The sequence below is a fragment of the Pristiophorus japonicus genome, unplaced genomic scaffold (genome assembly GCF_044704955.1).
Source record: "Pristiophorus japonicus isolate sPriJap1 unplaced genomic scaffold, sPriJap1.hap1 HAP1_SCAFFOLD_52, whole genome shotgun sequence".
Lineage (NCBI taxonomy): Eukaryota > Metazoa > Chordata > Chondrichthyes > Pristiophoridae > Pristiophorus > Pristiophorus japonicus.
Window position 1 is genome coordinate 1,315,661 of NW_027254426.1, and position 72,089 is coordinate 1,387,749.

At 44.9% G+C, this 72,089-nt stretch overlaps 1 pseudogene; it reads left to right on the top strand.

The window, feature by feature from the left end:
* Positions 1 to 30,370: 30,370 nt before the first annotated feature.
* On the top strand, positions 30,371 to 49,650 carry LOC139253840 (probable G-protein coupled receptor 139; annotated as a pseudogene).
* The last annotated feature ends 22,439 nt before the right edge of the window (positions 49,651 to 72,089 follow it).

Consider the following 72,089-nt stretch of genomic DNA (forward strand, 5'->3'; position numbering starts at 1 on the left):
AAGGCCACTTCACCCAAGTGTTTTATTTAGTCACCCAAACAAGGTGGACCAGGTTCCCGCATGCAGCGTGTCCCCCTTCTTTAGCTCAGCTCAGCTCATGCTCATGACATGTCATGTCTTTTGATAATCAAAGATTTTATATATATGTATAAATATGTATCAAGTCTTTTCAATGATGGGCTGCTGTGATTGAGTGAGTGAGTGAACTAATGAGTGGATGGGGGAGTGATTGTGTGAGTGAGTGGGTGGGTGGGTGGATGAGTGAGTGAGTGAGTGAGTGGAGGGGTGAGTGAGTGAGTGAGTGAGTTGGTGAGTTGGTGAGTGGAGGAGTGAGTGAGTGAATGGGTGAGTGGGTGAGTGGGTGAGTGGTGTGGTGAGTGAGTGGGTGAGTGAGTGGATGAGTGGGTGAGTGAATGGGTGAGTGAGTGGGTGAGTGAGTGCATGAGTGGAGGGGTGAGTGAGTGGGTGAGTGGAGGGGTGAGTGAGTGGGTGCGTGATTGGGTGAGTGAGTGAGTGCGTGAGTGGCGGGGTGAGTGTAGGGGTGAGTGAGTGAGTGAGGGGGTGAGTGGGTGAGTGGGTGAGTGGATGAGTGGAGGGGTGAGTGGAGGGGTAACTGAGTGGATGAGTGGGTGAGTGGGTGAGTGGAGGGGTGAGTAAGTGGGTGAGTGAGTGAGTGGGTGAGTGGAGGGATGATTGAGTGAGTGAGTGGGTGAGTGGGTGAGTGGAGGGGTGAGAGAGTGGGTGAGTGAGTGGATGAGTGGGTGGTTGAGTGAGTGGGTGAGTGAGTGGGTGAGTGAGTGGGTGAGTGGGTGACTGAGTGGGTGAGTGGAGGGGTGAGTACGTGGGTGAGTGAGTGGATGAGTGGGTGGTTGATTGAGTGGGTGAGTGAGTGGGTGAGTGAATGGGAGAGTGGGTGAGTGAGTGGGTGAGTGGAGGGGTGAGTGAGTGAGTGAGTGGGTGAGAGGGTGAGTGGAGGGGTGAGTGAGTGGGTGAGTGAGTGGGTGAGTGGATGAGTGAGTGGGTGATTGGAGGGGTGAGTGAGTGAGTGGGTGAGCGGGTGAGTGGAGGAGTGAGTGTGTCAGTAGGTGAATGAGTGGGTGGTTGAGTGAGTGGGTGAGTGAATGGGTGAGTGGGTGAGTGGGTGAGTGGAGGGGTGAGTGGAGGGGTGAGTGAGTGGGTGAGTGAGTGAGTGGGTGAGTGGAGGTGTGTGTGAGTGGGTGAGTGAGTGGGTGAGTGGGTGGTTGAGTGAGTGGGTGAGTGAGTGGGTGAGTGAGTGGGTGAGTGGGAAAGTGAGTGGGTGAGCGGAGGGGTGAGTACGTGGCTGAGTGAGTGGATGAGTGGGTGGTTGAGTGAGTGGGTGAGTGAGTGGGTGAGTGAGTGGGAGAGTGGGTGAGTGAGTGGGTGAGTGGAGGAGTAAGTGAGTGTGTGAGTGGGTGAGTGGAGGGGTGAGTGAGTGGGTGAGTGGGTGAGTGTATGGGTGAGTGCGTGGTTAAGTGAGTGGGTGAGTGAGTGGGTGAATGAGTGGGTGAGTGGGTGAGTGAGTGGGTGATTGGAGGGGTGAGTGAGTGAGTGGGTGAGTGGGTGAGTGGAGGAGTGAGTGAGTCAGTGGGTGAATGAGTGGGTGGTTGAGTGAGTGGGTGAGTGAGTGGGTGAGTGGGTGAGTGGATGAGTGAGTGGGTGAGTGAGTGGGTGAGTGGGTGGGTGAGTTGGTCAGTGGGTGAATGAGTGGGTGGTTGAGTGAGTGGGTGAGTGAGTGGGTGAATGGGTGAGTGGGTGAGTGGGTGAGTGAGTGGATGAGTGAGTGGGTGAATGAGTGGGTAAGTGGGTGGGTGAGTTGGTGAGTGTGTGGGTGAGTGGGTGAGTGGGTGAGTGGGTGAGTGGGTGAGTGAGTGGATGAGTGAGTGGGTGAGTGAGTGGGTGAGTGGGTGGTTGAGTGAATAATTCTTTAGATGTCAGGGTCACATCCAAATCCCTTTTGTATATATCCATCGAATTGTCATCATCAACTTTCTGTGGTCGAGAATTCCACAGGTGCAAAATTCTCTTGGTGAAGTTGTTTCTCCTCATCTCGGTCTAAAATGGCTTACCTCTTATCCGTAGACTGTGACACCTGGTTCTGGACTTTCCCAACATTGGGAAATAGTCTTCCTGCATCTAACCTGTCTAAAGCCATCAAATTGCTCTGAATGAAGAATTTTCTCCTCATCTCGGTTATAAATGGCTTACAATTGATCATTAGACTATGACCGCTGGTCTGGAGTTCCCCAACGTCAGGGACATTCTTCCTGCATCTAACCTGTCCAATCCCGTTAGAATTTGATATGTTTCTATGAGATCCCCTATCATTCTTCTAAGTTCAAGTGAATATAAACCTAGCCGATCCAGCCCTTCTTCATATGTCAATCCTGCCATCCCGGGAATAATCTGGTAAACTTTCATTGCACTCCCTCAATAGCAAGAATGTCCTTCCTCAGATTAGAAGACCAAAACTGTACACAATTTTCAAGGTATGGCCTCACCAAAGTCCTGTACAACTGCAGTAAGACCACCCTGCTCCTGTACTGCAATCCTTTCGTTCTGAAGGCCAACATGCCAATTGCCATCTTCCGAGGCTGATTAACCTGCATACCAACTTTTAATGACTGATGTACCATGACACCCAGGTCTCTTTGCACCTCCTCTTTTACTCATGTGTCACCATTCAGATAACAGTCTTCCTTTCTGTTTTTGCCACCAAAGTGGATAACATCACATTTATCGATATTATACTGCATTTGCTATGCATTTGCCCAATCACATAACCTGTCTAATTCACACTGCCTGCAGTCTCTTATCATTCTGCTCACAGCTCACACTCTCATGCAACTTAGTGTCATTAGCAAACTTGGAGGTAGTAAATTCAGTTCCTTCGTCTACGTCATTAATGTATATTGTAAATAAATAGTATCCCAGCACTAAACCCTGCAGCACCCCACTGGTCACTGATTGCCATTCTGAAAAGGAACCGTTTATTCATACTCGTCGGTTCCTGTCTACCAAACAGTTATCTATCCACGTGAATTCATTACACCCAGTGCCGCCATTTTGCACACTAATCTCTTGTGCGCGACCTTGTGAAAAGCCTTTTGAAAGTCCAAAAACACCACATAGACTCGTTCTCCCCTGTCCACATTATTAGTTACTCCCTCAGAAATTCACGATTCGTCAAGCGTTATTCCTCTTCAATAAATCCGTACTGACTTGGACCGATCTTATCACTGTTTCCAAATGCGCATCTTTTACAGCTTTAATAATTGCTTCCAACATTTTCCCCACTGCCGATGTCAGGCTAAACGGTCTATAATTCAGTTTTTTCTCTCTCCGTCCCTTTTTAAAAAGTATGGTATCATCAGCTACCCTCCAATCCATAGGAACTGATGCAGAGTCAATAGAAAGTCACTACCCATCCAAATACATCACTGACCTCACTCATACTCTCACTAACATTGCACATATATCACTGACCTCACTCATACTGTCATTACCCATCCAGATATATCACTTAACTCACTCAGACTGTCACTACCCATCCAGATACATCACTTACCTCACTCAGACATTCACTACACATCCAGATACATCACTTACCTCACTCATATTGTCACTACACATCCAGGTATCATCACTGGCCTCATTCAGACTCTCACGACCCAGCCAGATTCATCAATGATATCGCTCATACTGTCGCTGCCCATCCTGATACATCACTGACCTCACCAATACTTTCACAACCCATCCAGATTCATGACTGTCCTCATTCATACTATCACTACCCATCCACATACATCACTGACCTCACTCATACTGTCACTACCCAGCCAGAAAGATCACTGAGCTCAATTATACTCTCACTAAATCTTCTATTAACTAGTTTAAATTTAAAAAACAAATAAGTTAGAAATACTTTTATCTTCTTAAACTTTTAAACACCTGCCGGAGGAGACATCTGAACTTCCCAATGTCTGCACCCCAATAAATCCTAAGGCTACCAAACAACAATGGCGCGACTCGGCGCTGAGCTTGCGTCCAACAACTCGCCATATGTAATTAAGCTTATGCAGAAGTGCCTGGACTCAAGTCGCCTTGGACCCCTTTGGCACTGGACCAAGGTCTTTCTCAGCTAAGCCCATATGGTTGGTGTTGTGCAGCTGCCACTCCACGTTAAAAGAACTCACGCACAGGCAACTATGACTTGGCTAATATGACATTCGGGACCTGGACCGTCTGGAGCCTCCTGGATAATTCCAACCGCAACAGGCCAGAACGCCGCACCGCTATAGTTGCCCAGAAAAGTAGACGTTTTGACATTGACATAGAAACATAGAAACGTCGAAAATAGGTGCAGGAGTAGGACATTTGGCCCTTCGAGACTGCACCGCCAATCAATGAGTTAATGGCTGAACAAGCAACGTCAGTACTCCATTCCTGCTTTATCACCATGCCTCTTGATCCCCCAATAAGAAGGACTACATCTAACAACCTTTTGAATATATTTAGTGAATTGGCCTCAACAACTTTCTGTGGTCGAGAATTCCACAGGTTCAGCACTCTCTTGGTGAAGTTGTTTCTCCTCATCTCGGTCCTAAATGGCTTACCTTTTATCCTTAGACTGTGACACCTGGTTCTGGACTCTCCCAACATTGGGAACAGACTTCCTGCATCAAACCTGTCTAAATCCATCAGAATTTTTAACGTTTCTATGAGATATCCTCTCATTCTTCTGAACTCCAGTGTATACAAGCTCAGTACAACCAGTCTTTCTTGATATGTCAGCTCCTGCACCCCGTGAAGTGGATTGGTGAACCTTCGCTGCACTCACTCAATTGCAAGAATGTCCTTCCTCAAGTTAGCAGACCAAAACTGTACTCAATACTCCAGGTGTGGCATCACCAAGACCCTGTACAACTGTAGTAACACCTCCCTGTCCCTGTACTTAAATCTCCTAGCGATGAAGGCCAACATGCCATTTGCTTTCTTAACCACCTGCTGTACCTGTATGCCAACCTTCAATGACTCATGTACCTTGACATCCAGGTCTCGTTGCACCTCCCCTTTTCCTAATCTGTCACCAATCAGAAAATTGTCTGTCTTTCTGTTTTAAACACCAAAGTGGATAACCTCACATTTATTCACATTATATGTCATCTGCCATGCATTTGCCCACTCACCTAACCTATCCAAGTCACTCCGCAGCCTCATAGCATCCTCCTCGCAGCTCACACTGCCACCCAATTTAGTGTAATCTGCAAATTTAGGGCTACTGCAATAATCCCCTCGTCTAAATCATTATTGTACAATCTAAACAGCTGGGGCCCCAGCAAAGAACCTTGTGGTACTCCACTAGTCACTGCCTGCCATTCTGAAAAGTACCCACTTGCTCCTACTCTTTGCTTCCTAACTGCCACACAATTCTCAATCCACTTCAGCACACTACCCCAAATTCCATGTGCTTTAACTTTGCACATTAATCTCTTGTGTGGGACCATGTCGAAAGCCTTCTTAAAGTATAAGTACACCAAATCAACTGCTTCTCCCTTGTCCACTCTACTGGAAACATCCTCAAAAAATTCCAGAAGATTTATCAAGCATGATTTCCCTTTCACAAATCCATGCTGACTTGGACCTATCATGTCACCTCTTTCCAAATGCGCTGCTATGACATCCTTAATAATTGATTCCATCATTTTACCCACGACCGATGTCAGGCTGACCGGTCTATAATTCCCTGTTATCTCTCTCCCTCCTTTTTTAAAGAGTGGGATTACATTGGCAACCCTCCACTCCATAGGAAATGATCGAGAGACTATGGAATGTTTAAAAATGACTGTCAATGCATCCGCTATTTCCAATGCAAACGCCAACCTAAACGAGAGCCGGCGGGCATTGGAATGTCATCTGAAGGAACATGGTGTAGATTACACCTTTTTCTGGAACGAAAACCAGAGAAAAAAACGCTGCCTTCAAGGAGTTGGTGTCGCCATCAAAAATGAACTGGTCGACCGCCTCAAAGACACCTCCTGCGGGGTTAACGAACGCTTCATATTTTTTCACATTCCCCAATCCCGGGACTAATGCGCCATAGACATCAGTGCATAAGCCCCAACACTCGATGCAACAGATGAGGCTAAAGAGGGTTTTTATTCCAACCTCGAGACATCCGTTCCCCATGTCCCCACAGGCAACAAATTGATCCTCATAGGTGAGTTGATTGCCACGGTCAGCAAAGACACAGCCCTCTGAGGAGGCGTGATTGGCAGAGAGGGGATGGTTAATGCTAACTCCTATGGTACCTACACCTGACAAAATGTCTTGAAAACGAACTCCTCATCACCAACAATCTGTTCCGGCAGTGGGACAAATACAATACATTGTGGTAACACACTCGCTCCAAAATCTGGGACCTGCTTGACTACTTCATCCTCTGAGCAAGGGATCGCAAGAATGTAAGCATCACTCGCGCCATGACAGGAGCTGACGACTGCTGGACGGCCTACCGCTAATCCGATCCATCATCGGTATTACCATAGCTCCAAAGCAGAGGGGACAGCAGAATCAGTGCCGCAAAAATATTAATGCCGGGGCACTTAAATACCCAGCTAAGAGAGCTCGATACAGCCAGCGCCTCACAGCTAATCTAGCATTATTTGATGAGCCTGAGATGCTGAAATTCACAGAGCATGTTCTGCCCTCCAGGTTTAAATTACAGTGCCTTTGAATATGCACTTGGATAACTAACTGGAAAGCAGAGGACTGTTTTGATGAAAGTAATCAGGAGATCAAATAACTAACAGCTCTTAAGCACAGAGCATTTTTGAGCCTCAAGCAACAACCCAAACTCTGCAGTTCCAGGCGTGTCAAGGCTGAGGTTCAACAAAAAACCTGGCACCTAAAGAACAGGTGATGGGTAGAGAAGTCACATGAGATACAACAACTGGCCGACAGCCATGAAATGCTCGGATTCTTCACTGCAGTGAAGGCCAGATATGGGCCAAAATCCCAAGGCCCCACCCAACTCCCGGCCAAGAACGGTGAAACACTCATCCAGGACACCAAGGCTGTCAGGGCCCGCTGGAAGAAGCATTTTAAAGATGTCCTCAATCGATAACTCTCCCTTTGACTGGAGTGTTCACGACACCATCCCGCAGCATGCGAATCGCCACCATCTCTGTGAAATCCCAACATTGCACGAGGTTGGAAAAACCATAAAAAAGCAAGAATAACAACGCTCCGGGAGCAGATTGAATTGCTGATCAGACGCTAAAGTATGGCGGAGAGGCACTGCTGGCGCGGATTCATGACCTCTTCTCTCTCATCTGGAGGGAGCAGAGCATGTCGGGAGATCTCAGAGAAGCATGATCGTGACCATCTTTAAAAAGGGGGAAAAGTCCGACGACGCCTGTTACAGGGGCGCCTCCCTGCTATCAGCCACTGGGTAGGTTGTCGCTCGGGTTCTCCTCCACCGTTTTTTCCTGTGGCCGATGAGCTCCTGCCGGAATCGCAATTCGGAGTCCGTCCTCTACGGAACACAATGGAAATGATCTTTGCAGCGCGAAGGCTGCATGAAAAATAAAGTGAGCAGCGCCAAACCTTATACATGTCCGTCCTCGATCTTACAATGGCCTTTGATACTGAGGGCACATGGAGCGTCCTCCTCTGTTGTGGCTGCCCCAAATGTTTCTCAACATCATTCTCCTCCTCCCCGACGAGATGCAGGCTGTGATCCTCACCAACCTTACCGCTACAGAGTCAATCCACGTCCGGACTGGGGACAAATATTGCTGCGTCATCGCTCCAACAAAATTCTCAATCGCTGCCATGCTTCACCTCACAGTCAACAAGCTCCCCGCTGGAGCATCTGTGCACATTCTGAGGCTGAACTACAGGATATAGTCGATTTATTCACCGAGGCATATGAAAGCATGCGCATTATGCTTCACGTCCATAATAGAGAGGTCCTCCAGCAGCCTGTCCTCATCGCAGAGCACTGCCCCCCAGTCTTCAAATTTCATGGCGCGGCTCTCGGCAACGTGTACCACTTCCCATACCTCGGGAGCCTTTAATCTACAAAGGCAGATATTGATGCGTAGATTCAACATTGCCTCCATTGCATCAGAGCTGCCTTCAGTCATCTGAGGAAAAGAGTATTCGAAGACCAGGCCCTCAAATGTACCAGCAAGCTCATGGTCTATTGGGCTGCAGTAATAAGCGCTCTCCTTTATGGCTCACAGGCATGGGAAATGTACAGAAGACACCTCAAGTCGTTGCAGATATATCACCAACAATATCTCTGCAGGATCCTGGAAAACATCTGTGAGGACAGGCGCACCAATATCAGTGTCCTCGCCCAGGCTAACATCCCCAGCATTGAAACACTGACCACTCTAGATCAGCTCCACTGCGCAGGGTGCACAGTTCGCATGCCAGACATGAGGATCCCTAAGAGGCTCTATACGGAGCTCCTTCCAGCAAATGAACCGAAGGTGGGCAGCGGACACGTTACAAGGATATCCTTAAAACCTCGCCCATTAAGTGCGACATCACCACTGGCAACTGGGAGTCCCTGGCCGAAGACCGCCCTAGGTGGAGCAAGTGCATCCGGGGGAGAATTGAGCTCTTCGAATCGCAACGTCGTGAGCGTGAATAGGTCAGTTGCAGGCAGTGGATGGAGCGTAAGGGTGAGGGAACCAAAGCTCTTCCCCGACGAATATCTGCCCACATGTGACTGGGTCTGTGGCTCTCGCATTGGATGGTTCAGCCACCAAAGGACACACTTTATGAGTGGAAGCAAGTCTTGCTCGAATCCGATGGACTGCCTATAATGATGATGACATCACTGACCTCACTCATACTGTCACTACCCATCCAGTACATTACTGACCTCACTCATACTGTCATCACCAATCCAGATACATCACTGACCTCAATCATACTGGCACTTCACATCCACATACATCACTGTCCTCACTGCTACTATCACTACATATCCGGATTCATCACTGATCTCACTCGTACTATCGATAGCCATCAAAATAAAACACTGGCTTCGCACATAGAGACATTACAGTCAAGTTACATCACTGGTTCACTCATACTATTAATTGAAAACCATATACAACACTGACCTCATTCATGCTATCACTGCCCATCCAGACACATCACTGATCTCACTATTACCGTCACTGCCCATCAAGATACATCACTGACCTCGCACATACTGTCTCTACACTTCCAGATACATCACCGACATCACTCCCAAAGCCACTACACATCCAGATTAATCACTGACGTCACTCATACTGTCACTAGCCATCCAGATGAAACACAAGCTTCCAACATACCGTCACAGCATTCAAGTTACTTCATTGACCTCATTCATCCTATCAATAGAAAAACATATACATCACTTAACTCATTCATACTGTCACTGCCCATCCAGGCACATCACTGAACTCACTCATACTGTCACTACACATCCAGATACAGCAGCGGCATCACTCCTACTGTCACTGTCAATCCAGGCACATTACTGACCTCACTCATACTGTCACTACACATCCAGATACATCACTGACCACAAACATACTCTCACTATCTATCCAGATACATCACTGTTCTGAATGATACTGTCACTACCCATCCAGATACATCACTAATCTCACTCGTACTGTCACTACCCATCCAGATAATCACTGACCTAACTCATACTGTTACTACCCATCCAGATAATCACTGACCTAACTCATACTGTTACTACCCATCCAGATACATCACTAATCTCACTCATACTATCACTACCCATCCAGATACATCACTAACCTCACTCATGCTGTCAGTACCCAGCCAGATAATCACTTACCTCACTCATGCTGTCACTAGCCATCCAGATACAACACTGGCTTCCCACATACAGTCACTACACTCAAGTTACATCATTGATCTCATTCATACTCTCAATAGAAAAACATATACATCACTGATCTCACTCATTCTGTCATTACCCATCCAGTTACAGCAGTGACCTCACTCTTACTGCCACTACCCATCCAGATACTTCATTGACCTGACTCATACTGTCACGACACATTCAGGTACATCACTGACCTCAAACATATTCTCACTAACCATCCAGATGCATCACTCAGCTCACTCATACTGTCACTAGCCGTACAGATACAACAGTGACCTGACTCATACTGTCTTTATCAATCCAGTTACATCACTGTACTCACTCATACTTTCAATATACATCGATAAACATCACTGTCCTCACTCATACTGTCACTACCCAAACTGATATATCACTGTCCTCACTCATACTGTCAGTAACGACCAACAGAGTTGCTACCATTATCGACCTATAGACTACGCCCTCCAGAGCACTTTTCCCCTCATTATTCCTTATCTCCACCAAAATTGTTGAACATCCAGATCATTTGAGTTAATTTAGTTTCTCACTGTTGCAGAGCCTCCATTATGCATCAATAGAGCTATCTCGACTCCTCTTCCTTTCTGTCTGTCCTTCCTGTCATACTCATTTGTATTTATTTATGCCATCAATTCATCTATTTTGTTACGGATGCTACGTACATTTAGACAAGATGCTTTTAATTGTTTTACCCAATTTTCCTGCTTGTTTCCTCTCTCCTTCAAAATCACTATATTTTTACTTTCTAATTCAATCTCCCCATCCTACTGAATCTATTTTCAAGTACCAATCCCCCTGCCAAGCTACTTTATAATCTCTCCAAAAGCACTCGCAACCCTCGCCTGAAACCTCCCACGCTCAGCCCCGCGAGGATATTGGTCCCGGCTGTGTTGTGGTGCAAACCGTCCGTCATGTACAGGTCCCATCTCCCAACAAAGCGGTTCCAATGCCTCAGGAATCTAAAGCCCTCCCGCCTGCACCACCTCTCCAGCCACGTATTCATTTGTTCTGTTCTGCTATTTCCCCTTCACAAATCTATGCTGACTCGGGCTGTCTGGATTGTGCTTTTCCAACTGTCCTGCTGCAACTTCTTTATTAATGGACTGCAACATTTTCCCAAGCACAGATGACAGGCTAAGTGGCGATAGATTCCTGCCTTTTGTCTGCCTTCTCTTTTAAAAAGGGGTGTTACTCTTGCCGTTTTCCAATCTGCTGGGACCTCCCCAGCATGGATGGGATTTTGGTAAATTACAACCAATGCATCAACTATCCCTGCTTCCAAGCCTGGTAAGGCCCTAGGATGCAAGCCATCAGGTCCAGTGGATTTAGCCACCTTTATCCCCATTATTTTGCTGAGTACCATCTCCTTCGAGATTGTGACCTCCTATATCCCCTTGGATATCTACTGTTTGGATATTCTTAGTGTACTCGACCTTAACGACTGATACAAAATATTTGTTCAGAATATCTGCCATCTCCATGTTCCCCATCATGAATCACCAGATCTCGTCCAATAAGAAACCAACTTTTGATTTGTTGCATATAACTAATCTCTTCTTTCCAATTCATGTAAACACCAATGATCATTTATATCTATATTCTCCTGAACAATTTATTAACCATGTGAATTATTTGCCTTTAATTCTAGCTTTCATAGAAACATAGAAGAAACATAGAAAATAGGGGCAGGAGTAGGCCATTCGGCCTTTGTAGCCTGCACCACCATTCAATGAGTTCATGGCTGAACATGCAACTTCAGTACCCCATTCCTGCTTTCTCACCATATCACTTGATTCCCCTAGTAGTACATTAAATAATATTCGCTATGTGGAACCTTATTGATTGCCTTCTGGAAGTCCACATAAACTACATCCGTAGACATTCCGTTGCCTGCTAATTTGGTTACTTCCTCAAAAAAAATCACAAACGTTCGTTAAACATCACTTACCTTTTATAATTCCATGTTGTCTCTAACTAAAGATTTACGTTTATCTAATTGCTCAATAACAATTGGTGGAAACCATCAGGTCTTGTTGTTTGCTATTTTTTCGTGATTTTAATTTTTCTAATACTAGTTTCTTGCTTACATTCGCTTTAGTGATTTCCAGTCCTTGATTCATTACTGTTTTTCCTGGAATTTCACGAACAGCGTCGTCTTCCTCTACTGTGAGCGTGGACATAGTGTCATTACTCAATAACTTTTCTATTTCCTTGTTTTCATTTGCTTGTATCTGATTTAAACGGCTCACATTACCACATAATCCTTTTTTCATTACATAATAATAAAAACGTCGTGTTTTATTCTTGATATCCATCGCAGCTTTAATTCCTATTAACTCTTTCCAGCTCTTGGTGTCTTTTATTGTCTAACTGAGCTGTTCTTTATATCTCTGACAATCCACTCGGACGAGTCTATTATTTTCACGTTTGTATGTTCTTTCCATTAGCTTGATGTTGTCTCTCGTCTCTTCTGTTCACCATTGTCCACGAGTCCTGCTCCTGATCCGTGATGCTGGTAGACAAATGGGCAATCCTCTGTTTCATGCGCCTCGTCAGTGATGCTGGGTTATATTGGGATATTCCCCTAGGTCATTCTCCAGATCAATGATGTTGGTAAATATTGGGGCAATTCCCTGTGTCCTGCTCCTGATCAGTCGTGCTGGGATATATTGGGGTAATCCTCTGGGTCCAGCTCCTGATCAGTGATGCTAGTTTACATTGCGGCAATCCCCTGGGTCCAGCGACTGATCAGTTACACGGGGATATGTTGCGACTAATCTCATGTGTCCCGGTCCTGATCAGAGCTGCTGAGATATATTGGGGTAATCACCTGGAGGCTGATGCTGATCAGTATGCAAAGTATTCCGCTGCAAAGTGTTTGAATGTTCGAGGAAATGAACGTTTGGTCAGTCAGGTTAAGTGCAGTGGCAGATGGACCTGTTACAGCGGGTACCTCGCCTCAAACTTTAATAATGATATTTTCAGAGTGGGCTTACGAAACAAAACAATTGACCTCTTTAAATCCAGATTTAAAGTCACGCAGCCAGCACGAATGGGGCGATTTCAAGTCTGACAACGGCTTTATTCCCCGTCCAATTTCACGCAACATTGAATTCAGTGGGGAGCAAAATGGCTGTCGTGTAAAATCTTTCCATCCAGAATTCGACTTGTTACCGCCTGGAGAATGTAACTCAAGTTCTTCCTGAAATTAGATGCAAGACCAGAGAACATAAGTGAATTAAAAGCATCAATTGGACATTTGAATATAAACATCAGCCATGTGATGGGTCGGAACAGGAGAGAGCGATAATCACTCTCAGAGGATATATTTTAACGAAAGAGAGCAGCACAAGGAGCAGAGGAGGACACCGGGACATTAGGAGGGAGTGGTCTGTTTGAGTGGACACACTCCAGCAAACAGTACAGACTGAGTAAGGCTGAATGTTCTCTATCTGGGCAAGAAACATCTGGGGTGTGAAACGACAACAGCAAAATGCACCAAACGAGAATATAATAAAATCACCGGTGGCATATGAGGTACCTCTATTGTGAAAACTCAAAAAGGACTCAAATCCTTTGGGGCAGGAAAAGGGAGACATTTCTTTTTAATTGGTATTGGCAATAAGACCGGAATTTTGTCTTTTGCTCCCGGACATGTAATGGCAGTAGCGGATTGACTGAGCTCTTCTACTTCAGTCATTGATCACTGCGGCAACCTTTCAACTTTCGGTGTAGAACGAAACCGGATGCTGTCGAATGGGTGGATGTTTCTAAAACCCGACTCGGTTTTGCAACCCATTAAACTCAATGAAAAGCAAATTACTGCGCTGTGCACACTCTGTCTGTCTGTATGTCTAAATGTGTGTCTATGTATTCATCTATTACTATCTCTCCATTATTCCATGTCTCTATCTACATAAAAATATCTATCTCTCTATCCATCAATCTCTCTCTCTCTCTCTCTCTCTCTCTCTCTGCCTCTCATTCTTTATCTCACTGTCTGTCTCTCTGTCTATCTGTCCATAAAACTGCACATGCCTGATGGTCTGCCTCTCTGTCTGTCTGTCTATCCATCTCTTTATCCATCTCTTTATCTCTATATATATCTTTCTAATAATTCCTGTAATGGGAGAATTTCCACTTACATCTCAAAGCTATTCACGCCAGTCACTATGATTGGGCTGATGGTGTAACTAACAATGTGATCTTCCACATTGAAGTTGAGTAGGTATCTGAATGGAAACGGATCGATGCTATTCTGCTGTTTTACACCATTGAGTGAGAAATGAACAGGTTGCATTTGATCGAGAGAATATAATGTGATTAAATCACAATGAAATTTACTCTGAACTTTACTCCATTTACAATCAATTAGAAGTAACAACAACTGGAATGATTTTGGCCAATTGCAGATCTGTATCATTCAGTTTACCCAGTAGATATAAAAACAAAATCCTTAAAGCAATGAATATCTATCTGATTTGATGTGATATGGTTTTCACTGTCTAACATTTAACACCCCCTGTCTAGAGCACACAACAATCGGACGGGGAACGGACTGCTCAGCAATAATAGAACCCTTCCCATTCACCTTCCTTTAAATCCAATGCAATAACTATGGCTGGTTATGGAAATCATTCTCAGCTAACTTTTGATTCCACTGGCCTCATCAGTTTCACCCCAAATGATAACGATCCAAAGCTGCTTCCAGGCCTCAGAGCAGACAGCAGACTAGACATTATTCGTTAAATAAATCACCCAGTGACAATATCGAGGGAACAATGCACTTTCATTCACATAACAAGATGCATAAACTGAATACAATGAATTGTTGGATGTGGAAACTTGTGCAATGAGCACATGTTTACAATTAAATATTGTTTACATAATGAAATACAGATATGGTCATTTGCAAGGAACATCGACAGAAACTGGGATTTGAACGTGAGAATCTGGATTACAATTAAAATGCTTACATAATTAGTATCTGGAAACGGAGACTTACCAGGAACACCAGTAAAAGCGAGGGATGGAAAAAAAAATCTGTGTATATTTAATTATTTCCCATACCATATATTCAACTGACTGACTCGGATCCATTCGTTCTACTTCTGCAGAAAGCTGCTTCGGTTTGTTCAGCAGACCAAACTCCGAGGGACAATTTGGGTTCACACATTGAGTGCATGCCCTTATGTAAGGTGCGAGATATCTCCACTGATATAATTTCGGTGTAAGGAGAATTATATTAGTTGCAGTGGCTAAACATACAGATTCAGTTCATCACTTTTTAAAAAATATGCTGCAATATTACATTTACATTTCGTCAGATATTGCACAGGTGGAAATTGAATCTGCCCAAAGGCCAGGGAAGAACAGACTATGTGAAATCTTCAGTCCGACAGCACTGGGTGATCGATAAAGGGTTTGGTTCAGGTTTATGATTAATTCTCTGGTTCCGTTTTTCAGAAAATTTCTCTCCAATTCAGCCAGGGAAACCAAATTATGTCGGTGAATCCCGGTAATATATATACATCGTTTCCACAGCCCTTAAAATGCTGACACGCTCCTAGAAAATACAACGAAAGTGTAGCCATGCTGATGAATCGTTCCAGAAATGCACAACTATTGACCCTAAACAATGTCAGGTATCACCATGTACCTGCGCTATATATTGAATCATCCCTGAGGGTTTCCCATCAATGTTGATACACATGCAGGAGCCTGCCCGACAAGTGTCCAAGTGCCCCATCACTGTAAGTGGTGATGTAATCATTGTTAACTGAATAAAGATTTACAATTTCAATAGACTTACTGGATTTATGGCACAATTCCTGCGAACCCATCCGCAGACTCAAACTGTTGCACAGAAACACTGCAAGCAACTCACTCCCTGGAGTATGTTGCAGTTATGTTCTACTTCCAGGGACAGAATAAAACAAAAACACATTAAAGGGGATTCTCATCAGACCTAAACCCTGAAGTTTTGCCAGGCAGGACAGTTATGTGGAGAGAGAAGAGGAACTGGTAATGTTCTTCTTCGGCAGAAAAGTGTAAGCGGCGATTTAACAAATATAGTCACTATCCTGAAGGGTTTTGGCTGATTAGATTGGGAGAAACTGCTTCTACTGGAAGGAGGGTCGGTAGTAAGATAACATTTCCCCCAAAAAATCCAGGAAGAGCATGAGAAGGATTGCGTTTATACATCGACTTGTCCTGATCTGGAACACAATACCTGACAAGGTCAGGAAGCAGATTCAAGTCGTAACTTTCTAAAGGATATTGGATATGTACTTGAAAACATGATCTGTTTGCCTGTATAGTCTATTTGTCTATTTATAAACCAAACGAAAAGATATCCATTTTAACCAACTTGTCAACTTTCTCTGCGACCTTTAAGGATTTGTGGATATGGACACCAAGGTCTCTCTGCTCATCTACAATTTTCTAATTCGTGACATTTATACTATAATATCTTTCAATATTAGTGCTCCCTAGGGGTATCACTTCATACTTCTCCACGGTGAACTCCATCTGCCATGCTTCTGCCCATTTCTACATCCTGTCTCAATCATCCTAAAGCCTATAACTGTCCACATCACTAACTACTACTGTGCCAAGTTTTGTTTTAACTGTAATGTTTAGAATTCCGCTTCCTAAACCCGATTCGAGGTCGTTTATTAAAATTGAAAAGTAATGGACCCAAAATTGGCACCTGGGGAACTCCACGTAAAGCACCTCACAGACTGAAAAACATCCACGCAGCACCATACTTTGGTCGACTTACTGAGCTAATTTTGCATGCATACCGCCAGTATCCATTTAATTCCCTGGGCTTCCAGCTCCTTAATGACCTCTAGTGTGTCACTTTATCGAATACATTCGCAAAATCCATCGCTGCAAAATTAACGATATCAGGTGAAATAATGGCAAGAAAACCTTCTCTGATTACCAATTACCGCCCTCCCTCAGCTGATGATCAATTCTTCTTCATGTTAAACACCACTTGGAAGAAGCACTGAGCATAGCATGGGCACAGAATTTAATCAGGATACGGGACTTCAATGACCATCACTAAGAGTGGCTGAGTAGCACCTCTATTGACCGTGCTGGAAGAGGCTTGAAGATCATAGCTTCCAGACTGATCTTTCGCAACACATTGAGGCAGGCAATGTCAACCTCCAACAATCGGGAGTATAACCACCTTCTCTTGACATTCAACAGCATGACCATCGCCGATTCCCCGACTATCAAATCCTGGGCGTCAGTATTGAGGAGAAACTTAACTTGGCCTGCTAAATAAATAAAATGGCCACAAGAAGCAAGTAGGAGGCTGGATATTCTTGGCGAGTGTCACACCTGCTCACTCAAAGTTTCAACCATCAACAAGACACATGACAGTAGTGTGATGGAAAACTCTGCACTTGCCTGGATGAGTGCAGCTTCAATAACACTCAATAAGCTCGACACCATTCAGGACAAAGCAGACCGCTTGATTGGCAAAGCATCCACCATCTTCAAGATTCACTTCCTGCAGCACCAGTGCACCTTGGCTGCAATGAGTACCATCTACAAGATGCACTCAAGAATCTCGCTAAGGCTTCCTCGGCAGCACCTCCCAAACCAGCAACCTCTACCAGCTAGAAGGACAAGGGCAGCAGGCGCATGGGAACATCATCACTTGCAAATCCTCCTCCAAGCGACACAGCAATCTGTCATGGTAATATTTTGCCGTTCCTCCATTGCCGTGGTGTCAATATTCTGGAAATCCCGACCTAACAGTACATTTACAACAATGATAGCAGCAGTTCAAGAAGGTGAATCACCATCTCCTTCACATGGGTAATTAGGCGAAGGGCAATAAATGCTGGGCTTTCCAGCTATGACCACATCCCGTAATGAACAAAAATACCGAGGGTCCCCACTTATATACGCTGATTTGTATTACACGTCGGAGGACTCGAAATGCTCGACACACAGGTCGCTAGATACTTGTGCGGAGCATAATTGTGACCAGTGGTGAAGGCTTTGCTTTGCCACCAACCTCAAATTCCGATGCAATATTTGTCAAATAATTTGTGTGAAAAGTATAGAGGGCGCAGAATTCATAAAATATATTAAGCTGAGCATTTTTAGCCAGTTTTTAGCAAGGCAACCAAGAGAGGGAGAAATTCTGTACTGAGTTTAAGTGAATTAAGTTGGGTAGGTGTATGAGATTATTTTGCTGGTATTGATCATAATTCAGTAAGATTTATAGTAGTTATATAAAAGGAGAAAGATAGACGAGAAGTTACATTTTTCAACTGGGGAAAAGCCAATTTTACTGAGGTGGGATGTGATTTATGGAACGTGGACTGAAAACTAATGAAGGTAAATCAGTGTCGGAGTAGTGTGAGGCATTCAATGTCGAAATAGTGAGCGCTCAGAGGAAATGTCTTCCTATAACGAAAACGTGTTGCACTCAATATCTCATATACGCCAATTAATAAGATAATGCAAAAAAGGAAGCTTAAGTCAGATACAGAAATCTAAATACTGCAGAAAGCCAAGCGTAGTGTATAAATTGTAATTACAAAGGAAATTAAGAAACAATTAATACACATTGGCAAGTGGAAACAAAGATAACACAAACATGTAAAATAAATACATAAACGGCAAAAGCCTTGCTAAAGAAAGTAGATGATCTATTAGAGACCAAAAAGGTAACATGTGTATGGATTTGGAAGACGTGGGAATGTTTCTCAATTAATAAATTGTGCCTGTCTTCACAACGGACACGATGCAGACATATCAGTTAAGAGGTTGGTGTATGCAAAATTAGATTAGATGAACGTAGTGAGAGAGGAAATGTTAAGGAATTTGGCATATTTGAAAGAATATACTTCACGAGGCTCAGAAGAAATGTATCCCAGGCTGTTAAGATAATCAATGGAGGAAATAGCGGAGGCTCTGATCATCAATTTCCAATCCGCTCTTGTTATAGATGTGGTGCCGGAGGACTGGCGGATTGCTGAAGTTGCTCCATTATTTAAAATGGAGAAAGGGATTCACTGAGCAATTAAAGCCGAGTGACCCAAACGTAGACCGTGGGAAAATTATTGGAAAAAAATCTGAGGGACAGTATTTATCATCATTTGTAAAGGCACAGATTAGTCAATGACAGTCAGCATAGATTTATTAAGGGAAAGTCATGCCTAACCAACTTGAGTGAATTTTTGAGGCGGTAGCAAGGGGAGTCGATGAGGGCAGTGCGTTTTATGTAGTCTGCATGGATTTTATCCATTGCTTGCAACACACTCCCACACGGAAGAAAAATAAAAACCATGTGATCCAAGGGAAAGTCTCAAGTTGAATCCATAACTGTCCCAGTGGCTGGAAGCAAAGGGTAATTGTTGACGGGTGTTTGTGACTGGAAGGCTGTTTCCAGTTGGGTTCGGTTAGGCTCAGTACTAGGCCCCTTGCTTTTTGTTTTATATATCAATGATTTAGGGCGAGACTTTCCATTAGTTTCTTCCCACGACCAACCACTTACCACGCATTTAAACGCTCTAATGCTATAACGCCTGTTTATCTCCTAGTTACCCCCAAAATTTAAACTAACGTCCGTTTAACGCCCATTTATTACCCATTTGCCGCCAGCATTAGTTTAGGCGTCAAGTTAACGCCGAGAATTAATTTAACCGTCCGCCCATATTTTTATGACATCAATGCTCAGAATACAGTTTTTCAAAAAAACTAATGCCCAGAAACCACCCAGAATATCGCTCGCCCAAGAAAACGCTGTTAAAAAGATGCACTCACCTGACCTTAACGCAGAGGCATGGAATCCATTTTGCAAAGCAAAGCACTTTTCATAGAAAAGGCAGCTTGAAATTCTGGGGAGCTTTGATTTAATCTGTGAATTATTTTAAGGTGAGTATCAAAATTGAAGAAACATTTTATCATATTGCGGACGAATTAACATTATTTTATGAGATTTCGATTGAAAATGTATTGTTACTGAAAACTAAGTCTAATAGTAATTGTATCGGGCCTGCAAATTCTCAACCTGTATTGATGACTACTCACCTGCTGCAGACCAGAGATTCGAGAAGGTATGTTGAAGAACATTATGTGGCCAATCAAGGACATGGCAGACTGAGGAGGAGGAGGAGAACATACACCCAACGTACTTACAGAGATAAACATCTTACCTCAACGTGTCCGAGAACATGTGACTTAAGAGCGTGCGATTGCAAAAGGAGGTCATCACTCCTAAAGGAGATCTGCAGCCTAACAGCACCACAATGACCGCACTGCCCATTGAGGTTAATTTACAGCACCACTTTCCTTCCATGCATCTGGCTCCTTTCAGGCCTCAGCAGGCGAAAAGTGGGCTATCTCTCAGCATGCCACACATTGCTGCTTTCGATAGGTGACTGAAGCCCTTTTCACTCGGAGAATGGACTTTAAAAGCTTTCCTTTCACGAGGGATGCGCAGACTGAGAGGGCTTTCGGTTTCTCCAGAATAGCAAACTTCCCCAAGGTGCAGGGAGCAATAGACTGTAAGTATATCGCCCTGCGAGCAGCCTTTCAGGATGTAGATGTTTTTCTGAACCGAAGGCGATTCCACTCCCTTAATGTGCAGCTCCTTGTTGACCTCAAGCAAATAATCATGGCAGTCAATGCAACATTTCCAGGAAGCATCCATGATGCGCACATCTTGCGTGAGAGCACTTTGTCTTGATTAGGAACCAGCCACAAGTTCACGGTTGGATGCTGGGTGATAAAGGATATGACCTTACCAGCTGACTGATGACCCCCCTGCGTGAGCTCCAGAGAGAAGGCGTGAAGTGAAACATTGAAAGCCACATAGCCACACACAATGTCGTGGAAAAGACAAATGGAGTGCTGAAATAACACTTCAGATGCCTGGAGCAGGCTGGAGACGAATTACAATGACATCCTGAGCAGGTTGCTCAGTTCATTTTGGTGTGCTCCATGATGCATAATTTGGCTATCACGTTGGGATAAGAATTTGCAGATGAGACTGCCGATCCACCTCAGGAAAGAGGAGAAGGGAAAATATTAGGTGGACGATGAAACCGGGGAAGACACTCAGGTTGACTTTGAAACCATGACCCCACCCCGCTCTAGACTGCAGGAAAATGCCCATGGATGATACAAAGCTGTAAGACTGTTGCATGAGCAGCTCATAAATGAACGCGTTACCTGAAATAATGTTGGTGGTATTTATGCAGCTGCAAATGTTGTGTCTGCAGCTCATAACTGACCGGCTTGGGTTACATTGGTGACAGCTACCGTTACGGTTGATGTTCGCCTTTCATGGCTGTACTCGCCAGTGTTTAGCGGTACAACAATCTGAATAAAATGCGCAACAATGTTAAATTTATTTTTTAAAAGTTAACTTGACGATTTTTTTTAAATTCAGAAAAAAGCATAACACAACACAACACATCAGTAACCCCCACCCACACCGCAGACCAATCTTTGAATATTTTAACAGCACAACAACAACATATTTTAATACCCCACTCTCCCCCAAACCATACCAACAATGAAACATTTCAAAACAGCAATTATTTAATCAACTAATACTAAATCGAAACACACACCCACCCCACAGGCATTAATATTAATGTATAACAAAAAACAATCCCTCCCTATCTGCGGCAACGCCCCTTCTTTCCTGTCCCCCCCGGTCTGAGCACCACCTCTTCCCTTCTCACTACTAACACCAAGCTGCTTTGCTGCGGTGTTCCGCAAGCACTGCTTCGATGGGCGGGGGTGGGGGGAGGGGGTGACGATAGTTCGTCCAATTGTGGAGATGATGGTGGAGAGGACATTTCTGTGGAAATATCCTCCGAACCTGATGCGAGATCTTCCTCCTTTCTCCGATGAGTCTCATGACAGGTGCGGCATCTTGGGGTGCAGTGCCGGATTTCGAGACCACTGATTGCCCTCTGACACAAGTGTCTCTGGCTATTTTCTCCAGGGTCCGCGCTCTCCCCATCATTTTCTCCTTCATGTTAGCGGATAGGGTGTCTATCTGCTGAGATATTCCACCCATTGTCTGAACGGGCTCTTGAACAATCTCAATGCTTCTCCTGGACAAGTTAACCACGCTAAGCTCTCCCGTTCGTGGAGCAATCCTCCTGCGCTGAACCAACCTCCGCGGGGTCGTCGCCGGCAATGAATCACTGGAGGCACCCTGTAGCATGGCGCTTAGCCCCGCTACCTCCTCGTTCGAGGAGTACATGGCCAGAGGAAAACTGGAAGCTACTGCAGCTGCAGGCTCCCCTTCCACCTCCTCACTGTCCTTAGTGGAGAGGAGGACCCGCAGCAGAACGGGTGAGATTTGGGACTCCACGAACCCAGAAATACTTATGACCAGCCCCATCGGTTGAAGTTGTCATTCGATTGCCATGTCCTGCGCTCTTGGTTGAGCGAGAAAACAAAAGAGAGCTAATTAGAGGAGAAGGGGGTGCGAGGGTCACATGTGAATCCAAACGCTACACACGCATATGTAGGAGAGCAAGTCTAATTTTGAAAGAATGATGACAGAATTCACATTTGATGAACATCATGACAGTACAAGATCAGCATTACAATGATTTTCATGATCCCATCATTAATTGCATGACATTACATTACTTCACGTAACATGACATAACATTGCATCAATAAATCATCAATGATATATTTTTAAGATATAAGTGGCATTAATTGCCTTTCTATCACCCAATGGTTTATAGTTCACAAACGTGGCATGAGGACAGGTTCCGAAGCAGCATGGGTGTGCGAACAATTGTGGAACACCTAAAATGCCAGCGCCAACACCTCGAGATCGGTGCAGGTGCATAGATCTGCTGGGCCGTCACCCGTGCTCTGCGGCTCGGCACTGTTCTATGAAAGCTTTTTATGCAAAAGGCGATAAAGGTATGGCGTGGCGTAAGATCATTGCCAGTTATTGTTACAGATGCAGGTGCATAGGTTACTGACAGATATTTTATTCTTATCTTTATTTTTAATATTATTATTATACAACACAACATAACACATATGTCTGTCCACATGTAAATGTTATAAATATCGCACGCATGGTTACATCTGACGTCTGCAAAAATATTGTTTAAGATCCATGTTTATATCAAATGCTGAATCAGAATTGATCTTATCGAAACGTATAAGATTATGATGGGGGTTGACAAGGTGGGTGCAGATAGGATGTTTCCACTGATAGGTTAGACTAGAACTAGTTGCCATACACTTAAGGTAGGGGGCCGCACATTTTGGACTGAGATGAGGAAGATTTTCTTCTTGCAGAAAGTTGTAAATCTGTGGAATTCACTGCCTCAGAGAGCTGTGGAAGCTGGATCATTGAATAAATATAAGACATAGATACATAGTTTCTTAAACGATAAGTGAAAAAGGGGTTATGGGAAATGGGCGTGGAAGTGGAGCTGTTTCCATGTTCAGATTAGCCATGATCTTGTTAAATGGCGGAGCAGGCTCGAGGGGACGTATGGCCTACTCCTGCTTCTATTACTTATGTTCTTCAGGTCTTATTTCTAATTAAACACTCACTGTGTTCCTTTACATTATCCAGTCCTCTATTTCTAATTAAACTCTCACTGTGTGCCCTTAAGTTACCCAGTCCTCTATTTCTAATTAAACACTCACTGTGTTCGCCAAACTTCCCTAGTCCTCTATTACTAATTAAACTCTCACTGTGTTCCCGTAAATTACCCATTCCTCTATTTGTACTTAGACAATTACTGTATTTCTCTGCAATTAATTTTATATGATTTATAGCTGAACGGTTGTTCTGTTTCCCTAAATGCGCCAGTTGTCTGTTTCTCATTAAACTGTGACTGTATCCCTCGACATTTACCTGACCTAAATTTTTAATTGAACAGTAACTGTATTACCATGAATATCCTTATGATCCCCATTTGCTGTCCTGTCCTCGCCGAGCTCATTCTGACCGCGTGATCCACCTCATGTTCTCTTGACCCTATTCTCACTCAATCCCACAAAATAGCTGACATCTCCAATTCCGATCCTGGCCCACCATGCTAGTTGACACTCTAAATGCTTCCCTCTGTTCTCTTGCTGAACCCTTTCCATTCAAATCTGCCATCAAGATTAACTTGGAACAATTCCAAATTGATATCCGTTTTTGAAAACCTACGCCCCAATCTCCAATTTCTCACTCCTCTCCAAGGTCCTTGAAATTATCGTGTATGTGCTGTGCGTAATTCCATGTTTAAACTGCCCAATCAGATTCCTGCCCTTATCAGAGCACCCCTTCATCTAGGAGCAAACCAAAACAAATGTCAAAGCATAAGTCAGACATCCGGGTCAAAGCTTGCGGTGTTCCAAGGTAGATATCTGCCTTCGAATTCCCTCTGAAGGCTAAGCCATTTAGGATTGAGATGACGAGAAAGTTCTTCACTCAGAGAGTTGTTCACCTGTTGAATTCCTTACAGCAGAGAATTCTTGATGCCAGTTCATTGGATATATTCAAGAGGGAGTTAGATATGCCACTTACAGTTAAAGAGATCAAGGGGTATGGAGAGAAAGCAGTAAAGGGTACTGAGGTGAATGTTCAGCCATGGTCTTATTGAATGATGGTGCAGGCTCAGAGAGCGGAATGGCCTACTCCTGCACCGATTTTCTATGGTTTAATGTTTCTAAGTGCTCCACGTCAAATCAGGAGCTGCACAGTCGCTTGAATCTTCCAGCTCTGGTGAAGGTGGCAGCATTTACCTGACCAGTTCTGAGCAGGCTGATGACTGTCCATTGGTACGAGGAAGGTTAGATCCCTTAGGTTGTATTATTGGACTCCTCGGTGAGGAACACATACCATCTTAGATTTAATAATGAGTGTGGGAGACTTGGAACCCGTAAGGAGGGAGGGAGTGTGGGCCTCAGTAAACCAAGGCAGGGAGGGAGTGATGGATTGTCGGCCTGAGTATCCACAGGGCAGGGAGGGAGGGAGATTGTGCCTCAGTACCCACATGTCCGGGAGGGAGGGATTGTGGGCCTCAGTACGCCCAGGACAGGGATGGAGGGAGTGTGTGCCTCAGCACCACCAGCGCAGGGAGGGAGTGGGGCCTCAGCACACCCAGTGCACGCAGTGAGGGCGTGTTGGCCTCAGCACACCCTGGGCCAGTAGGGATGGAGTGTGTGCCTCAGCACCCCCGGGACACGGAGGGAGGGAGTGCGTACTCAGCAATCCCAGGGTAGGTTGAAGATGGGGTTGGACGTCGTAGCAACATGGACACATAGAAAATAGGTGCAGGAGTAGGCCATTCAGCCCTCCGAGCCTGCACCACCATTCAATAAGATCATGGCTGATCAGGCAACTTCAGTTCCCCATTCTTGCTTTCTCCCCTTATCCTTTGATCCCATTATCCATAAGGGCCACCTCTAACTCCCTTTTGTAAAAAGTAAAGAACTGGCATCAAAAACTTTCTTGGGAGATTAATCCACCTGTTCACAATTATCTGAGTGAAGAAATGTCTCCTCATATCGGTCCTTAATGGCTTACCACTTATCATTAGACGTTGACCCCTGGTTCTGGACTTCCACAACATTGGGAACATTCCACCTGCATCTAACCTGTCCAATCCCGTCAGAATTTAATTTGCAACGATGAAATCCCCTCTCTTTTTTCTAAATTCCAGTGAATATATGGCTAGTTGAATCTGTCTTTCTTCCTCTATCAGTGCTACCATCCAGGGAATCCGTCTGCTGAACCTTCGCGGCACTCCCTCAGTGGCAAGAATGTCCTCCATCAGATTGGGAGCTCAAAACTCTACACAATATTCAAGTTGTGGCCGCACCAAGGCCCTGTACAAATGCATTAAGTCCTGCCTGCTCCTATACTAAAGTCTTGTTGTTACGAAGGCAACATGCCAGTTGCCATCTTCACTGTCTGTTGTACCTGCATGCCAACATTCAATGACTGATTTGTCATAACACCCAGGTTTCGTTGTACCTCCAATTTTCCTAATCTGTCACCATTCATATATTATTCTGCCTTCCAGCTGTTGCGACCAAAATGGATAACCTCACATTTATATACATTCTACTGCATCTGCCATGCATTTGACAACTCACCTAACCTATCCATATCAGGCTGCAGCCTCTTGAATTTGATGAAGTCTGCCTTTGTTGGTAGTGGTCTCAGGAGGTATGGAAAACGGTCCATGTTGTCCACGTTATGGAGCTTGATAACGGCGGGGGCAGTGCTGTGTGTTGGGGGCAGGTTGTTATTGGACCCTTCTCTTAAGGCTGTATAATGTAATGCCCATGCTCTCGTATGCCTCGGAGAAGGTGTTCGTGATGGCTTCATGTTCGGTCAACGAAGGTGCGCAGACAAAGCCATCGTTGGCGTGTTGTAGTCCAATGAAGGAGGTTGGGATGCACTTTACTCAGGCAGGGAGGAGCAGATGTTGTACAGATTCCCGTTTGTCCTGTAATTTAGCTCCTATCCAGTGGGGAGCTTTTGAACGTGAGATGGAGCATAGCAGATAGGAAGATCTGGAAGAGTGTGGTGCGATCAAAGCGCCTTGCTAAACTCCGGTCCGTACCGTGGAATTGTGCTGTGGTGGATGCGCTGCTCGGGAGCACGGCTAACATTTCATCCTGCAGAAGGTGGAGCATGGTGAAAAACCTTTACGTACAGCCGAATCTGAGGAGGACGCTGATAATCCCTCATGGTTGACAGAATTGGAGGCATTCGAGAGATCAAAGAAAGCCATGTACAAGTGTTGGTGCTATTCCCTGCAATTCTCTTGCATCTGCCGCGTGGTGAAGATCATATCCATTGTGCCAATTAGTGGGCGGAATCCGCATTGCGACTCTGTCGGAGTTCTTCAGCCACAGGGAGGAGGTGGTTGAGGAGAATTGTTGCGATTACTTTGACATTGGTCGAGAGCAGCGAGATTCATCTGTAGTAGGATTCGTCACTTTTCTTCATGATCATTACAAGTAAACCTACTCTGAGAACGCCTGGTATTATTTCCTTGTTCCAGATAAGACAGATGAGGTCATGAATCCGTGCCAGTAGTAATTCACCGCCAAGCTTCAGTACTTCCGAGGCGATTCCATCTGCTCCTGAGGCCTTGTTGTTTTTAGTTGTCCATGGCCTTTTCAAAATCGTGCTGAACTGCGATTGTGCCAAAGAGGTGATAGGTAGCATGCTGTGGGATGCAATCACGGATACTCACGTCGATGACAGATGGTTGGTGGCGAAGATCCACGAAGTGTTCTTTCCAGTGGCAACTGTCATTGATGAGCACTTCTCCGTTCTTGAATTTCAGTGGAATAAGACTTTGGGCCATAGGTTATACCGCACTGAAAAATCCACCCACATCGTGATTGTCGGCTAGATGCTAGATTTTCTGTGCTATTAATTATCTATTCGTTGGAGTTTATTTATTAAATTCACGTTCTCTATTAGTATGAGATTCTATAATACTTTGAGGGGCTTTATTAGTTTGAGTTTCTCGTATAGTTTGTGGTGTATTATTTTAGATGGCTGTATTTGTTTGAGTTTCTCATATTGGTTTGAGGCTGTCTCATTGTTTGAGTACTATATTAGCCTGAGTTTCTCTAAATGTTTGGAAGAGTGGTATTATTTCACGCTGCTTTATTAATTTGAGATTCTGTATTAATTTGAGGGATTTTATCAGTTAGAGAGGCTGTAGTATTGTGAGGTTCTCTGGTAGTTTGCGGTTATCGATTAGTTTGTCAATCTTTATTGTTTTAGGGGATGTATGAGTTTCACGTTGTCTATTAGTTCAAGGGGTGTATTAGTGTGACAGGCTGATTTATCGGAAATATTGTGTTAGTTTCAATGGCTGTATGAATATAACTCGCTGTGTGTGGTGGAGTTGCTGTATTAGTTTAAAGGTCCTCTATTAGTTTGAGGTTCTCTATCAGCTTGACGTTCTCTATTTATTGTATTAGTTTGAGGTTCTCTATTAGTTTTAGGGCCTGCAATAATGATTGGTTCTGTTAGTTTGAGGAGCTGTATTAGTTTGAGGTTTTGTATCAGTTTGAGGTCCTGTCGTGGTTGGAGATTCTCTATTAGTTTGCGGCTCTCTATCAGTTTGATGGGCTATAATATTTTGGACTTCTCTGCAAGTTAAAAGTTCTCAATTAATTTGAATTTCTCTATTAGTTTAAGCTTATCTAATAGTTTAAGGATCTCTATTACTTTGATGGGCTGCACTAGTTTGAGGGGCTGTATTAGTTTGAGCTTCTCTATTACTTTGAGGAAATATATTAATTTGAGATCCTCGAAAAGTTTGTATTGTTGTTTTATTTTTAGAGGCTGTATTTGTCTTAGGTCCACTATGGGTATTAGGAGGTCTACTAATTTGAGGTTCTTTAATAGTTTGAGTCTCTGTATTAGTTTGAGGGACTGTATTACTTTGAGTCGCTGTATTTGTTTCAGGGACTGTATTAGTTTGAGAGACTGTATTAGCTTGAGGGTCTGTATTAGTTTGAGGGGCTGTTTTAGTTTGAGTGTCTGTATTAGGTTGAGGGACTGTATTCGTTTGAGGTACTTTATTATTTTGAGGGTCTGTATTGTTTGAGAGACTATTAGATTGAGGGACTGCATTAGCTTGAAGGTGTGTATTAATTTGAGGGGCTTAACTAGTTTGAGGGTCTCTATCAGTTTGAGGGACTGTATTAGTTTGAGGGCCTGTATTATCTTGAGGGTCTGTATTAGTTTGAGGGGCTGTATTAGTTTGGGAGACTGTAGTAGCTTGAGGGTCTGTATTAGTTTGAGGGGCGATGTGAGTTTGAGGGTATGTATTAGTTTGACGGTCTGTATTAGTTTGAGGGTTTGTATTAGTTTGAGTCGCTGTATTAGTTTGAGGGACTGTGTTAATTTGAGGGAATGTATTAGCTTGATGATCTGTATTACTTTGAGGGTCTGTATTAATTTGAGGGTCTGTATTAGTTTAAGGGGCTGTATTAGTTTGAGTTTCTCTATTAGTTTGAATATTTGGATAATTTTTAGCGTCCCGATTAGTTTGACGTTCTCTATTGGTTTGAGTGGATTATTTTGAGACTCCCTATTAGTTTGAGTTTACTAGTTTCAGCTTCTCTCTTGGTTTGAATTTCAATATTGGTATGAGTTTCATTGATAGTTTGAATGTCTCTATTGGTTTGAGTGTCTGTATTACTTTTAGTTGCTTTATTATATTGAGGGTCCGTATTACTTTGAGTTACTCTATAGATTTTTTAAAGTTAGTTTGACGTTATTTATTAGTTTGTGGTTCGCTTACTTTAAGGTTCTCTTTTAGTTTGAGGTTATCTTTTAACTTGAGGGTTTGTATTAGATTTAGTTTTAGTTTGAAGTACTTTGTAATATTAAACGATTGGTTTAGTTTGAGATTCTTTATTAATTTGAAGTGCTGTATTATTTTTAATGTCTGTATGACGAGAAGTGCTGCATTTGTTTGCATTGTTTTTGCTGTATCAGTTTGAGGTGCTGTATTACTTTTAGGTGATCTACGAATATGAGGCTCCGCATGTGTATGAGGTGCTGTATGGGTTGAGAGGCTTAAAAAATATGAGTACCTGTATTAGTTTGAGGACGATCATAGACATTCTTACCATTTTAATTCTTTGACTGCATTTCCCTATTTAAAAGAGCAGTCACTTCCAATACCGCACTTGAACAGCCTTGAGAGGGACATACTAACATTTGTAATTTAATGACTGAATGCCTGCATTTAAAATGGCAGCCACGACCCACTTTGTAGCACAGCAGACCCGAGAGAGAAACTCTAACATTGGGAAAGTGACGACTGAATAGCTACAGTTAAAGAAAGCAGCCACATCACAGAGAGCAGTAGAACAGCCCTGAGAGGGAAACTCTAAAATTAGGAATGTAATTACTGAATAGCTGCAGTTAAAGAAAGCAGTCACATCACTGAGTGCAGTAGACAAGCCCTCAGAGGCATACACTAACATTGGGAATGTAATTACTGAATGACCACAGCAGAGTAAATTACATCACCCGATTAACATGCGATCTCCAGTTTGGCTTGATGGCTTTTGAAACAACAACCCAATTGCTGGGAGGATACAGCTGGAAACGTTCATGAGTTAATTAAAATGAGCAGAATTGTACAGTCTTTGTGGTTTCCAATTTGAATCTCTGCAGTTAATATATTCGTTCACAACAGGGAGTTAAATCGGCTGTCGTAATCTGCTTGTTCAAGCTTTAAAAATAACTGTTTTGTTCGATGTTGCAACCTCAATGTTCCCGTGGAGTGACCGCAGGGCATAACTTAAAGGCACAGGAATTCTACGTCTCAGAGTATAAATCAGGGAGATTACCTGCAGCACGAAGGGGCACATCGTTTCACATAGAAAATGCTTCCAATTCAACATGCCAAGAAAATATGCTATACATTCATTGCCGTCATTGGTGTTCCTGGTAAGTGACTATAACCATTGAAGTTGAGCATATCTGTGTGTGAGCTGGTCTCTGGTTTTGCTCTGTGACTGAGAATGTTACATCCTGGACTAGTGGTCACTGGTATAGACACCTGATTGGTGATATCATTCCGTTCAGTCAAATGGCCTGAATAACCACTGCGGTTTGATTCAATTGTTCCATCTAAACATAAACGTGTGTGTGTAACTAACAGGCTGATATTATTATCAAGCTATTGTCTTTAGTGGAATTTTGTGTACTTTTGAAACATTCCTTACTGAGCGCAACAATCTGAGAGAAGGTATTTGTTGGAGTGTCCGTCACTGTAGGTTTTACTGAATGTGAGTCACTACCGGGCGTGGATCATGATACCCCAGTGACCATGTATTACAGGGAATGTCTGTCACTGTAAGATGTACTGAGTGTGTGTCACTAACCAGTGTGAAACACCGTGATCGAGTGACCATGCACTACTGGGAGTGTGTGTCACTGTAGGATATACTGAGTCTCGTTCACTAACCGGTGTGGAACACCGTACCCCAGTGACCATGTATTACTAAGAGTGTGTGTCACTGTAGGATATACTGAGTGTGGGTCATTAAACGTTGTGGATCACCGTGCCCCAGTGAACATGTATTACTCGGAGTGTCTGTCACTGTGGCATATATTGAGTGTGGGTCACTAACCGGTGTGGAACACTCTACACCAGTGAACATGTATTACTGCACGTATGTATCACTGTAGGATATACTGAGCGTGGGACACTAACCGGTGTGGAACACGGTACCCCGTAACCATGTATTAATGGGAGTTTCTGTCACTGTCGGATGTACTCAGTGTGGTTCACTATTTCTTGTGCTTTCGCTTCTGAGGCGTACACTCGGAATCGAAGAACACTCGATTCCACACTGAAAATTAGTTCCCAGAGGGCTGAAGAGTCCAATGCATGACTTTCATTCTCTGACACAGGTGGAGCAGACGGAGTTTGGGGTGCCTGGGTTGCTGCGCCCTCATTCCGCTATCTATGCTTGGATTCAGTTTGCTCTGGGCGTTATTACTCGAGGTGCTCTGCGCCGTGCGGATGCTTTTCCTCCAATTTGGGCTGACTTGGGCAGGGATTGCCAGGTGTGGGTGGGGACGTTGCATTTTTTCAAGGAGGCATTGAGTGTGTCATGGTACGTTTCCTCGACCCACCTGTGGCTCGCTAGCAATAAAGAATCACTGAGTTGAGCGTTTGCTTTTTGATTCTCATGTCAGGCATGCCGACGATGTGGCCCGCCCAACGGAGCTGATTGACTGTGGTTAATGCTTCGATGCTGGGGATGTTGGCCTCACCGAGTACACTGATGCTAGTGCGCCACACCGGACAATTAATTTGCAGGAAATTGCGGAGGCAGGGTTGGTAATTCTCCAGTGATTTGAGGTGACTGCTGTAAATATTCCATGTCTCTGAAGCATCTAGGAGGGTGGGTATCACTACTGCACTGTAGACCATGAGCTTGAACCAGGATTTGAGATCCTGGTCTTCAATACTTCCTTCCTCAGGCGTCCGAAGGCTGCACTGACACACTGGAGACAGTGTTGGACTTTGCCATCAAAGTCTGCCCTTTTTGACAGTAGGCTCCCGAGGTATGGAAAATGGTCCACATTGGACAGTGTATAGCCCAGTAAATCGGAGCTCTACTGAAACTTGCAGCGGATGGCGAGTTTCCCTGCGCCTACACCCGCTGATACATTCTGAATGTCCCATTTGCAATTTAATTCACTTGCCTCTCACCCTCACCAGCTTTGGGCTGTGAATGAAAACCCTTGCAGGTTACTGATCGTGATCCTGACCCCAGTGCACTGCTCTTGCTGAAAGTACAAGTGCTGGACCTCTGGTCTGAACAATGTTCTATCTCCACACTCCAATGATGCCGGTATGGGAGCTCGAATGGTTCCTCGCTATGCTGCCTTTTCGTGCGATTCAGGGAATCTTCGTTGTTCCAATTCTACTCCTATCCCCTCCTTCACATATTTTTAAGTACATTGATGACTGTGGTCGCGCAATTTCTTTTTCTAGCCATGACCTAGAAAAAGTCCTCACTCGCACAAGGTAATGACCACCCCTCACCTCATGCCTATGTTTACTGAACGACATTGGCTCCCGGTTAAAGAACGCCACGATTTTGAAAATTCTCATCAATATTTACACATCTCTCCATGGTTTTGCAGCTCCCTACCTCTGTAATCTTTGGCAGCCTCACAACCCCTCAGATATCTCCGCTCTTCAAATGCTGCCCTCTCGAACATCCCTCATTATACTGCTGAACCATCGATGGCCTTACCTTCAGCTGGTTGGGCCCTTAACTCTGGAATCCCTCCCTGAACCTCAAAGCTTCTCTAACCATCTTTCCATCTTAAAGACGCTCCTTAAAATCAACCCTTTTAGCAAGCTTTTGGTCATATGCCTTAATTTCTTCTTTTTTGTCTTGGTGTCATATGTATCTGAGTTGTCCTGTTAAAACTGCTTTGAAGCGCCTTGGGACGTTTAACTAGGTTAAACGTGCGATATAAATAAAAGTTATTGTTATTATTATTAATAATAATATTAATTATTATAAATATTATTATTCAAAATAATCATTATAATAATAATTATGTGATCAACCTTGCTTAAAATTTGCGACACACTCTCTCCTTCACATGCTTCGTCTATCACTCCCTTCCCTTCCGCAACATCTCGAAGTCCATTTCGCAAGATTGGCTCTCTACCAATGTCTACCATAAAGCGGTCGACTCTGAGAGCTACCTTGATTATATGACCTCTCACCCAGCTTGCTGGACGGACTCTATTATAGTCTACAAATGACGCTGCCTGCGTTTCATCTGTTCCAATAATGCCACATCCCACATCAGTGCTTACAACATGTGTTCCTTTTTCTGAGCTGAGGATACCCATCCTCTGTGGTCCTGATTCTGTGTGCCTGTAACCTAGCGTGGAGTGGGTAGGAGAGGAGGGGCGAAGCAGAGTCATGGAGACAGCGAACCTTTGAGTCAATAACTCGGGCTGAGAGGCTACAGTAGTGGGTCGGTTCCCCGGTCAACCACACTCTCTGGTTGATTCTCTTCCTGCAGTGACCATGCTCTGTTCAGAGAAGGTTCACCAGGCTGGTCCCTGAAATGAATCTGTTCACTTATGAGGAAAGGTTGAGCAGGTTGTGCATATATTCGTTGGAGTTTAGAAGAATGTGCGGTGATGTTATTGAAACGTATAGGATGCTGAGGTGGCTCGACAGTGTAGATGCAAAGAAGCTGTTTCCCCTCATTGCGGAATCTACAACTAGGGGACATAGTTGAAGAATGTTCCTGATGTTGGGGAAGTCCAGAACTAGCTGACATAGTCTAAGGATCAGGGGTAAGCCATTTAGGACCAAGATGAGGAGAAAGCTCTTCACTCAGAGCGCTTTTAACCTGAGAAATTCCCTCCCGCAGAGAGTTGTTGATGCAGTTCATAGGATACATTTAAGAGGGAGTTGGGTATGGCCCTTACGTTAAAGGGATCAAGGCGTCTGGAGGGAAAGCAGGACAGGTGTTCAGGGAGAATGATCAGCCATGATGTTATTGAATGGTGATGCAGGCTCGAAGGGCCCAATGGCCTAGTCCTGCATCTATATTCTATGTTTCTATGTTTCTATGGACAGGGTCCTCAATCCAATTTCCCGCATTTATCCACAGCCGAGGATTCCCCACCACTGTGGTGGAAAAGGCACACCGCAGTGTCAATACAATTTGCTGCCTTACTTTCATCGCACCTGATCCTCCCTGCTAGAACTATGATCGGATCCCCTTGTCGTCACCTTAGTCTCAACCAACCCCCACATTCAAGAGTTCATCCTCCGCCATTGCTGTCCCTTCCTTCTTATTCCCACCACCAAACACATCCCCTTTCAACATTCCCAATGGATCGGCCCCTCCATGACAATGTGGACTTTTCGTGAATCGCACCAACAGTTCTCCCCAACCACCGGACCTTCCTCTGCAAAAACTAGGAGATGCAACACATGCCATTTCACCTCATTCTTTCCATCGTCCAAGGCCTTAAATCTGAAACAGTAATAGACTTGTATTTCCTCCAATGTAGTACACTGTATTCGTTGTTCACGATGCTGTCTCCTGCAGATTAGGGAGGATTAAATAGAGATTGTGTGATTACATTCCTGACCTTCTCCATTGTGTCTGGAAACTTGTCTCTCTCTCTCCCTCTGTCTCACACTCCCCCGGTCACTTGACCCTTCATTTCTACATCCCACTCCCAGTCTCATATCTCTACCTTCGACACTCTAAGATGTTCCCCTTCATAACTCAATGGGGATCAGCACCAGATATTTCGATTATGCATTTATTGCAACCCGGCAATAAAACTGAGCTTAAACTTTTCAGATAAATACTACCGCTCCTCAGAAGGCATGTGCTGGTAATGAAGGATGTCTTCAGTCGAGACACTGGGAGGAGAGGTGGTGTGTGCTGGTGCTTGGGATCGCCACTCGGTATATGACAGGTGGGCTGGTCCGCAGCCCTGGGGTCGGCTGACCTTTCTCCACCACATTGCCGGGCCATGGGACCCTTCTGATAATTGCCAGATTAATCTTGCTTCCCCCAGCCCCCTCTCGTCACACTCCGCAATCCTGCTCTATCCAGTTACATCTTCTCTGGACTCATTTCCTGTTTCTTTCCTTGTCCCATTTGTCTTACACCATCATCCCTTTTTCTTTGAATCACTCATGCCCACCATCCCATCAAAGGCCTTCAACTTTGATCTTTCCTCCACCTACCACAATTTACTGTGCCTCTAACATTGCGTTAAAACTGTTCATTGCTCATGTATGCCATTATTGAAAAAACATTATCACCTGAAACGTTAACTCTGTTTCTCTCTCCACTGATGCTGCCTGACATACTGAGTGTTTTTAGCTTTCTCTGTAATTTATCAGATTTTCAACCGTTTGTATGGGAGTAGTTTAAACAGACGACGAGAGAGGGAGAGCGTGTGGGGCTTAGGGAAGGCACACCTGGATCTCCTGGCCCACAACCATGTCCGTGAAGGCACTGACATTGTCCCCGAAGCTGTCCTCGGCTCACTTTAGCTGCCGGGTATCCCGAGGCCTGGTAAACACAGCCAACCACAGTTAAACCCGTAAAATAAGTTAAATCCGTAAAATAGTTTAAACCAGAAGCTGCTATCTGCATTAATATATTTATACTGCAATCCGGCCCGCTGGGATTGCTCGGCTTCCTTCCCAGTGCCCCGTCGCTGCTAAACTCGGAAGCAGTGGGTTGGAGGTAGGTTAGGTTATGGAACATGGAAACATAGAAAATAGGTGCATGAACAGGCCATTCGACGCTTTGAGCGTGCACTGCTATTCAATGAGTTCATGGCTGAACATGCAACTTCAGTACCCCATTACTGCGTTCTCGCCATACCCCTTGATCCCCTCATAGTAAGGACTACATCTAACTCCTTTTTGAATACATTTCGTGAATTGGCCTTTCTGTGGTGGAGAATTCCACAGGTTCACCACTCTCTGAGTGAAGAAGTTTCTCCTCATTTCAATCCTAAATGGCTTACCCATTATTCTTCGACTGTGACCTCGTGTTCTGGACTTCCCCAACATCGGGAACATTCTTCCTGCATCTAACCAATCCAGTCCCGTCAGAATTTCAAACTTTTCCAGCAGATCCCCTTTTATTCTTCTGCATTCCAGTGAATACAAGCCCAGTTGATCCAGTCCTTCTTGATATGTCAGTCCGTCATCCCGGGAATCAGTCTGGTGAACCTTCGTTGCAATAGCAAGAGTGTACTTCCTCAAGTTAGGATACCAAAACTGTACACAATATTCAAGATTGGGGTGATATACTTTACATGTTAACCCCTGACCCGGCGTCCAGCCGACCGTTTTTGTGCTAAATCACAGGCCGAACTGTCTGGGCTCAGTCACTAAGAATGAGTGACCAATAATTGACCGTCTCTTTTCCCTTCTCTTTATTACAGTGAATTTAGTGGCGATTGTGATCCTGTCCCGGGGAAAGTGCGGGCTGTCCACCTGCACCACTCGCTACCTGCTCGCCATGGCAGAGGCGGATCTACTGTTTGTCATCACTGACGTCATACTGCGGCAGATCGGATGGTATTATTTCCGGGGATCTTTCCTGCATATCACCCCTGTGTGTACTGTTTTATATCTCCTGTCTCGTGCAGCCGCTGACTGTTCTGTCTGGTTCACCGTTACATTAACCTTTGATCGATTTGTGGCCATTTGTTGGCAGAAGCTGAAAGCCAAATATTGCACCGGGAGAACTGCGGCTGTAGTTCTGGCCACAAGCTGCATTCTGCTCTGTTCAAAAAACGTTCCATACTACTTTACAGTTGAACCTGGATATATAATCGACAATGTTCCGTGGGACTGTTCCTTAATCATTGCCTATTTTACTGAGCCCGGATGGTGGGATTTGACTTGTTTGAAACGATTTTAACCCCACTGCTCCCATTCGCTGTAATTTTGTTGCTCAACGCTCTAACAGTCAGACACCTTTTAGTGGCCAGTCGAGTCCGGAGGGGTCTGAGGGGTGAGAGCAAGGGGGAGAAAAGCAGCGACCCAGAGATGGAGAGCAGGAGAAAGTCTGTGATTTTACTCTTCACCATATCCGGCAGCTTCATACTGCTGTGGCTGATAATTGTTATAGATTTCTTTTATTATAGCATTACAGGAATAAATCCCAGTGATTACAATGATTCTTTATATCAATTTACACAGGTCGGATTTATACTGCGGAATTTAAGTTGTTGTGCAAACACATTTATTTACGGGGTGACCCAGTCCAAGTTCAGAGAGCAGTTGAAGAGCACGGTAAAATATCCGGTTACCTCAATTGTACAATTAATTAATAAATAGAACGACTGAGCGCAGCCCACAGGCGGGTCCCAGTGTTTGCAGTCCAGGAATGTAATATTTAGCAACATAATTCATCCATTGAATTACACCAGTAGTGGCTGGTGATCTGATCACACACCCAGCGACGGGGAAAGCAATGTGTGTAGGACACGGCAATATTTCTGATTGAAAATTCCCACATGGTCTTTTGGGAAAGTGCCACGAGCATTCTCTCTGACCTCTTCTGTAAAGGGTCACTGTAGCTATTTACTGCAGAGATACATTGCATCTTCCAGAGTGAGAGGCTCGACAATAGGTAGGCAGGCAGGTTTGAGCTCTAGTTCAGTGGGTTATATTATAGAGAACATAGAGCAGAGAATCAGGCTATTCGGCCCATCCAGTCTGTGCTGGTGAGTATGCTTCGCACTATATCAGAAATTGAGAAACTGAATGAGCAGAGGTGCAATGTATGACGTGTCAGACTGAGGAGGAGGTCCAGACCATGCACACTTCACACTGACAGGGAGAAGAGGTCTTACATAGACTTACCTTGCACACCTGCCTTCAGAAACTGCGCTTCCACAAAGTGGTTACCACTGAAATATCAACATAAGAACATAAGAACATATGAATTAGGAACAGGAGTAGGCCATTTAGCCCCTCGAGCCTGCTCCGCCGTTCAACAAGATCATGGCCGATCTGGCCGTGGAATCAGTTCCTCTTTCCGGCCCACTCCCCATAACCCTTAAATACCTTATTGGTTAAAAATCTATCTCTCTGTGATTTGAATACATTCAATGAGCTAGCCTCATCTGCTTCCTTGGGAAGAGAATTCCACAGATTCACAACGCTCTGGGAGAAGAAATTCCTGCTCAACTCAGTTTTAAATTGGGTCCCCCGTATTTTGAGTCTGTGCCCCCGAGTTCTAGTCTCCCCGACCAGTGTAAACAACCTCTCTGCCTCTATCTTTTCTATCCCTTTCATTATTTTAAATGTTTCGATAAGATCATCTCTCATCCTTCTGAAAACCAGCGCGTAAAGACCCAGTCTACTCAATCAATCATCATAAAGTAACCCCCTCATCTCTGGAATCAGCCGAGTGAATCGTCTCTGTACCCCCTCCAAAGCTGGTAATCCTTCCTTTAGTAAGGTAACCAAAACAGCATGCAGTACTCCAGGTGCGGCATCACCAAAACCCTATACAGTTGCAGCAGGACGTCCCTGCTTTTGTGCTCTATCCCTCTCGCAATGAAGGCCAACATTTCATTCGCCTTCCCGATTACCTGCTGCACGTGCAAACTAAATTTTTGGGATTAATGCACAAGGACCCCCAGGTCCCTCCGCACCGCAGCATGTTGTAATTTCTCCCCGTTCAAATAATATTCCCATTTTACTGTTTTTTTTCCGAGTTGGGTGACCTCACATTTTCCAGACATTGAGTGCATCTGCCAAACCTTAGATAATTCGCAAAACCTATCTCAATCTCTTTGCAGCCTCTCTATGTCCTCCACACAACCCGCTTTCCCACTAATCTTTGTGGCATCTGCAAATTTTGTTACAGTACACTCTGTCTCCTCTTCCAGTCATCTATGTATATTTTATTCGGGTCGTAATCTGACAGACCTCTGTCGTGCCTGTTTATGTATTCGCGGCCCAGTCGGACAGAAAGCTGGCATGTGTGTACCTTTATTCGGGTACCAGTCAGACACACCTCTGCCCTCACTGTGTCGATATCCGATTCCCAGTGGGATAAAGCCCACTCCTATCTGTATCTGTATTCTCTGTGAATATCCTACCTGTAATTTTAGGGTGGAGCCTATTGTTCTGGATTCCACTCCAGAGGATATAGTTTTCCTCCAACTAGCGCATCGAATGCCTAATTTGTTTTAGCAATTTCAAGTTAATTGAAATCGAATTCTAAAGTCACGTGAACGCGAGGGAAGCTAATGCAGTTCTTTAAATCCAGCAGCATTATGTTGAATCCCCCATGGCCAATATGTTCTATTTTCACCTTTAGTCGGTGTGCCATTATTTTTCCAATCACCGACGTTAAGCTGTCTGTTCGACAGTGTACTGGGCATGTTCTATCTCCTTTCTTAAATATGGGTATTACTTTAGCTTTCTGGCTGTGTACTGGCTGTACACGTTACACTAACATCGAAACATAGAAACATAGAAAATAGCTGCAGGAGTAGACCATTCGGCCCTTCTAGCCTGCACCGCCATTCAATGAGTTCATGGCTGAACGTGCAACTTCAGTACCCCATTCCTGCTTTCTCGCCAAACCCCTTGATCGCCCCAATTAGTAAGGACTTCATCGAACTACTTTTTGAATATATTTATTGAATTGGCCGCAACAACTTTCTGTGGTAGAGAACTCCACAGGTTCATCACTCTCTGGGTGAAGAAGTTCCTCCTCATCTCGGCCCTAAATGGCTTACCCCTTCTCCTTAAACTGTGTCCCCTGGTTCTGGACTTCCCCAACACTGGGTACATTCTTTCTGCATCTAACCTCTCTAACCCCCTCAGAATTTTAAAGGTTTCTATGAGGTCCCCTCTCATTCTTCTGAAATCCAGTGAATACAAGCCCAGTTGATCCAGTCTTTTTTGATTGGTCAATCCCGCAATCCCGGAAATCAGTCTGGTGAACCTTCACTGCACTCCTCAATAGCAAGAATGTTCTTCCTTAGGTTAGGAGACCAAAACTGTACACAATACTCCATGTGTGGCCTCCCCAAGGCCCTGTACAACTGTAGCAACACCTCCCTGCCCCTGTGCTCAAATCCCCTCGCTATGAATGGCCAACATGCCATTTGCTTTCTTAACCGCCTGCTGTACCTGCATGCCAACCTTCAATGACTGATGTACCATGACACCCAGGTCTCGTTGCACCTCCCCTTTTCCTAATCTGTCACCATTCAGATAATAGTCTGTCTCTCTGTTTTTATCACCAAAGCGGATAACCTCACAATTATCCGCATTATACTTCATCTGCCATGCATTTGCCCACTTACCTAACCTATCCAAATCAATCTGCATTCTCATCGCATCCTCCTCGCTGCTCACACTGCCACCCAACTTAGTGTCATCCGCAAATTTGGAGATAATACATTTAATCCCCTCGTCTAAATCATTAATGTACAGTGTAAACAGCTGGGGCCCCAGCGCAGAACCTTGCGGTACCCCACTAGTCACTGCCTGCCAATCTGAAAAGTCCCCATTTACTCCTACTCTTTGCTTCCTGTCTGACAACCAGTTCTCAATCCATGTCAGCACAGTACACCCAATCCCATGTGCTTTAACTTTGTACATTAATCTCTTGTGTGGAACTTTGTTGAAAACCTTCTGAAAGTCCAAATATACCACATCAACTGTTTCTCCCTGGTCCACTCTACTGGAAACATTTTCAAAAAATTCCAGATGATTTATCAAGCGTGATTTCCCTTTCAGAAATCCATGCTGACTTGGTCCTATCATGTCACCTCTTTCCAAATGCACTGCTATGAAATCCTTAATAATTGATTCCATCATTTTACCCACTACCGTTGTCAGGCTGACCGGGCTATAATTCCCTGTTATCTCTCTGCCTCCTTTTTTAAAGAGTGGGGTTACATTGGCTACCCTCCACTCCATAGGAACGGATCCAGAGACAATGGAATGTTGGAAAATGACTGTCAATGCATTCGCTATTTCAAGGCCACCCTCCTTAATACTCAGGGATGTAGTCCATCAGGCCCTGGGGATTTATCGGCCTTCAATCACAAAAATTTCCCAACACAATTTCCCGACTAATAAGGATTTCCCTCAGTTCCTCCTCCTTACTCGACCCTCCTTCCCCTTTTATATCCGGAAGGTTGTTTGTTTCCTCCTTTGTGAATACCGAACCAAAGTACTTGTTCAATTAGTCCGCCATTTCTTTGTTCCACGTTATGACTTCCCCTGATTCTGACTGCAGGGGACCTACGTTTGTCTTTATTAACCTTTTTCTCTTTACATATCGATAGAAAATTTTGCAATACGTCTTAATGTTCCCTGCAAGCTTCATCTCGTACTCCATTTTCCCTGCCCTAATCAAAACCTTTGTTCTCCTCTGCTGAGTTCTAAATTTCTCCCAGTCCCCGGGTTCGCTGCTATTTCTGGCCAATATATATGCCACTTCCTTGGATTTAATACTATCCCTGATTTCCCTTGAAGCCACGGTTGAGCCACCTTCCCTTTTTTATTTTTACGCCAGACAGGAATGTACAATTTGTTCATCCATGCGATCTCTAAATGTCTGCCATTGCCCATCCACAGTCAACCTCTAACGTATCATTCGCCAATCTATCCTAGCCAATTCACGCCTCATACCTTCAAAGTTACCCTTCTTTAAGTTCTGGACCATGGTCTCCGAATTAACTGTTTCATTCTCCATCCTGAAACAGAATTCCACCATATTATGGTCAATCTTCCCCAAGGGGCCTCGCACAACGGGATTGCTCAACAATCCTCTCTCATTACACAACACGCAGTCTAAGATGGCCTCCCCCCGAGTTGGTTCTTCGACATATTGGTATAAAAAACCATCCCTTATGCACTCCAGGAATTCCTCCTCCACCGTATTGCTTCCCGTTTGGTAAGCCCAATCTATGTGCATATTAAAGTCACCCATTATAACTGCTGCACCTTTATTGCATGCACCCATAATTTCCTGTTTGATGCCCTCCCCAACATCACTACTACTGTTTGGAGGTCTGTACACAATTCCCACAAACGTGTTTTGCCCTTTGGTTTTCTGTAGCTCTACCCATATAGATTCCACATCATCCAAGCTAATGTCCTTCCTAACTATTGCATTAATCTCCTCCTTAACCAGCAATGCTAACCCACCTCCATTTCATTGATTCTTTCCTTCCTGAATGTTGATTACGCCTGGATGTTGAGTTCCAAGCCCTGATCATCCTGGAGCCACGTCTCTGTAATCCCAATCACATCATAACGAAATGTATGTAATAGTGCCTCTGCGATCTCTACTTTAAATTGGTTCAAATTGTGCAGATGTAATCCGTCCGGGTTTTATTCTCTTTGAGTTTGCTTAGTTTATTTAATAGCTCTCCACTTTTTATTTTAAATGCCATTAACTCCTTGTTAATCTCATCGTCTAATATCATGTTCACCTGCTCTGTTGTCCTGATAAATAACGAAGCAAAGCAAGTATTTTATATTTCTGCCATCTCTCTATCGCTGCCTGTGGTATTATGCTGTCCAGTCTTCTCTGGTTATATTCCTATTCCAGCCTTCCTTTTTAATTGATGTACCTGTAAAACATTTTACTATTTTCTTCTTTGTTCCTTGATAATTTAAGGTCACAGTTAATCTCTGCCTTTCTAATAGTTTTTGACTTCATTCCTACTCTCTCCTTATTCTCGCTGATCATGCTGACTATGCTGCCCATGGAATTAGTGCGTGCATCTACACTTAAACTAATTTTATTCTGTATATCTTTATTCATCATTAGTGTTCAGTTTGTTCTTATTTTTGGCAGAATATCTATTTTCCCGAATTCTGCTGCACACCGTTTCAAATGTTTCCCTTTTCTATTTTTGTCATGTTTTTCCAATATTGTTGGTCATTTTATTTCCCCATGTTCTATTCGCAAAACCAACTTTTCTCCAGTCAATTAAATAGTCTTCGTCATACTTATGTCCATTTCAATTATCACCTGACAGCATATTATTTTATTATTGGATAGATGTATCGCAACTTTTAGTTACAGTATCTTCTCTGCTTTATTCTGTATTAAGAAATCCAATAGCGAACCCTTCCTTTTTGGTCTCCTTATCGATTGGGTTTGAAAGGATTCATTTACGCATCGTGGGAACTCCATTCCCTCATCCTCTTCCCCACCTCTTCTGTCCAATTAATATCGCAGTAGTTGAAAGTTCACGTGATTATTATTCCTTATATTTCTGCTCATTTCCCGATGGAACAACTCGAATCATGTGTTCGATCCTTTCGGTAGGCGTAAATAGGCGTAATTTACGGCGTGGGCGTTAACAGAGTGTTTTCAGATGGTGGGATACTCGCCTCTTCTCAAAGTCCTTATTACTCCATTTGTGCTTAACACCCAAAATGGGCATTATTTCCAGCGTGGGCGTTGACAAAGTGTTTTCAGATCGCGGGATACTCGCCGATTCTCAATGTCCTTAGAATCTCCACTTTTGTGCTTAACACCCAAAAATGTGCGTTATTGCAGGCGTGGGCGTTAACAAAGTGTTTTCAGATCGCCGGCTTCTCGTCCATTCTCAAAAAAAACTAGTTTCCATTTTAGAAAATGTGCGTGACAGCCGGCGAATTCAAATGTTTTTGTCCTTCTGCATAAAGATTGGCCGTCCTACACAACGGCATGGCAACGCTAGGTTCCTGCGGTTCTGTAAGTCAATGGTCATCCTGACATGAACAGAACAGGAGTTCGGGAGACAAGGTGCTCTGAGGCACTGAAGGCGTGTCTGTGTGTATGTGAGTAATTTGGGAGGAGGGAGGGACTGTTTGGAGCTTCACAGCAAGAAGGGAAAGAAAAATTAGCAGTCTCATTTTTGTCTCAAATTGGCCTACAATAGAGAGCCAGGAGGATGCATCACAGCACGCTTTGGACTCTGATGCTAGAGAGAGCAGTGAGTTGGGAGAGGAACACATTGGAGGCGCAAAAGAGCCAGGTGGTTCTGGACGAGGCAAATGCCTCGCTTTTGCAGGCGGTCCAGTTACGCTAGGGTGATTTGACTCAGGGTGGGAATGGGAAGTCCCCCCCAAAGGCTATGGATTAAATAGCACAGTTGGTGTCACTGGCAACCAACAAGGTTTGTGAGCGCAACCATTGCCACAAACGATGGAACGACCTCGTGGGATGTACAAGATTAAATTGCAAATTGAATTCGATTTAATTATGCATTTATTGAATTGGATTTGTAACAGCCAGGCGTCACCCTCATCAGGGGAGGAGGATGCGACGAGCCTGCAGAGTGACTTGGATACTTTAGGTGAGTGGGCAAATGCATGGCAGATGAGGTTTAACGTGGATAAATGTGAGGTTATCCACTTTGGTGGTAAAAACAGAGAGACAGACTATTATCAGAATGGTGACAGATTAGGAAAATGGGAGGTGCAACTAGACCTGGGTGTCATGGTATATCAGTCATTGAACGTTGGCATGCAGGTACAGCAGGCGGTGAAGAAAGCAAATGGCATGTTGGCCTTCATGGCGAGGGGATTTAAGTACAGGAGCAGGGAGGTGTTACTTCAGTTGTAAAGGGCCTCGATGAGGCCTCACTCCGAGTATTGTGTGCAGTTCTGGTCTCCTAGCTTGAGGAAGGACATTCTTGCTATTGAGGGAGTGCAGCGAAGGTGCACCAGACTGATTCCCGCGATGGCGGGACTGACCGATCAACTGGGCTTGTATTCACTGGAGTTCAGAAGAATGAGAGGGGATCACGTAGAAATGTTTCAAATTCTGACGGGATTGGACAGGTTAGATGCAGGAAGAATGTTCGCGATGTTGGGGAAGTCCAGAACCAAGGGTCACAGTCTAAGGATAAGGGGTAAGCCATTTCGTTCCTAGATGAGGAAAAATATCTTTACCCAGAGAGCGGTGAACCTATGGAATTTTCTACAACAGAACGTTGTTGAGGACAATTCATGAAATATATTGAAAAAGGAGTTAGATATAGACCTGGCTACTAGGGGGATCAAGGGGTATGGCGAGAAAGCAGGAATGGGGTACTGAAGTTGCAATGTTCAGCCATGAACTGACTGAATGGCGGTGCTGGCTCGAGGGCTGAGTGGCCTCCTCCTGCACCTACTTTCTATGTTTCTGTGTTTCTATGTTTCAATATTTCTATCAAATAAATTCTTTCACTTTTCCGGGAATGTTTTCCTCAAAGCCTGCAGTCACGGTGTGATTCATCAGGTAGCGAATGATAATTATCAAAATAATCCTGATTGGTTATGTGTTGTATCAGTCTCTGTGACAGGACCTATCAATGATATCATGCAATGTTCTCTTGCTTTGTCGTCCAGTCAACTTTTACTGAAGGGGCTCTCGTTGATGAGGTCTGTGGCGGGGTTAACGGGTGTGGGGGGCCACCAGCCACCAGGGACATCACTGAGATGGAGAGGCATGTGCTCGCACTCGTGCGAAAGCAGCCACAAACAGCCACGGATGCATTTGCTGATCCTGAAGTGAGAAAAGGTTTCGATATTGCGTGATGTGAATTCAATGGAGGCCAAACCCACTCATATCCGGACAATCACATGTGATCAATGGTTTCTCAAATTTTCATCGAAATAATGATGGACGGAAGAAATTTATTGCAATGCCAAAGCGTTGGTGGTCATGAAATGCGATACCCGTGATGACTTTGAGTGCGGTGGTGTTTTCACGTGTATACGCTGTGCGTAGCACTGGACTCATGTTGTGAGCCGAGCACCCCCTTTCTCCTCTCCGAAACTCATTTGTGAATTCTAGCTCAGCCAGCAACGCGGCCCCAGGAGGGGCATGAGTCTTAGGACAATTCGAATATATCTGGTGCCGAGGAGCCCCGATTGTCACCCGTCAATCCGCTGAATCTGTTCTCCATGGAGAAGAGGGCACATATCAAGGAACATGTATCGCCACGGGCCAGAAGCTCAAGGCCAGCTAATGGTCCTCCCGTCCTGCCCGCCTCCACTCTGAAGATACCTTGCCCAAACTCCTCACCGCAAGGTGCCCCATTTGTCCCCAGGACGGCACCGACATTGTGGAGGCCTCGTGGACGCGCCAAGTCTGTCCCACGAGTAGCAACTTACAGTGACGAGAAGGTACAGTTGTCCAGGAGGACTGTAAACATTGGTGACCAGCTCATCGAAGCATTGGGAGTGATGGCCCGACAGCTGGCCACAATTACCAATTCAGAAGGTGGAGATCCAGGATGCGATAGCCACGAACATCTCTCTCGCCTTCTCTCTCTCTCGCTCTCTCTCACCTTCTCTCTCTCTCACTCTCTCACGCCTTCTCTTTCGCTCTCTCTCTCGCCTTCTTTCCTTTTTTTTGCCTTCTCCCTCTCTATTTCTCTCTCTCTTTCTGCCCCTCTCTCTTTCCCTCTCTCTCTCTCTCTCTCTTTCTCTCTGTCTCTCTCTCTCTCACCTTCTCTGTCTCCGCCCCTAATTTCTGCACCCCCACTGCAAATGACGGACAGAGCCAGGACCAAGATGCATCAGAGAATGTTGCCCCTCGGAATGTATCCACTCCCGGACCCGTACAACGACTGCATCTGCCTTCATTCCCCCAATGAGGAACCGCCTGTGGAGCTCCTCGGTCACCCATCGTGGAGCGAGGAAGGGAAGGGCTCGACTTAGTGAGATGAAGGTTCTTGGGGCGGGAGGAAAGTAAGCTGCATTTCAGTAGGTGATGGCTGTATTATATCTGCATCTGGTTGTATGCAATTTGATGTATTGTATGGGGGCTGGTGACCCCCCTCCGCATTTCCCTTCATATTCTGTGTTGCAAGAGAGGTTGATAATTTGTTTGCTGTCAATCGTGGAACAAGTGGATTCTGGCCTGTGGTTGGGTGTTATTGCAAGTGATAATTATGATTTCAGACCAGTGTTATTACACAATCTATTTTCTTGCACGTAACCTTGAAGCACTTTGCCTCACATATCTTCACCGTTAAACACTGCTGAGTAAACGTAACCACCATCAGTCCAGACTCTGAAAATATGTCTTTTGCGATGTTCACGTCAACTGAGTAGAACTCCAGAGTCAAAGCAAACTCCGCTGAAGTTCAGGCAGCCTTTTGAATGGAAGAGCTGTGATTGTAAAATCCAACCACACCGTTGGCGTTGGTTCAGAAATGTTACACCCTTTGTGGGCGTTTTTTTGGGCAAGCGATGTTGTGGGCAGGATGTGTGCGAGGTGGGGGAAACTGAATGCCGTCGATCTCCTGAACATTACTTTCCCCAAATGTGCTCTTTATGAACTACAAAAGTGGCCCGGCGTTAATAGTGAACCTGAGCGTTAAATTGTTGTGGAAAGTAACGCTCGGGCGATATTATGGGCTTTGATTTTGCCCAATCTGTCCAAACAAAGTGGTCGGGCTGCAATATTTTGTCCCGGCGTCAAGCACATGGCTAAAGTAACGCAACGCTCGGCGATAAGGTTTTGAAAAATGCTACCTCAGTTTCCATTTTGTTTCCAATGGGCGAAATCTGGGCTTTATACGTTAATTCAGCGGTAAAAAGGGCGTTAAAGGTGTACAAAAGGTTTTTAACCGTCTGCTTTTTTGAAAACAGGCGTTACCGTGACTGATACCATATGAGCGTTAACGTTAAATCTCTCTCATCTTCTGCTGTAGACTGTCGCCATCCTTAGCACTGGCATGGCAACTCTCGATTCCCACGATTCAGGAGCTCAGTGCTCATTATGAATTGCGCAGAAGAGGACCAAAACAGTGAGCGTGTTGCGATTGAGTAGAGGCGTGTGTGGTTGGGGTGTCATGGCTTTGGGAGGAAGGAGGGAGAGATTCGAGCTTTGCAGCACATTGGGCAAAAGAGGTAGCCGTTACCGGCCAGATCTTTGTAAGCATTATGCGACTATAATGGAGGCAGAACATAAGAACATAAGAATTAGGAACAGGAATAGGCCATCTAGCCCCTCGAGCCTGCTCCGCCAATCAGCAAGGTTATGGCTGAGTGGAGGAGTCAAGCCAGCACGCTGTGGAAACTCACGCTGGTGAGAGCAGTAAGCTGGGAGATGAGGACATTGGAGAATCAAAGAGAGCAAGGAGGTTCTCGGACGAGGCAAAGCTTCCGTCCTGCAGCGGGTCGAGTCACGCTGGGGTGATTTGACACATGGACGGTGGTGGGAATCCAGCCGCAAAGGTCTACATGAGGATATGGAGCAAGATAGAGTGGTGGTCTCGGTGGCCACCAACGTGTAGCATGAAGCCAATCAATGCCGCAAGCAACCGACCTTGTGGAATCCGCAAGAGTAAGTATCACGTTTACTTACAATCACTTATATAGTTATGAGTTGGTTTTGTAAGAGTTATCAGTGAGTATCACATGTGAGATCGTCCTACTATTGGGAATGTTGTACCCAAATCCTGCGGTCACGGTGTGCGTCTTTAGGTAAAAAATGATCATTCTGATAAAAATCATGATTACATCTGTCGGTTATGTGTTGTATCAGTCTCTGTGACATGACCCAGCAATAATATAAGAACGTAAGAACATAAGAATTAGGAACAGGAGTAGGCCATCTAGCCCCTCGAGCCTGCTCCGCCATTCAATAAGATCATAGTTAATCTGGCCATGGACACAGCTCCACTTACCCGCCCTCTCCCCATAGCCCTTAATTTCCTTATTGGTTACAGCACATTGGGCAAAAGAGTTAGCCGTTACCAGCCAGATCTTTGCAAGAATTCCGCGACGATAATGGAGTGAGAACATAAGAGAATAAGAATTAGTAACAGGATTAGGCCATCTAGTCCCTCGAGCCTGCTCCGCCACTCAAAAAGGTCATAGCTGAGTGGAGGAGTCAAGCCAGTATGCTAAGGAAACTCACGTTGGTGAGGGCAGTGAGCTGGGAGATGAGGAAATGTAGCACGCAACGACCTCCTGACATGTTGTTCTGTTGCATGTTACAGAAGAAGCTATCGATGATGAAGTCCGCGGAGCGGCCAACTGATGGGGGGGGGGGCCACCAGTCACCAGCGACATCACTGACACGGAGGCGGGGGTGATCATACCAGTGGGGAGGAACAGCCGGAGAGCAATGCAGGCATCTGCAGAGCCTGAAGTGATGGGACGTGAGCCAAGAATACACCATTGCATGATCTAAATTGAATTGATGCCACACGCACTCATATCCGAGCAATAATATATGAGCGTTGGTTTCTAACAACGTCCCACAAATAATGCAGGCCGAGTGAGAATCGTTGCAATGCAAACTGTTGATGGCCAATCCCACAGAGGCCAGAAGCTGTGTACGTGGGCCCTGACTCGGTGGATGAACCTACATCTTGTGTGGAGGATGACCCATTCTCGCCAGTCTATCTGCATGGTCTCTTGTGGATGGATGGGATTTGCACTTCCAGGAACCTGCATCGCCATGATCGACAAGACATTCTCCTCCAAGGACATCTGGTGTTCCTCCAACAACTCCCAACTCCAGTGTGGAGGTACCGGACACAAAGAACGTCGCTACAATGCACCCCGTTTGTCCGCAGGCAGGCAGCGACCGCGCCCAGCTTTCGTACACGTTGCAGGTCTCGTCCATGACCATCAGATGAGAGCGGAGAGATGGTACAGTTGTCCAGGATGACTGTAGACATCGGTGACCAGCTGCAAGGTGCATTGGAGGCATATCCCAACTTCTGGCCAGAGTCTCCAGCACCATCAATGAGTACGTTCCATGGATGGCCGAGGCCCTGGAGACGACAGCCAGGAACATTGCTGGCACAGTCCTCACACTGGTCCCGGAGCGCTACACTCCACCCCAACTTTCGGCACCCCTCCCAGTCCCAATGACACTTGAACGTCAGCAGAAAGATCCTGCTTCTGGATACGAGAATGTTCCCACATCGTTACCCTCTGCTCCTGTACTCTTGTAATCATCGGCTCTTCCTTCATCCCTCCAAATGGGGCATCGCCGAAGGTGCTCCTCGACAAGGCGGCTTGGAGCGATGAGAGAAAGGGGTAGAGATGGGGAGAAACTTGAAAGATAGAAATTAGGTGCAGGAGTTTGTCATTCGACCCTTCGAGCCTGCACCACCATTCAATGACTTCATCACTGAACATGCAATTTCAGTACCCCATTCCTGCATTCTCGCCATTCGCGTTGATTTCCCCCGAGTAGTAAGGACTACATCTAACTCATTTTTGTATATATTTAGTGAATTGGCCTCAACAACGTTCTGTGGTAGAGAATTCCACAGGTTCACCACTCTCTGGTTGAAGGTGTTTCTCCTCATCTCGGTCCTAAATGACCTACGCCTTATCCTTATGCTGTGAACCCTGGTTCTGGACTTCTCCAACATCGGCAACATTCTGCCTGCATCTAACCTGTCTTAACCCGTCAGAATTTACACGATTCTAGGAGATCCCCTCTTATTCTTCTGAACTCCAGTGAATAAAATCACAGTGAATCCAATCTTTCTTGATATGTCAGCCCGCCATCCCGGGAATCAGTCTGGTGAACATTCGCTGCACTCCCTCAACAGCAAGAATGTCCTTCCTCAAGTTAGGAGACCAAAACTGTACACAACACTCCAGGTGTGGCCTCACCAAGGCCCTGTACAACTGCAGTAACACTTCCCTGCCTCCGCATTCAAATCCCCTCTGTATGAAGGCCAACATATCATTTGCTTTCTTAACCGCCTGCTGTCCCAGCATGCCAACCTTCAATGACTGATCTACCATGACACCCAGGTCTCGTTGCACCTCCCCTTTTCCTAATCTGTCACCATTCAGATAATTGTCTGTCTCTCTGTTTTTCCCATCAAAGTGGATAACCTCACATTTATCCACGTACGACTTCATCTGCCATGAATTTGCCCACTCATCGAACATGTCCAAGTCAATCTGCAGCCTCATAGAATCCTCTTCGCAGCTCACACTGCCACCCAACTTAGTTTCATCCTCAAATTTGGAGATAGTACATTTAATCCCCTCGTCTAAATTATTAATGTACAGTGTAAACAGCTGGGGCCCCAGCAGTGGTCCCTGCGGTACACCACTTGCCGCTGCCTGCCATTCTAAAAAGTACCCTTTTACTCCTACACTTTGCTTCCTGTCCGCCATCCATTTCTCCATCCAAGCCAGTACACTACCCCAATCCCATGTGCTTCAACGTTGCACATTAACTTCTTGTATGGAACATTGTCGAAAGCCTTCTGAAATTCCAGAAACACCACCTCAACTGGTATACTCTTGTGCACTCTACTGTGAACATCCTCAAAAAAATCAAGAAGGTTTGTCAAGCATGATTTCCCTTTCACAAATCCATGCTGACTTGGGCACATCATGTCACCTCATTCCAAAAAAGCTGATATGACATCCTTAATAATTGATTCCATCATTTTACCCACCACCGATACCGGTCTATAATTACCTGTTTTCTCTCTCCTTCCTTTTTTAAAAGGTGGTGTTACAGTGGCTACCCTCCACTCCATAGGAACTGATCCAGAGTCTATGGAATGTTGGAAAATGACTGTCAATGCATCTGCTATTTCCAAGGCCAACTCCGAACTACTCTGGGATGCAGACCATCAGGCCCTAGGGATCGATCGGTCTTCAATTCCATCAATTTCCCCAACACAATTTCCCGACTAATAAGGATTTTCCTCAGTTAATCCTTCTTACTGGACCCTCTGACCCATTTTATATCCGAAAGTTTGTTTGTGTCCTCCTTAGTGAATACCGAACCAAAGTACTTGTTCAATTGGTCTGCTATTTCTTTGTTCCCCGTTATGACTTCCCCTGATTCTGAGAAGAGGAGGGTGGATGGAAAGGGAGTTGCATGTCCGCAGGTGATGGGTCTGTTATATCCCCATCAGGGTGGGTTCAGCAGTTGTTGCCAATGATACTTATAATTTCACAACAAAGCTTGTGTTAAATGTCTTTCTTATTGAACATAACCTTGTTTTGCATTGCCTCAGAGAGCTGCACCATTAAACACTGGTGATTACTTTGCACTAAAGGTTACGAATAAACTTAACTCCAATTATCCTAAATTTTAACCAGCACCAACTTGATGCCCAGCATTGATGTCTGAGATGCACACATACACAGCAGTGTGTCAGCTTTGTCAATCACCGCAACGTTCCTTCAGGCAATTATGAGTTGCTGACGTTAACAGTCCTGCAGCTATGTACTCACCATGCGCCCTTTCGTGCGTTCTGAAGGGAGCGGCGGGCATGTTCTAATAGTTAGCCTGAGTGTCCGGCCCGAGTTCAGCGTCCAGCCCCTCGTCCTCCTCTTCATCTCTCTCCTCATGTGCACCATAAGTCACATCTGGCACTCCTTGCACCCTCCTGATCGCCAGATTGTGCAGCATTCCGACTACAACTTTAACTACCTGATCAGGGTTGTCGTGCAGCTCCACTCCTGATGGTGCACTCATATAAGCCGCTGCTTGACCACACAACTTGTTTTCTGGACCACATTGTGTGTGTCTCTGTGCCTGTCATTTTACCGCTTCTCTGTCTCTTGTGGGTGTCACGCAGGGTGTCATCAGCCAGTTCGCAAGTACACACCGTTTGTCATCAAGCGTCCAACATTGGACTTGTGGATGACGTGTGAACATGTCAGTACCAGCGCTCTCACGTAGGATTTGAGACTCCTCGAAGCTGCCACGGATATTTGGCATGCACCACAATAATGAACTGTTTGTGTTCGTCAACTGGTTGGAACTTCAGGGTGTGAAATCTATTTTCATTTGCGAAAAAGCTGTGGGTCCTGAGAAGGCGCCCGCATTGCGCCCTGCATCTTTGGGAACTTAGCAATGCTGTGGAATTCTGCAGCGATGTTTGTCTGGGCCTCCGTGGTCAACGGGAGGGTGATTGATTCAATTCTACACAGGTAGGCGGCCTCCGTGAACTGTCCAACGCAGCATTATGTGGCATGGTGAGACAAAGACCAAATGTCGACCAGGGAGGCCTAAAAGATGCCGGACGCGTAAAACAACACGGCAGCGGTGAACTTGACCTCGATGGTCATGACGTCCTGAAGGTGCTGGCAGGCTGCAGATTTGGCCTGATGAGCTGCCAGATTTCTGTGAGCACCACTTTGTGGAAGCACAGTCTGTGAAGGCAGGTCTCCTTGGAAACGTTGATGTAACAGCGCTTCTAGATGTTAGGGTGGCGCGTGTGCCATCTGGACCTTCTATTGAATCTGGCATATCGTACATTGGACACAAAATTCTGTGCAACAGACGTAGTGCCGTTTGCACTCTGCAGCATGTGCATAGTTAACAGAACGTCAATGGCTGGCCCCATTGAAATAAAAGTGTAATGCAGATTGGTCAGAAGAAATTCATTTCTGGTCTAAAAGCCAACCGCAGTTTGACCCAATCGTGCAGGGTGCGGACAATGTCATCCAGATGGTGACTTCACCTCAGAATAACTCCAGCTTCAATCCAAACTGCCAGCGACGTTGAAGCAGCCTTTTCAATGAAGCGCCATGTGAGATGAAAAAGTGCCGTCCACACCACTGTATTTGGTCAGAACACTTCCACATTTTCAGAGCGCTGTTTTGGGCGAGCAATATTTGGCCGAGATTTGTATGAGGTAGTGAAAATGAAGCTGGGCTACGTCCTGGGCAATACTTTCGTCAAAATTGATGTTTAAAACAAAAAAGGTTGGCGGGCGTGTTTATTGAAGCTCACTGTTAATGTCATGCCAGATGTAGCGCTGGGCCAAATTATTGGCGCTAATTTCGCCCATTCAGGTGATTCCATCCCATAAAGTGGGTGGGTGGTAATAATTTTTTCACAGCGTTTGAATATTTGAAATTAACGCTCGGAGATATGTTATCAACAAATGGCCGTTACTTTACATTTTGTTGCAAAATTGACAACATAGAGTCATTACACTTCATTTCAACGTTAAAATGGACGATAATTGGGCGTTATGCATTGCAAAATAATGCAAAATCTTGTCGAGTCTATGTAACAAATGTCCCTGTGTACAGTGTGTGTCTCACAGTGAGGTTTCAGACTCTGTAACAAGTGTCACTTTGTCGCCAGTGGGATGTCGAGCGGGCGGAGCAGCAGTGTCGGGATAATTGCAAAAGGACCAAAAGGCCGGGAGCAGCCGGGGGGAAGTCGACACGGCAGAGCGGCAGCGTCGTCAGGCATACAAAAGGCCAGTCGGTGCGGGTGCAGCAGGGTGAGAAGGCAAAACAGAAGTCGAAAGAAATCGTAGCGTGACATCACAGCCAAGGGATTAAGTGATTGGCTGGTGATTAATGAGTCATTTTTATTTTCTTTTGCCTTATCAGTCAGTATCCTTTCTCATTGTTGCAGCCTGCTTAAGTTAAAGTAAAGGTTTAGTCACGGCAGGAGAGCTCGGACATGTGTCATGCTCCTCCTGTGCTATGTGGTAAGTTAGGGACGCGCCCAGTGTCCCTGACGACTAAATGTACAGGAAGTGTATCGCCCTGCAACACCTAACTGACCGCATTGCGGCACTGAAGCTGCGGGTGGATTTAATCTGGAGCATCCGCTACATGTCTGCTTGCATAAAGATGAGAACTGGGTATGGGGAAAAAAAAAACAAGTAATTGCTTTTGAGAAAGCCAGAAACATTTCATGATCGAACAAGCTGATTGTATTGTATAACCCATGTAAAAGAATTGTGCTAGCATGTGATTCATCGTCATACAGAGTCGGGTGTGTATTACAACAAGCTTACATTGTGGGGATGTTGCAAACTGTCGCCTATGCCTCCAGGAGCTTGTCTTCGGCAGAGAGGGCCTACAGCATGATTGAAAAAGAGGCTGAGGATGTCGTGAACAACACGTTGATTGAGTTGAACACACCGCAGTGTAATAGGTACACAGTTAGAAAGGGGATGGGTGACCAACAGGAGAGCAGTGGAAGGAAGATCGTGCAGGGGTCCCCTGTAGTCATCCCCCTGCAAAGCAGATACATCGCTTTGGGTACTGTTGAGGGGTTTGACACTTCAGGGCAGAGCAGCTGCAGCCAGGGTCATAGCATCGTGGGTGACTCTGCTGCACAGGAGTGAGGAAAAAGAGTGGAAGAGCTATATAGGTAGGGGATTCTATTGTAAGCGGAGCAGATAGACGTTTCTGCGGCCGCAGTCAGTACTCCAGGATGCTATGTTGCCTTCTTGGTGCAAGGGTGAAGGATGTCTCTGAGCGGCTGCAGGACATTTTGAAGAGGGAGAGAGAACTGCCTCAATATGAGGAGTATTCAGAATAATGTGGACACATTAACTGCACAGATAGCTGTGAACGGATATGATGTAATTGGCATCGCGGACTCAAGGCTGCAGGTCTGGGAACTCAACATCCAGGAGTATTCAACATTCAGTAAGGAGAGACAAAAAGTAAAAGGAGTTGGGGTGGTGTTGCTGGTAATAGAGGAAATTAACGCAATTGTAAGGAATGACATTCGCTTGGATGATGTGGAATCGGTATGGGTTGAGCTACGGAATACCAGAGGGCAGAAAACGCTAGTGGGAGTTGTATACAGGCTACCAAACAATAGTCGCGAATTTGCGGACAGCATCCAACCAGAAATTAGGGATGCGTGCGATACAGGCACAGCAGTTATCATGGGCGACTTTACTCTATATATAATCCACAAACTCTTAGCAATGCCATGGGGGAGGATTTGCTGGAGTGTAATAGGGAATGTTTTGCAGAACAATTTGTCGAGGAACCAACTAGATAGCTGGCCATCCTAGACTGGGTGATGTGTAAGGAGAAATGAATAATTAGCAATTTTGTTGTGCGAGGTACCATTGGGAAGAGTGACCATAATATGGTAGAATTCTATATTAAGATAGAGAATGAACCATTTAATTCTGAAACTAGTGTCCTGAACGTAAGGCAAGGAAACTTCGATGATATGTGATGTGAATTGGCTAGAATAGACTGGCGAATGACACATACAGGGTTATAAATTTCTCCCAGTCCTCAGGTTTGGTGCTTTTTCTGCCCCGTTTATATTCCTCCTCTTTGGATTTAAAACTATGCTTATATTTCCTTGTTAGCCATGGTTGAGCCATATTCCAGTTTTATTATTACTCCAGCCATGGATGTACCAATGTTGAAGTTCAGCCAAGTGATATTTAAATGTTTTCCATTACCTATCCTACGTCAACACATTCAGTATCATTCGCAAGTCTATTCGAGCAGAGTAGGACAAAGGCTTTAGTTAAGAGGGGAAAATTAGAGTATGCGAGGAAGCTTGCTGGGAACATAAATACTGACTTCAAAATCCTCCATAGATATGTGATGAGAAAAACATTAGTAAAGACAAACGTAGGTCCATTACAGTCATTTGCAGGTGAATTTATAATGGGGAAAAAAGAAATGGCGGCCCAGTTGAACAAGTTCTTCGGTTCTGTCTTTACGAAGGAAGATAAAAAAAAAAGTCCCGAAATACTGGGGACCGAGTGTCTATTTCGAAGGAGGAACTGAATGAAATCCTTATTAGGCTGGAAATTGTGTTTCGGAAATTGATGGAATTGATGGTCGATAAATCCCCGAGGCCTGATAGTCTGCAGCTCAGAGTACTTAAGGAAGTGGCCCGAAAAATAGTGGATGCATTGGTGATCATTTTCCAACGGTCTATCGGTTCTGCTCAGTTCCTATTGACTGGAGGCGAACTAATGTAACACCATTTTTAAGAAAGGAGGAAGAGAGCAAACGGCTAATTATAGACTGGTAAGCCTGAGATCAGTAGTGGGGAAAATGTTGGAATCAATTATTAAAGATGAAATAACAGTGCATTTGGAAAGCAGTGACCAGATCGGTCCAAGTCAGCATGGATTTATCTAAGGGAAGTCAAGCTTGACAAATCTTCTAGCGTTTTTTGCTGATGTAACACATCGAACCAGTGGATGTGGTGTGTTTGAGCTTTCAAGAGGCTTTTGACAAGGCCCCACACAAGAGATTGATGTGCAAAATTAAAGCACATGGTATTGGAGGTAATGTACTGACGTGGATAGTGAACTGGTTGTTAGACAGGAATCAAAGATTCTCAATAAACAGGTACTTTTCAGAATGTCAGGCATTGAATAGTCCGGTGCCGCAGGGCTCAGTGCTGTGAACAAAGCTATTTACAATATACATTAATGATTTAGTTGAAGTAATTGAGTGTAATATCTCCAAGTTTGAAGATAACACTAAGCTGGGTGGCGGTGTGAGCTGTGAGGAGGAAGCTAAGCGGTTGCAGGCTGATTGGACAGGTTAGTTGAGCGGGCAAATGCATGGCGGATGCAATTTAATGTGGATAAATGTGAGGTTATCCAAGTTTGGTGGCAAAAACACGAAAGCAGAATATTATCTGAAAGGCGGATGATTCCGAAAAGGGGCAACGAGACCTGGGTGTCATAGTACACCCGTCATTGAAAGTTGGCATGCATGTACAGCAGGCGTTGAAGAAGACAAAATGTATGTTGGCCGTCATAGCTAGGGGATTTGAGAATAGTAGCAGGAAGGTGTTACTGCAATTGTACAGGGCCATAGTTTTGGTCTCCAAATCTGAGAAAGAACGTTAATGCTATTGAGGGAGTGCAGCGAAGGTTTACCAGACTGATTCCCGGGATGGCAGGACTGACATATGAGGAGAGACTGGATCGACTGTGCCTATATTCACTGATGTTTAGAAGGATGAGAGGGGATCTCATAAAACAAAATAATTCTGATGGGACTGCACAGGTTAGATGCAGTAAGAATTTGTACTGGAGTTTCAGAACAAGGGGCCACAGTCTAAGGATAACGGGTAAGCCATTTAGGAATGTGATGAGGAGAAACATCTTCACTCAGAGAATTGTGAATCTATGGAATTGCCTACCACAGAGAGTTGTTGATGCCACTTTATTCGATATATTCAAGAGGGAGTTAAATATGGCCCTTGCGGCTAAAGAGATCCAGGGGTATGGAGAGAAAGCAATAAAGGAGTAATCATGTGAATGTTCAGCCATGAACTTATTGAATAGTGGCGCGGGCTCGAAGGGCGCAATGTCCTACTCCTGCACCTATTTATTATGTTTCTATGTTTCTATGTACAGTGTGTGTCTCTCCCAGTGAGGAGTAAGAATATGTAACATATGTCCCTGTGTACAGTGGGTGTCTCTTCCAGTGAGGTTTCAGACTCTGTAACAAGTGTACCTGTGATCAAGTGGTGCCTCTCCCAGTGAGGAGTCTGAATCTATCATAATGTCCATGTGTACAGTGTGTGTCTCTCACAGTGAGGAGTCTGACTCTGTAACAAGTGTCCCTTTTACAGTATGTGTCTCTCCCAGTGAAGAGCCAGACTCTGTAACAAGTGTCACTTTGAACAGTGCGTGTTCCTCCCAGTGAGGTTGCAGACTCAGTAACAAGTGTCGCTCCGACCTTCCGAGATCTCTCCACTCCTATGAGCTGTTGGGCATCCTCGATGTTCAACACATTGGCGCCCATGACATCAGCTGCCAAGGCACTATACTCTGGAATTAACTACACTTCGTAGTTCCGCCTCGCTCCTCCTCGTTCAATCGCTTCTGAAATCTCCCGCTTTCACTAAGATTATCATAATCTGTCCTAGTATCTCTTTATTGGGCTCAGTATCGCATTTTGCCTTGTGACGTTTCATTACATTAAAGCCACTTTATAAATTCAAGTTATTGTTGTCTCGGTGTAGTGTCAATCAAACTCTACTGCTTACTGCACCTCACGGCTGGTCTCCTCATTATTTTCAGCAAAAAATTCATCATTGTTTGAAGATATTAAATAAAAGTTTATTCTCTAACTGACTGCATAAACTCGCCCTGTCCGCCTATGGGCCTTACTCGGGGTTGGATAAGCAATTTACACACGAAGGTGAGACTGAGTGTCAAAAGAAGTGTGCAGCTGGGACTCTCAACATACTGCTTCACAGGTTAATGGGAAATTGCTCTATAAAGCTGCAACAAATCGGAGCATCATACAGGACATTCGGTCCATCCTGCCAGTGCCTGAAAGTGCGATCCATTGACTGCCTCTCTCTCCCCGTAGCCCTTCAAACTGATTTTTTTAAGTGTACCGTGCATACCAACGCTCTGCATGAAACAACTCCTTCACATCGCTGCACTGGTTGTTTGCCAATTATTGGAAACCTGTGTCCTTTGGTTCCCCACCCTACTGCTACTGGAAATAGTATTTCCGAAATTACTCTATCAAACCCAGTAATATAACCTCCATGTCCTCTCCAAATTGTTGCCTCGCTCTGAAGCACGAGCATTACGTTGAGCTGTCCATCTACGAGTTCACCTTTCCCTCCTTAATTTCCGCCCAGCCCATGTTCAGCACCACAGCGAGTTAACATGTGTGTGTTGCATTGTGGGTCTGGAAACTGATAAAGACCATCCCACGCCCATAGAGGGCATGCGTCACCTGTCTAACGCAGCAATGGTGGGACAGAGGGCAACTGTCGACCGCAGAGATTTAAAAGGAACCGGAGGCATAGAACGGGAGCACGGCGGTGATATTTATGGCGAAGGTCACTGATTCCTGAAATTGCTGGCAGACTGCAGATGTGTTCTGATGAGCTGCAAGATTTCTGCGATCAGAACTTTGTGGAAACACAGTCTGCAAAGGGAGGTGTTCTTCGAACGTTGAGCTCACTGCGCTTCTCCATGAAAGGGTGGGGTGTGTATGTTCTGGACCACACCTTGAGTCAGACACGTTGTCAGTTGGACACATAATTCTATGCATCAGACCTTCTGTCATTTTGACTCTGCAGCATCTTCGTAGTTACCAAATCAGGCTTCGTAATGGATGGCACCATTGAAATAAAAGTATAATGCCGATTGGTCAGAAGAAAATAATTTCAGCGCTAAAAGCCACGCACAGTTTGACACAATCGTACACTCGGTGAAGAAATGTCGTTCAGGTGGTCATTTCACCTGAGTATAACTCCAGAGTCAACCCGAACTCCCAGCGACGTTGAAGCAGCCTTTTCAATGAAGCGACGTGCGAGATGAAAATGTGGCGTCCACACCGCTGTGATTTGGTGAGAACAGTTCCACTTTTCAAGAGCGCTGTTCGGGCGAGCAATATTGTGGGAGAGATCTGTTTGAGGTCGGGGAAATGAAGCTGGCTGATGTCCTGGTCTTTGCAATCATCAAATTTGATTATTACGACAAAGAAAGTGGGCATGAGGTTTTATTGAATCTCGATGTTAATAACACATCAAAAGTAACGCTGGGCGATATTATGGGCGTTAATTTCGCACGTTCTGATGACGCCGCCCCAAAATTGTGAGCGGACATTAATATTTTTCGTCGCCGTTTCGCACATGTGGATATTAACGCTCGGCGAAATATTTCCAAAAAATGGTCATCTGTTTATATTTTGGGGGACAATGGGCGACATATGGGCGTTACATGTCATTTCAGCATTAAAATTGACGATAAGTGGGAGTTATGCATGCTAAAATAATGCAACGTCAAGCTGAGACAATGTAACAAGTGTCCCTGTGTATAGTGTGTGTCTCTCCCAGTGAGATTTCAGAATGTGTAACAACTGTCCCTGTGTGCAGTCTGTGTCACTCCCAGTGAGGAGTTAGACTCTGTAAATACTGTCCCTATGTACAATGTGTGTCTCTTGCCAATGAGTTGTTAGGCTCTGTAACAAGTGTCCCTGTGTAGACTGTTTCACTCGCAGTGAGGAGTCAGACTCTGAAACAAGTGTCCCTGTGTACAATGCGTGTCACTCACAGTGAGGAGTTAGACTCTGTTTCAAGTGTCCCTGTGTACAGTGTGTTTCTCCCAGTGAGGAAACACACGGTGTAACAAGTGTCCCTGTACACAATGTGTCTCCCAGTGGGGAGTCAGACTCTGTAAAAATGTCCCTGTGTACAGTGTGTGTCTGTCCCAATGAGGAGTCAGTCTCTGTAAGAAGTGTCCCTAAAACCGTCCGCGATCTCTCCACTGCTTCAAGCTGTTGGGCGTTCTCGATTTTCATCACTTTGGCGCCCACGACTTCAGCTGCCAAGGTACAAAACTCTGAATTCCCTCCTGAAACTTCTTCGTAGCTCCACCTCGCTCCTGCTCGTTCAAACGCGACTTAAACTTCCCGCTTTCACTGAATTTATGATAATCTGTCCTAACATCTTTTTACGTGGCTCAGTGTCAAATTTGGCCTTGTGTTTTTCAATACATTAAAGCCGCTATATAAATGCAAGTTGTTGTTGTCCCGGTGTTGTGTTAATAAATCTCTACCGCTTACTGCAGTTCGAGGCTGATCTCCTTGGTATTTTCATCACAACTGGTTTCATTGTTTGAATATATTAAATAAAGGTTCCTTCTCCAAATGACCTATCGACACGAACTGTCCTGTTAGTCCGACTCTCAGGATGGATAAGCAATTTACACACGATGGTGAGACTGAGTGAGAACAGAAGAGCAGAGCTGGGACTCTGAAAATACCATCCCACAGATTCCCGGGAAATAGCCCCATAAACCTGCAACAAATCAGAGAATCATACAGTCCCTTCGTCCCGTCCTCTTTCTGCTTGATCGAGGGATCCCATCAGTGCCTCGCTCTGCCTGTAGCTCTGCAACCTATTTCTGAACAAGTGTGCAGAGCATAACAACGCAATGCATAAACCAAATCGTCCGCATCTCTGCTCAGGTTGCTTTGCCAAGTATTGCAAACTTGTTTCCTTTGGTTCCGCACCCTCCTACCACTCGATATATTATCTCGCAAATTACTCCATAAAACCCCCTCAAATGCCCTCCATGTCCCCTCCAAATTGTCGCCTCACTTGCAAATAGGAGCTTGATATTTTACTCTCCATCCACGCCTCGACTTTCCAACCTTCCTCTCCTCTCAGCTCCTGTTCAGCAGACAGAGAGTTAACATGTGTTTGTAGCATTGCAGCCGGGCAACTTAAACCCGGCGTTAACCTCTGTAAAACACAAGGGCCGCAATCGAATAGAAACATAGATACTTCGAAAATTGCAGTGCAAAAGGAGGCCAGTTCGGCCCATCGTATCCGCGCTGCCCGTCAAACAGCCACCCGGCCCTCAGTCAGTGGCCCTGAATGTTACATATAAACCTGTGAACAATGAAGACTGGCGGAAAGGTAACGAGCACCCTGCCCAACCAATCACCCCACACAACTGCGACACCCCTTACACCGAATGATTCTGCACTCCACCCTAACCGGAGCCATGTGATCTCCAGGGAGAGGCAAAAATATGATAAAAACCCACAGTCAAATTTACCGGAAAGAAGTCGAGGAAAATTCCTGTCGAACCCATCCAGGCGATTGAAACTAGTCCAGGATATCTTCGTGGTCGTATTCCATTCCCTGCAGTACTTACCATCCTACCTTCACTGGCCAACAAGTGGATATCCAGCCTAATCCCACTAACCAGCTCCACGTCTGTAACCCTGCAATTCCCATCCAACCATGTGTTAAATACGGTGAGGATTTCTGCATCCACCGCTCTTGTGCGTTCCAGATTCGCTCAACACTGATCATAAAGAAACAACTCGCAAAACCCCTTTAACTTTCCAATAACCACCTTAAAACTATGCCCATTCTTATTGGTCACTCCACCAATGGAAATTGGCACTTACTCTCCATTATGTGCATGCCGGTCAATATTTTGTACACCTGTACACACAATTTTGCATGCAGATACAGCAGGCAGTGAAGAAGGCAAATGGCATGTTGGCATTCATGGCTCGAGGATTTCAGCATAAAGCAGGGAGGTCTTCCTGCAGTTGTACAGAGCGTTGGTAACGCCACAGCTGGAATATTGTGTTCAGCTTTGGTCTGCTAATCAGAGGAAGGATGTTCTTGCTATTGAGGTAGTACAGCGAAGCTTCGCAAGGTTGTTCCTGGGATTGCTGGACTGACATACGAGGAGAGACTGGATCAACTGGGCTTGTATCCATTGGCGTTTAGAAGAATGAGAGGAGGTCTAATAGCAACATATAACATTCTGACGGGATTGGACAAGTTAGAGGCAGGAAGAATGTTTCCGTTGCTGAGGAGTTCCAGAAACAGGGGTCACATTCTAAGAATAAGGGATAAGCAATTTAGGGCCGAGATGAGGAGAAATTTCTTCACTCAGAGAGTATTTAACTTGTGGAATTCTCTACTGCAGAATGTTGCTGAGGCCAGTACGTTAGATATATTAAAAAGGGAGTTAGATATGGCCCTTATGCTCAAAGAATTAAGGGGTATGCAGAGAAGAAGTAAAGGGGATCTGAAGTTGAATGATCAGCTATGACCTTATTGAATGGCGCTGCAGGTTCGAAGTGCCGAATGCTCTGCTGCTGCAACTAATTTCTATGTTTCTATGTTTCAATGAGGTCTCCTCTCAACCTCCTCTGTTCCAATGAGAGCAAAATCCAGACTATCCAATCTGCAAATTGTTAGCCCGAGATCACAAAACAAGGGCCCAGATACAGAATTAAACGCCAGGTAATAAACACAAAAAATTCAAGTTGCCCCCTTGCGTCCAAATTATGGTTAGGGTCTCTGTCAGTCCGCTGGGGAGAGGGTCCCGGTCATTCCTTTCTCGACGAGGTCTCGTTCAGTCCCCTGGTCAGGAGTCTGTGTCAGTCTCATGGGGAGAGGTTTCCAGTCATTCCCCTGGGCAGGGGGACTTGGTATGTCCCCTGGGAAGGGAACTCGGCCAATCCACTCAGGAGAGTGTATCAGTAAGTCCGCTGGGGAGAGGGTCTCGATCACTCCCCTTGGGAGGTTCTTGGTCGATCCGCTGGGGAGAGAATCTCGGGCAGTCCCCTGGGGAGAGGGTCTCATTAAGTCCACTCGAGAGGAAACCTCATTACCAATGTAAGCCACAGCCAGTAAGGGACATCGTCAAAAGTGACACAGCCGGGCTGTAACTCTTTCAAAAATCAATGCTCATGAGAAAGTCTTTATGTGTGAGTATAGGTGTGTTAGTGTATGTGGAAGTATGTCTGTCAGTGTATGCATCAGTTTATCTGTGAATGTGAGTGTGTGATTGTCTGTGTGTGTGATTGTCAGTGTGTGTGAGTGTCTGTGTGTGTTTGTGCGTGTGTCCTTGTGTGAGTGTCAGTGTGCGGGTATCAGTGTGTGTCTGAGTGTGTGAGTGTGTGAGTGTGTGAGAGAGCTTATGTGAGTGTGACTGTGTGTGTGTGTGAGTGTTTGTGTGTCGGAATGTATGCGTGTGTGTGTGAGTGTGATTGCGTAAGTGTGCGTGCGTGTGTGTTTGTGACTGAGTGTATGTGAGTGTGTTAGAGTATGTGAGTGTGTGTGAGAGTGTGTGTGAATGTGTGAGAGTGTGTGAGAATGTGTGTGTGTGAGGGTGTGTGAGAGTGTGCGTGAGTGTGTGTGTGAGTGTGAGGGTGTGTGTGTGACGGTGTGTGAGAGTGTGTGAGATTGTGCATGTGTGAGAGTTTGTGGGAGAACATGTATACGTGTGTGTTTGTGTGTGACTGTGCATGTGTGAGTGTTTGTGTGTCAGAAAGTATGTGTGTGTGTGAGTGTCATTGCGTGAGTGTGCGTGCGTGTGTGTGTGTGTGACTGAGTATATGTGAGTGTGTGAGAGTGTGTGAGAGTGCGTGTGTGAATGTGTGTGTGAGATTGTGTGGGAGAACGTGTATGCGTGTGTGTGTGAGTGTGACTGTGTATGTGTGAGTGTTTGTGTGTGAGAATGTATGCGTGTGTGTGTGTGAGTGTGATTGCGTGAGTGTACGTGCCTGTGTGTGTGTGACTTTGTGTATGTGAGTGTGTGAGACTGTGTGAGAGTGTGTGAGAGAGCGTGTGTGAGTGTGTGTGTGAGTGTGACTGTTTGTGTGAGTGTTTTTGTGAGAGGGAATTTGCGTGTGTGTGTGTGTGTGAAAGAGTCTGTGAGAGCGTGTGCAAGATTGCGCGAGACTGTGAGTGTGTCTGTGAAGATGTGTGTGATAGAGTGTGAGCTTGAGTGTGAGCATGAGTGTGTGTGTGTGTATGTGTGTGTGAGTGTGTGAGTGTATGTGTGAGTTTGTGTGAGTGTCCGTGAGTGTGTGTGTGTGTGTGTGTGTAATTATGACTGTGCCTGCTCTCCAACCATAATCGTATTAAATGACGGAGCAGGCTCGAGGGGCCGTATGGACTACTCTGACAACTATTTCGTAGGTTCTTATGATTGACGTCAGCGCGGACACGATGAGCAGAAATGACCTCCTTCTGCTGTCTAAAATTCGAAATGATTCCATGTTTCTATGTTCTCTATTAGTTTGAGGCACTGTGTTACTTTGAGATTCTCCATCACTTTCTCGTTCATATTGGTTTGAGGATTTGTATTAAATTCAGGTTCTCTATTCGTTTATCTTTCTCTATTAGTTTGAGGATCTGTATTAGTTTTTGAATCTCTGTTAGTTTGACGATCTGTACTAGTTTGAAAGTTTGAGGTTCAGTATACGTTTGCGTGTATCTGCTAGTTTCAGGGACTGTATTAATGTAAGGTTCTTTATTAGCTGAATGGCTGTATTAGATTCAAGGCTTGTATTGAGTGTACATAAGTGCATAAGAACAAAAGAGATAGAAGCATGACTGGGGCAATTGGCCTCTCGAGTCTGCACCACCAATTAATAAGATCGTAGCAGTTCTGATAATGGACTGAGCTGCACTTCCCTGTCCACTAACCCATAACTCCTTATTCCCATATCGCTCAAAAATCTGTCTATCTCCACGTTAATTATAATCAATGGTCTAGCCTCCACAGCTCTCTGCGGCAGAGTATTCTGCAGATTTGCAACCCTCGGAATGCAGGAATTCCTCCTCATCTGAGTTTTAAACAGTCGACGCCTTATTCTGAGACGATGCTCCCAACTATTATTTTCCCCTGTGAGATGAAATATCCTCTCTGCATCCACTCTGTCGAGCGCCTCATTATCTCACATGTTTCGATAAAATCAACATTCATTATTCTGTGCTCCAGTGAGTATATGCCCAACCTACTCAACTTAACTTGACAAATCAAACATCCCCATCTCCGGAATCAACCGTCTCTGAATCGTCTCCAATGCAATTCTATTCTTCCCATCAACAGAGACCAAAACAGTACTCAGTTCGCGAGTGTGGCCTGTACAATGCCCTGCACAGTTGTAACAGGACCTCGCTGCTGTTTAGTCCTTCCCCCTTGCAATAAAGGCCAACATTCCATTTGCCTTCCTGCTTACTTGCTCTCCCTGCATATTAACATTTTGTGCTTCATGTACAGGGGCTCACAGATCTCTCTGTACTGCAGCACTCTGCAATTATTCTCCAATTAAATTATAATTTGCTTTTCTATTTTTTCTGCCAAAGTTGATAATCTCACATTTTCCCACATTATTCTCGATGTGCCAATTTTTTTTGCCATTCACTTAGCCTCTCTCTATCCGTTTAAAGATTTATTTGCTGTCGCGTCCATTTTTGTAAGATCAACAAACTTGGATACGTTACACTCGGACCCTTAATCCAAATCATTGTAAGTATTTGAGGCCCCAGCACCAATCACTGCGGCACTCCACTTGCTACTGTTTTCCAACTGGAAATATCAGTTTGATGTACTGTATGAGTTTAACATGCTGTATGAGTTTGAGGTGCTGGAACAGTTTTATGTTACTCTATGTGTATGAGGCAATATATGAGCATGATGGGCTGTATTCGTGTGAGGTGCTGTATGAGTTTGGGTGGCGGTATTGTTGAGAGGAGTTGCATTAGTGTGATCGGCTGTATTAGTTGGAGGGGATGTATTAGGTGGAGGGGCTCTATTATCTGAATGTCTTTATTCGTTTGAGTACGATTGACATAAATTAATTTCTTTAATTGCTTGTATGAACGGCCAGACTTAAGGAGGGCAGCTGCATCCTCGAGTCGAATACAACAGGTCTGGATGGCCACTCTAACATTGGGTTTGCAATTACTGAATGGCCACAGCAGATTGAAGTACTGTTGCGAAAAAATATGAGATGTAAAGATGGGCCTGATTGTGGTTGATACAACAACCACATTGCTGGCAGAATGCAGAGAACGATTTTCAACGGTTAATTAATTGGATCAGAATTGTGCAGTCTTTGGGGTTTTAAATTTCAATCTCTGCACTGAATATAATCCATGACAACAGAGACCTATCTCGGCTGTCGTAATCTGTTTGTTCAAATGGTTAAAATAACTTTTTTGAGCGATGTTGCAACCTCAGTGTCCCCATGAAGATACCGCAGGGTATAAATTTAAGGCGCTGGGAGTGTATCGTCTCAGAGAATAATTCCTGGAGATTGCCTGCAGCACAAAGGGTCACATCGCTTCTCACACAAAATGCATCAAACACTTTACAGTGCGAAGAAAATATACTATGTGATCGTTGCCGTTATTGGTGTTCCTAGTAAGTGAATATAAACATTGAAGTTGTGTAAGTCTGTGTGTCAGCTGGTCTCTGATTTCGATCTATGTCTGATAATGTTACACGTAGTGGTCACGATTTTAAAGACACGAGCTCCGTGAATTCATTCTGTTGCGTGAAGCTTTCTCAATATCCTCTGCGATTTGATTCGATTGACTCAGCTGAATATAAATTTATGTTTGTATCGAATAGGGTTGTTTAACTATCAAGTTATTGCCCTTAATGGAATATCGTGTACTTTTGAATCAGTCCTCAGTATACCCATCTCTCCGATAGAAGGTAGGAATGGCCGTGTCTGTCCCTACACAGCTGTACTATGTGAGGTTCTCAAACCGATGTGTAAACCACACCCTGCAATGTATTTATAGGAGTGTAGTTCAATGTGGAATGTACTGAGTGTTGGTCACCAACTGGTGAGGACCACCGTATCACAGTGACCATATATTTATGGGAGTGTCTATCATTGTGGGATCAACTGAGTGCTGATTACTAACCGGTGTAGAACATCATACCCCAGTGATCATGTGTTACTGTGAGTATTGCAACATAGAAAATAGGTGCAGGAGTAGGCCATTCGGCCCTTCGAGCCTGTACCACCATTCGATAAGATCATGGCTGATCATTCCCTCGGTATCCCTTTCCTGCGTGCTCTCCACATCCCTTGATCCCTTCAGATTAAAGGGCCATATATAACTCCCTCTTGAATATATCAAATGAACTGACATCAACCACTCTCTGTGGCAGCGAATTGCACAAGTTAACAACTCTCCGATTGAATATGTTTCTCCTCATCTCAGTCCTAAATGGCCTCCCCTAATCCTAAGACTGTCTCCACTGTTTCTGGACTTCCGCAACATCGGGAACATTCTTCCCGCATCTAACCTGTCCAGTCCCGTCATAATTTTATGTTTCTATGCGATCCCCTCTCATCTTTCTTTGCTAAATGTACTGAGTGTGGGTCACTTACTGGTGTGAAGTAATTTGCTTCTACTTTTCAGCTATTGCTTGAGGTGACTGATCTCTGCATGCAAAGGAGCGATATGTGTCTTTTATGAATGTAGTCGATGTCAAATGAGAATGTTGAAGATGGTTGAAAATACGTGCATTGATATTGATCTCTTTCCTATTGAACTCAACCAATAGAAGCACAAGTTAACTATCTACTGACATTTACAGAACATCACAGCAAAGGTGGATTCACTCTGGAGCATCCACGATGCTGAGAATGACGTGAGTATCACGTGTAGCGAGTTGGTCGTTCCGCAGCGAAAGGGCCCACAGCCAGATAGGGAATGGAAGACCAACAGGAAGAGCAGTGCAAGGAAGGTAATGCAGGAGTCCAATGTGGTCATCCCACTGCAAAACAGATACACTGCTTTGGGTACTGTTGAGGGGGATTAGTCATCAGGGGAGGGCAGCAGCAGCCAAATTCATGGCACCATGGCTGGCTCTGCTGCACAGGAGGGCAGGAAAAAGAGCGGGAGAGCAATAGCGATTGGGGATTCAATGGTAAGGGGAATAGATAGGCGTTTCTGCAGCCGCAAGCGAGACTCAAGGATGTTATGTTGCCTCCCTGGTGCAAGGGTCAAGAATGTCTCGGTGCGGGTGCAGGACATTCTAAAAAGGGAGGGAGAACAGCCAGTTGTCGTGGTGCAGATTGGTACCAACGACATCGGTAAAAAAAAAGGGATGAGGTCTACGAAACGAATTTAAGGAGCTCGGAGCTAAATTAAAAAGTAGGACCTCAAAAGTAGTAATCTCGGGATTGCTACCAGTGCCACGTGATAGTCAGAGTAGGCATCGCAGGATAGCGCAGATGAATACGTGGCTTGAGCAGTGGTGCATCAGGGAGGGATTCAAATTCCTGGGGCATTGGAAACGTTCTGGGGGAGGTGGGACCAGTACAAACCGGACGGTCTAACCTGGGCAGAACCGGAACCAATGTCCTAGGGGGAGTGTTTGCTAGTGCTGTTGGGGAGGATTTAAACTAATATGGCAGGGGGATGGGAATCAATGCAGGGAGACAGAGGGAAACAAAAAGGAGGCAAAAGCAAAAGACAGAAAGGAGATGAGGAAAAGTGGAGGGCAGAGAAACCCAAGGCAAAGAACAAAAAGGGCCACTGTGCAGCAAAATTCTAAAAGGACAAAGGGTGTTAAAAAAACAAGCCTGAAGGCTTTGTGTCTTAATGCAAGGAGTATCCGCAATTAGGTGGATGAATTAACTGTGCAAATTAATATTAACAAATACGATGTGATTGGGATTAAGGAGACGTGGCTCCAGGATGATCAGGGCTGGGAACTCAACATCCAGGGGTATTCAACATTCAGGAAAGATAGAATAAAAGAAAAGGAGGTGGGGTAGCATTGCTGGTTAAGGAGCAAATTAAGGCAATAGTTCCGAAGGACATTAGCTTGGATGATGTGGAATCTATATGGGTAGAGCTGCAAAATAGCAAAGGGCAAAAAACGTTAGTGGGAGTTGTGTACAGACCTCCAAACAGTAGTAGTGATGTTGGGGAGGGCATCAAACATGAAATTAGTGGTGCGTGCATTAAAGGTGCAGCAGTTATAATGGGTGACTTTAATATGCACATAGATTGGGTTAACCAAACTGGAAGCAATACGGTGGAGGAGGATTTCCTCGAGTGAATAAGGGATGTTTTTTTAGACCAATATGTCGAGGAACCAACTAGGGGGGAGGCCATCTTAGACTGGGTGTAGTGTAATGAGAGAGGATTAATTAGCAATCTCGTTGTGCGAGGCCCCTTGGGGAGAATGACCATAATATGATGGAATTCTGCATTAGGATGGAGAATGAAACAGTTAATTCAGAGACCATGGTCCAGAACTTAAAGAAGGGTAACTTTGAAGGTATGAGGCTTGAATTGGCTAGGATAGATTGGCGAATGATACTGAAGGGGTTGACTGTGGATGGGCAATGGCAGACATTTAGAAACCGCATGGATGAACTACAACAATTGTACATACCAGTCTGGCGTAAAAGTAAAATGGGAAGGAGGCACAACCGTGGCTATCAAGGGAAATCAGGGATAGCATTAAAGCCAAGGATGTGGCATACAAATTAGCCAGAAATAGCAGCGAATCTGGGGACTGGGAGAAATTTAGAACTCAGAAGAGGAGGACAAAGGGTTTGATTAGGGCAGGGAAAATGGAGTACGAGAAGAAGCTTGCAGGGAACATTAAGACGGATTGCAAAAGTTTCTATACATATGTAAAGAGAAAAAGGTTAGTAAAGACAAATGTAGGTCCCCTGCAGTCAGAATCAGGGGAAGTCATAACAGGGAAAAAACAAATGGGGGACCAATTGAACAAGTACTTTGGTTCGGTATTCACTGCGGAGGACACAAACAATCTTCCGGATATAAAAGGGGTCGGAGGGTCTAGTAAGGAGGAGGAACTGAGGGAAATCCTTATTCGTCGGGAAATTGTGTTGGGGAAATTGATGGGATTGAAGGCCGATAAACCCCAGGGCCTGATGGACTGCATCCCAGAATACTTAAGGTGGGGGCCTTGGAAATAGTGGATGCATTGACAGTCATTTTCCAACATTCCATTGACTCTGGATCAGTTCCTATGGAGTGGAGGGTAGCCAATGTAACCCCACTTTTTAAAAAAAGGAGGGAGAGAGAAAACAGTGAATTATATACCAGTCAGCCTGACATCGGTAGTGGGTAAAATTATGGAATCAGTTATTAAGGATATAATAGCAGTGCATTTGGAAAGAGTTAATATGATCGGTCCAAGTCAGCATGGATTTGTGAAAGGGAAATCATGCTTGACAAAACTTCTGGAATTTTTTAAGGATGTTTCCAGTAGAGTGGACAAGGGAGAACCAGTTGATGTGGTATATTTGGACTTTCAGAAGGCTTTCGACAAGGTCCCACACAAGAGATTAATGTGCAAAGTTAAAGCACATGGGATTGGGGGTAGTTTGCTGACATGGATTGAGAACTGGTTGTCAGACAGGAATCAAAGAGTAGGAGTAAATGGGGACTTTTCAGAATGGCAGGCAGTGACTAGTGAGGTACCGCATGGTTCTGTGCTGGGGCCCCAGCTGTTTACACTGTACATTAATGATTTAGACGAGGTGATTAAATGTAGTATCTCCAAATTTGCGGATGACACTAAGTTGGGTGGCAGTGTGAGCTGCGAGGAGGATGCTATGAGGCTGCAGAGCGACTTGGATAGGTTAGGTGAGTGGGAAAATGCATGGCGGATGAAGTATAATGTGGATAAATGTGAGGTTATCCACTTTGGTGGTAAAAACAGAGAGACAGATTATTATCTGAATGTTGACAGATTAGGAAAAGGGGAGGTGCAAAGAGACCTGGGTGTCATGGTACATCAGTCATTGAAGGTTGGCATGCAGGTACAGCAGGCGGTTAAGAAAGCAAATGGCATGTTGGCCATTCATAGCGAGGGGATTTGAGTACAGGGGCAGGGAGGTGTTGCTACATTTGTACTGGGCCTTGGTGAGGCCACACCTGGAGTATTGTGTACATTTTTGGTCTCCTAACCTGAGGAAGGACAATCTTGCTATTGAGGGAGTGCAGCGAAGGTTCACCAGACTGATTCCCGGGATGGCGGGACTGACCTATCAAGAAAGACTGGATCAACTGGGC